The sequence below is a fragment of the Anser anser genome (assembly GCF_964211835.1).
Source record: "Anser anser genome assembly, chromosome: 4".
Classification (NCBI taxonomy): domain Eukaryota; kingdom Metazoa; phylum Chordata; class Aves; order Anseriformes; family Anatidae; genus Anser; species Anser anser.
Genome location: NC_139724.1, coordinates 56,212,737 through 56,284,825, shown reverse-complemented (window position 1 = coordinate 56,284,825; position 72,089 = coordinate 56,212,737). Strand labels below are relative to the sequence as shown.

Below are 72,089 nucleotides of genomic sequence, written 5' to 3'. Positions count from 1 at the left end.
AGATAAAGAAAAGGTGCAGGAAATTTAATGAGAAAATTCTTCAGTATCATAAGATATAGGGCTTGTGTAAGTCTAGCCTGTATTTGAACACCTGTCCAAAGCTATTATGTGAAATATAAAGTTCCTTTTATGATTACTCATCATTAATGCAAACCTAATTTAGTGTGTGCACTATTGCTTACACATCATTATTTGCAAATGCTGTCAGAGGACTGGCTGGATGTGGAAAGAATTCTTCGTATTTAGAACAGGATCTCAGAGCAGACCACCATGTAAAAGAAATGCCATCTTCCCTGGGTCCCTCTCCCCAGTCTCCAGTGCCTTACTGCAACTTCCTTCCTTCCCTCGTTAAAAAACAGACTAAACTGCGAAGCAGGTAGCATCAAACAGCTCTGATTCTGTTAGGGTAAAGCCAGCTTTCTGGCATGTAAGAGACTTCATTCAAATGTAGTTCTCTGTGCAAGGAGAAATCTGCATCTACATTCCAGCTTTGTTTACTTAAAGACCTGCAGATATTTAGTTGAATAACTGCCTCACATTCTGTTTATGTAAGCAAAGGGATTTAAACACGCCTGTTTAGCATCTTCACATCAAACCTGCAAAAACACCAGGGGTGAGGTAAGGCTAGGAAAGTGGAGGGAGAAGAAAATAATATTCACTAAGGGTGAAATGTAATATTTAATGGATTTTAATCAGGTATTTAACATTCAAGCCATAAACCTCATAATCGTTACTAATGTTATTATATCCAAGCACAAAAATTTTATGCCTTGCTACTAGAAATCTATTGAAATTTGATAACTTTTTAAAACCCTGAATGAACCCTCTTGCCTTTCAAGTTACAATGGTTCGTATCAATATGCTAGACATAGAGGGAAATTGAAAATGAATCTGTGAAACCTACTGTGCCCATATGGCCTCACAGTTGTCTACATGAACAACGTCAGACTAAAAGCTCTTGGGACATATAAGGGCCTTCAGTGTTTTTTCAGTTGCCAGATAAAATAAAAAGATGTGTTTTGTTTTTCAAACTCAAAACAGAAAGCTTTGTTATTCAACTAGTTTTAGAGATCTAAAAAAAGAGAGTCAATATGAAAGTATTGCTATTTATATAGGTCAAGAAAAAAATATTTTCCAATATTTTTCAGAAAAAAATCTCATGGAAAAAAATAAATAAATATATAGAACCTGCTCCAACAAACATTATCCCCTAATAGTTCCCTAAATCTTTTCCTGTTGTAATTCTGTTCCATACAAGCCTATGCCTATTATTTGCACCAGTAAGAACATTGAACCAAAAAAGAGCAAACACATACTGATTGCTTCAGGAGACCTAATGGTGCAGTTTTATAACTGATTAGTCAGAACAAAATATTGAAGCTCTGCTATAATATTACTTTTGGGAAAAGGTGACCCTAAGCATTTATATTTTCCCCGTCAGTGACTGGATACATTCTAGCAGATTTAGGAAGACAAATATGGAGAAAGTTATAATTATGTTTACAGGGGAAAGCCAATTGGTATTTTGCTATTTATCAAGAGGAAGCCATTAGCTAAGCTGTGATTGCATTTCATATGGTGGTATTTCCATTGCTGTCAATTTTGTCTACTTAGTTGACTAAAGCAATCAGATTTAAACCACATATAAAGAAACAAGTTTAAAAAGCTTCACTTTCTGAAGCAGTATTAAAAATATCTAGCCTTTGTTGCAACAATATGCCTAAGCAATTATCAGAAGACTTTTGGTGAAATACAAGTTAATTCTACCAAATTCCGCAAGTCACTCACTTATTCTTTTGCAATACTAATTAAACAAAACAAAACAAAACAAAAATTCAGTCACTGGTTTAACAATAACAGATGTCCTCCACGTTTTGTTCAATTTACATCTATTCTTGCAAAGAAAGAAGTTCTCTTTCTTTCCTCTTGACTCAGATAAGCTACTCACTCATTCCGCTTTATGCGTTATGAGCTGTTCTATCATTTTCAATGTATGCTTTTGTCATAGTCAAAATAGTTCAGTAGGTATGATGAGGCTAAACAACCAGGTCAAAATACAGAATAATGAAAAAATGAATCATTATAAGTAATTGCTGTTTCACTTTGAAATCTTTCTTCAAAACATATCCAGAAGACCAAAGGGAAGGGGAAAAAATCTATTGTCATTTAAAAGTCTCCTTAAAAGTAATTTTCAGCACTTTAGAAGCAACTAAAACTATTCTTCTAAGACAGAGAAAAAACATAGAGGAAATGGAAGCTGCAAATAAACCTTGAAAATATTTAAATACTCACTTTAAAGAAGCCTTTTAAGCTGTTTTTAAAGTTGCATTTTGGGACCCCTGTTGATTTTTTCTTCGAAAGCATTCGCATACAACAGAAAACAGCATCCCCCTTTCTTAAAAAAAAATGAAAGAAGAAGAAACACCTCTTTCTTTCTGCCTTTGTTCAGGAGAACACCTGGCCTATGAAATTCAGTGACAGAACCTTCCCTGGGGTGCCGCTTTTGTAGGAAGCTAACAAAACTTTAAAAAGTATGTATTTTTTGCCTCATTGGAGCTTACACAGCTTTATTTTAAACTTTTTCCATCTGTTTGCCTGGCTCAACTGTGGGTACCAGTGTGTTTAAAGCAAGCTATATTATTTGTCCAACAGAAGCCTGCAGTCAGCAGGCTCCATCCTATTTCTGGCTAAGAGCGGAGCCAAGAAGTTCCTCTGGGAGGAAGATGGGAGGGAAGGAAGGGATGGGAAGGGAAGAGAACATTTCTCTTTTCTTCTACAAAGAACTGCACTTGCAAAAACTGGATCAAAGCTTCTTCGTGGATTAATGAAAGGATGGGAGTCATTCATTTCTTTAAAGGGGGTGGAGAGGGCCTGAATTAATGAAAATCATGCTCAGGATTACTTGTAAAGGCTTTTTAGTCAGGATGACAGCTGGGCTGAGATCTTGCTGTGCTTTCCATCTACACCAAGTTCAGCCTCTGTTTTCTCCCCACCACTGCCACCCTCATCCCTTGCTTGTCCTTCAGAAAGCAAAGAGGTTAAAAAAAAAAAAAAAAAAAAGGCCACCAGATCTACCAGTTCCTTAAAGGAGTGACAAAAAAAAATATTTCGACAGATTTGCATCACCCATGTTTAAAGTTAGTCATACTTCTTAATGTTTCGTTATTAAAAATGAAAAGGAATTCCAATGTTACAGATAGTTGATTTGAATATACATTAACTTGCACACAGTGCACGTTGAAGGAAGAAGAGAAGAGAAGAGAAGGGTGCATCTGAATATTATCTTTGGACTTCCAGCCATTACATGGCACTTTGTGCCCCCTAAGAAAATGGCAACTGTGGATGCTAACTCCTATCTACAGACATAACACAGCCACAGCAATGTGAATTTCCACACAATTGCCTGATATAGGTGATAGACTTCATTGGGATTTTGATACTACCCTTTCCAGTATCTGCCTGCACTGCATTAAGCAAAACAAAACCCCACCAGCTGTCATGTGCAATTCATTCTTTCTCTCATTCTGTCCCGGAGGGGAGAATTGTGTGCACTGGAGTGTTTTCTTTTTGATAGGCTTCTGCTTCTTTTTACAATGTACATGCTTTTCTCCATTTATATTAGAGAAAATAAAGTCAAATGAGTGTACATTTTTAGAGAGAAGGAGGGAGGAAAAGCTGTGAGGGTTCTTGTTTCCTGTAAGCCTGTAGCTAAGGGGTTTTGATGTGAAGAGACCTAGGGAAGGTAACCAGAGCTGGTCATACGGACTTGCTAGTCTGTACTAAACAATCAGTTTTAGTAAATCTGCTCCATGCGTCAAGGGGGTTGGTACCTATGGAATTGTTAGCATCCTAATTCACGGAAATCTTTTTAGAAGGTAGTTGATGAAAACAGTTCCATGCTCTTTTCAGCTGAATTGAAAGGACAGTGTGAGAATGAGGTGGTTTTCTCTAGGTCACTTAGCAGTATTGGGTTGATGTAATGCCTATCGCATTGTTTCAGAGGCATGTCAAGAGCTTGTTTTTACATTGGTCAAAAGACTAAAGAAAAAGGAACGTGCTTTCAGGGTTTTTATCTTTAGTGCATGTTCAGTGAAGAGAAAAATAACGAAGTGAATACAGTCCGGTGTTTTAACCTTGGCCTGCTCCCTGGGGTACACATGATTGCACAGTGAACTCAGGGTATAATCATTACACAAATTTGTCACAAACATGTGACAAGCATACAGGGAAGTTTGATTCCAGGTGGATTTCTGACATTCTGAAACATTTTAAGCTTGCATGTTGATATACCTGAACACGTTTTTGAAAGCTTATTTGTAGAAGTTAGAATACACAGCTCTCACTGAGTCAGTGGAAGCTGAAGATCCCTTCCTTAAAATCAAATTCTTTAATTATGAAAATATTAATTCAAATGCTTTGAGAATTGTCTTCAGCTATTTCCTCTGTTCCTCAATTCTCCAACTGTAAAAGAGAAGTGCCTTCATTTTCCCCCTGTATCTGCACATTGTACAAGTATTATACACATCAGCTGAGTGGCAAGTTTTTTTAAAAAAAATATAGCCGTGTGATCTTCCTTTCTGCATAATCATTCATGAGGCACATCAGAGTTATTGATATGTGATATCAGCTTTGCATGTAGACATGCTAGTCTTTCTTTTTGTCTTTTGAACCTAGTGCTTTATGTGATCGACGTTCAAAGTGCTGATATATTCTCATACAACTTCCCAGACTGTAGAAACTTCTTAACAGAAATGTATTCAGCATTAAAAATATCAACAACAATAAGAATAAAGTAGTTTAACTAAGAAAGTATGCGTTCAGGAAAACCTACAGTAAAAAAAAAAAAAAACAAAAAAAAAAACATTTTCAGACCATACCAGGTGATATAAACTATGTATAGAAGTATACACTAATATTATGCTATCACTGCTGCTGTTGTTAGCTTAGTCCAGTTTTAAGTTGCTCTTCATTGACATTACATTCACATTTCTTAGAAGTGAAAGGCTTGTAATCATTTTATGTTACATTTCAGATTATTCTGTGTAAGGAAATCAGCCAGAATTAAAAGATATTCTACAGAAATTACAGGGTTTTCACTATCTTCTTCAGAAACAGACCTCAGAAAACTGATGAAATGGAATAAGACAGTCTTAATTCTGCTAAGAACTTTATATTTTACAAAATCAAAAGTTCAGAAACATTTTAATTGAATTATCTTCAGGTCTATTTAAATACTAGTCAAAACATAAAGGAAGCAATGACAACACCACAGTAAAAAAATAAGCACAAGACGAATTATGAGGTTATCCATATTTAATATAAGGTATCCTCTTTTAATTTCTTGCTTTGGAATTTTTGTAATTCTATGCTACTTGCTTTTTTTATTCTACTGATTTAGATCCATAAACAAATACTTCTAGAAAAAGTGCACACTTCTCAATTTTATCCTAGTGCAAAACAAAACCAGCTTTCCTCTTGCATCCATCAGAATGATTTTGCTGTTTTTCAGATAGTCTGACTAACAGATACAGGTCAATGCCTCACAATCTGCTTCACTGAAAAAGAGCAAAACTGCATGTCTTCTCCACTGCATAACGCAGGACACCTCATTCTCTTAAATATGACTATCAAAACAAGGTATTACTGAGCTCTGCAGCTAGACACAAACTTCTTCCATCTCCGTTTCTTTATATGCCATTCCACATACTACTTTTCAAAGAACAGGAACAATAAGGCTTCTGACAGTTCAGTGCACATTTTTACCTTTACTTTTATCTCACGACCTGCACTATGGATCTACAGCTTTTATGAAAGGATAGCATCTCCCACATGTAGTACTTCTACCTCCTGCAAGACTAATATTTGCCACATCTGTCCGAGACTCTCAGCATATGATTTATTTGAATCACTCAAAGAGCAGAAGGTCAAATGCATACAGGAGCATTAATATTATTTCCTAAACCCAAGCCACAGATCTCAACAAGATGATATGTGGTAGTGACAAACATAAGAAGGCAGCATCCCTGAAATGTTAAGGGCTACCTTTTATGTTGTTTGTATTCACTGCCCTTTGCCAATGAGCACCAGTCTGGAAGAAAACACAGCTCGTCCTAATCACTGTGAGGTAAAGCTTTTCGTGAGCCCCCTAAAGCACCTCAGCAGTGTTAGCATAAGGAGCATGATATTGTGCTTAAAGAGGTGCTTTTCTTCACTCCTGGCCTCAGTTTTACACAGCTGAGTTTGTGTACTTCATTTCTACACTTTGCAGCTCCACTTTTTTTCTCGGTGAAATGAAAATTGTTGTTATTTTTATATTTTACAGCATTCTCAAAACTCACATTATATAAATTTTTAAGTGTATTTCCATGTAAAAACAGCTAATTCTTATGTGCTACATTTTTAATCCTTTAACCTCTAAAATAACTCACAAAGTAAGTGAAAAATACTCTTTATATTTCAATATAGGAAAAAAAGAAAATGCCCTTAATTTTTGTAATTCAGACCAGGTATAGGAAAAGGTCCTCCAGAGACTGATTAAGCGTGAATTGTCAGAGCTTCCTGTCCCCATTTACCTTGCTGTTACCAACAGTGATTTCTGCATCAATATATCGATATATCATAATAATATAGTTATTTCTAAGCTTTGATACACATCATTTATTTCATTTCCTACAAGGCTTGTCAGTATTCTTCAGGGAAGGAGAGCAGCTGTGGGGAGATGAAATTAGTTCAAAACAGAAATAATAAACAATTTGCTGAGACTCTAATAGTGTATCATAGGCCAATATACTGGCATAATATTTGTCTTATGACATATGTTAGTGTTTCATATGCTAGTGATGTTAAAGTTTTATTACACATCTCAAATGTTAAGATTCATCACATTATTGAAAGGGAAAAAAAAGGGAAATGGAAAAATGGGGAAGGGAAGGGAAGGGAAGGGAAGGGAAGGGAAGGGAAGGGAAGGGAAGGGAAGGGAAGGGAAGGGAAGGGAAGGGAAGGGAAGGGAAGGGAAGGGAAGGGAAGGGAAGGGAAGGGAAGGGAAGGGAAGGGAAGGGAAGGGAAGGGAAGGGAAGGGAAGGGAAGGGAAGGGAAGGGAAGGGAAGGGAAGGGAAGGGAAGGGAAGGGAAGGGAAGGGAAGGGAAGGGAAGGGAAGGGAAGGGAAGGGAAGGGAAGGGAAGGGAAGGGAAGGGAAGGGAAGGGGAGGGAAGGGGAGGGGAGGGGAGGGGAGGGGAGGGGAGGGGAGGGACAAAGAGAAAGAGACTAAGTAAGAAAGAGAGAAAAGTTGTGTCTTTTATGTGCTTAGACTTAGGGGTGCTTTCATAATATATCAGCTTCCCTACTGAAGGTGTTATCAACATACCTAATGAAAGAAAACTTCACCCAGCAGCAAAGCAGAGCATCCTGAGCACACTCAAAACATGCTCAAATACCATATTCTGAAATGTGCAAAGTACAGTCCCACATGAATTTAACTAGACATTATGAATTTCACATGAACTCTTTCTGTAAGCCCAAGGGGGCGTAGCAGAACATTTTTCCCCTTAGACTGACTTCAGATCACTGAAGAAATGTGCTTTAATGAATAATAATTTAAAAAATAAAAGCAACACCACGAAACACACAAACAAACGAAAAAGAAACAGCATAACCCTAGCCTGTTGAGCTAACCAGAAAAACAGGCTGAGCCCATGCATCTGCTAAACCAACAGGCAGCATCTTCAAATTCCTTTTATAAAGACCAGACTGTTTTAGGTAGTAAGCACATTTAGCAAAATCCAAATACATACCAGGAATTTAAAGTATAAATCAACATGTAACCTACTCTGCTCCTTCACAAGAAGTACAATGGGATATTACCAAAATATGAATGACATCTGAGCATGAGGAAACAGCAGAAGCAATATAAAATTACAAAAATTTAGCCAACCTAGTTCTCTCATTTGCCAATTTCTAATAAAATGGAGCCACGTTTGGGCGACATGAAAACCAGCAGCTCCTGCAGTATCTGTATAAACCCCTCTATAGTTACAGAGAGCTGTCCATACTGCTACCTCAACAGGCTACATAGATGTATCCCATAGATTTCCCATCAAATGGCAGATGAAAAAAAAAACTTTCAATCACACTTAAGTAGTGTCTAGAAATATACTTCCTGCCACAGTCAGGTGAGTAGTAAATAACTTTATTAACTGTTATACTTCAAGGACATATTCCTTGCACATTTCATGGCCTATTTATTACAACTATATTAGTTTAATATATTTCATCAAATGATGTTGTATCTAGACCTGCATATAGGATGATCCCATGATGTATAAAGAATACAAGAATTAACACCAGAGAGTTGTATTAGGATTTAGGATATTGCTGCAACTAATAATACCTCTAGAAGCTGGATGTTTGAGGACTGAACAACTGTCAAGAGCTAACCTAATAAATAGCACACACAGAATGGCAGGGTGACCTGCAGCAGTTCACCCAGGACCATGTTCAGACAGCTTCTGAAGATCTCCAAGGAGGAGACCCCACAGCTTCCATGTGCAACCTGTGCCAGTGCTCCCTCACCCACATAGCACAGAAGTGCTGCCTGGTGCTCAGATGGAGCCTCTTGTGTTCCAGTTCATGCTCACTGCCTCTTGTCCTGGCACTGAGCACCAATGAGAAGAGCCTTTCTGGTCTTCTTTGCACCCTCTCTTCAGGCGTTTATAGACATTGATGAGATCCCCCTGAGCCTCCTCTTCCCCAGGCTGAACAGTCCCAGCTCTCAGCCTCCTCTTACAGGAGAGGTGCCCCAGTCCCTTCATCATCCCTTGGTGGCCCCCAGTATGCCCAGGTCTCTCCTGTACTAGCAAGCCCAGAACTAAACACAGTACTTCAGGTATTTATGATAGGCAACCACAGATACTTACAATGTCTATGATAGGTCTTTATATTTATTTACAGTTACACATGAGTTTGTTTTGTCTGATACTTCACCGTGGTTAAAACTGAAGAAACTCAGAACTGAAAGTTTGATAACATGGGGCCATGCTCAAGCTAATCAGAGCCCATTTTTCAAGTGGGCTTACTAAGTCAAGAACACAGGTCATGCTAACATGATGTCACCTTTTGCATTTTAATGGTCTTCTGCCCAGTCTTCTGGACAACAAACAGATCAAATCACATATGCCTACAATGAGATCTTAGATGTCCATCTGTTTCCATTTATGTTTATATATGGTTTCTTTCACACTTTGCATAGCAGATTAATTTAATATCCAGGAAAATTATAAAACCTACACATTGTGCCAGTAAAAGTATCTCCCTGATATACACTATATTTAAGATAAAAGATTTCAATGACAACTTGGAATTGAATAAATAATTTTAATCTTTTTTTTTTCCAATCCTTACAAAGAATAAAGGCAAACTCTCATAAACTTATACAAAAAAAATAACCTATTCTCACACAAGCAGTGTGTAACTCCCAGCAAGGGGCATCCAGCTTTTATAGGAACTCATGGAGTTTTGGTGCACAAAATATGGACCAAATGTTATCTTCCCAATAGATAACAGTACCCAACATCACTGTGTACAGATGAGATTTCACACTCATCGTAACTTAGAAATTAATTAATTAAAAAAAAAAAAAAAAAAAAGCTGCATACACCTGGGGAATCAGTAGAGTGCTCAAAATGACCACAAAAAGAATTAGCCATATGCTCTTCCCCTTACTATGTAACAGTGAGGAAACCTTTTCAGCAATCTTTTTTTTTTTTTTTTTTTTTTTTTTTTTGACTTGGCACTGTATTTTTACCACTCTTGTATTCCCTGTATGGTAGTATGTCAGACAATTAAATTTATGAACCAAACAAGAGTGTTTGTTTTCCAAATGTTTGTACATTCCCCCCACACATACCAAGGCACAGTTAAGAAGTAGAGATTTCAGATAAAGAAACAAGATATTTTAACCTTTTCATTTATCAATGAACTTGATATTTATCAAGATTTATCAAGATTTATCAAGAACTAGAGAGTTTCTGACTTGGATTGTGATCAGCTATCTAAACAAACATGGATGCAATCTATATAGCAGAAATATTTTAGATTAGCTTGGATTTCTATCCATTTATATCTTTGATTCTTTGATAATTTCAACTTGTACCAGTGAGAGAGTGTGTAAACTTGTAAAAGAGAGACTTTTTTAAAAGAAATTTACCAATTTACCTCTTGAAATGTGTAACTTCCCCTGTGTTAGAGCCACATAGTATTTTACCTCATGTAACCTTCCACTGGGATTTGGACACCAGAGCCTTACTTTTCTTTGTGGACATTTCTCAGGTTCTCTATTCTGCTCCATAGAGGATTCTATATATAAAACTGAACTGATCTGAATGTTTATCATTTGCCTCTTATAAGCAAAAGTATCTGTGAGAAGAATAAAGTTCAATTCAGAACAAACGTTCTAAAATATACATTGTGTATTTACTTAAATGTAACATCTTAGTCATAAGTGTGAAAATGGAGTTTTAAACTTATGCATATTCTAGTTAGCTTGTGCTTTTTTAAGATCTACATTTGGAAATTAAACATACACTTGTTTGCAAAAAGCAACTGATTAAGACTGAAACTGCATGTAAATTTTATATCATTTTATCTCCTTTTCTTTTTTTCCAAATTCTTATTTAACTTGATGAAAAATTAATAGGCCCAAATATATACCATAACAACAACAACGGCAACAAACTTTTTTTTTTTTAAAGTGTGGGTCAGCCAAAGTTATCTAACTAAGCATTCAATATTAGAAAGAATTAAAAAAAAAAAAAAAGAACATGAACCCTGACCTACATTTTGCAGAACTATGTAAATCAACTAAAGAAGTAAAGAAAAATCATCTGTAAACATAGCTCACAAGTTATTACAAAGCAATTAAATTGCTATATAATCCTCAGTAAAAATGGGACATTAGATAATTAGAAATGGTAATGTTAAGAAAGTTTAGACTTCACTCATATTTTTAACTGCTAATTGCTGCAATTAAAAATGAGGAATTCATTTTCATGTTCTTAACAAAGACTTCAGAATTGCAATATACATTGAAGCTGTTACTGTTTGGAAAATGAATGCTGAAACATAGTTCTGAGTGTGTGACTACTTCATCAGAAATACTGTCTTAGATTCATTAGTATCAGTTTATTTTTTAAGGAGGACAGAAAATTCCTGTACCTTCTTCATCTGGAGAAATCAAATTTCAAGTGACTAAGTCATTAATCAAAATTTACAATTACAACAATACAATTTATACAGTGTTATTTGCATGAACAAATGCAAAATGAAATTTAATCACTACTGAATAGGGGATGAAATAGAGAAACAGGCATGTTGCATCTTTGGGGGTCTGATTTTTAGGAAAAAAGGTAATGTTTAACTTTTTTGTAGATCTATAATGACCTCCAGGTAGTACACATTACTTCTGAATGTCTATATAAAAATAATAAAAAGTCACGAATTACCAGAACTCATCCAAGTGTTAGTGTGCTGTTTCTTATGAACTCATGCAAAAAGACTTTCCTAAGTTGGTACTACCAAAGCAAGTTCCACATTAAACTTAATACCACACTACATATATAACTTTAATAACACACTATCAGTGAACTATAGACATTACGACTAACATTAACCCAATTTTCTACAGCTGCTGTTAAATAGATTACAAAAATTTAGTAAAAGTATATTATTCAAAACCAAAAGTATGCATCGAGTTTTTTTCTTTCAACAGAGCTTGACACAAGGCATCATGTCACTTTACAGTAATTATCTGGCACTATTTCAAGAAATAAAGTTAAATCACATAGCTCCTTATGGAAATGCAAGTAAAAAGAGGTACGATTTTGTAGGGCAGCTAGTTCGAAAAATAATTTTGAGAAGTTACTTGGACTTTTTTTTTGTCAAAATGTAGAAGAAAAATAGGAAGAAGTCAGATTGAGTCAGTCTGAATTGCTTTATTTCACTCAAAATGCAAGTGTTTTTTTTAATTTTACATTACTGAAACATCTACAAAAGTCTCAGAAAAACTAACTGAAAATGAAAATGTTCAAGATAAAAACGTAAAAACAAAAAAGTATTTTCAAAGCGAATAAAGACTTTTAGGATAAGCATCCTAATAACAGCAAAAAAGCTGGTTTTGAAAATGATTGAAAGTGATTGAAAAATGGCTTTTTTTCTGGAAGTTTAAATTCTTCTGCAAATGCATTGACTTTGTTAATGAGTGATCATAGTATCCAAATTTAATTTTGGAACCTGGACTGAAAAACATCACAATAGCTATATTAATTAAAGTATTGTACAGCAAATTTTAAGGTTAGAAGTGCTACTCTAAGCAACAAATCTTTAGGTTTCCAAATATTTACAAAGATTTTTATTTTTATACTATTAGCAGATGAACCTCATAAAATGTTTTAAAATAGTATTGATTTCATTTATGTAGAACATTTTCAGATCAGATAGTAGTATGTCATAGTTTAAACTTATTTTTGAATCAGAATTTAATTTCTCCCTCCTGCCCCTTAGAAAATTCAAGCTTATCTATCCAAAAGAAAAGATTGACATCAAAGTATTGTTTTTCCACTCACCAGATCTAAGCTGTTTTTTATTGTTCGAAGGAATTATTTAAGAGACCCAACACCAAACTTCAATCAGATTTACAGTTTCTGGTTCATTGATTGGCTGATTCTGCTCCTTCTGGCGAACAAAGACAACAAAAGTCCTTTTTAAATCTCTTCTCCTTGGAGACAGATTGCAATTGTGCCTTCATTAAGCCACTCTTCATAATTACGCAGTGCCAATGAGTCTCTATCCACCCAGAAACTCTTCTATTCTATATTGCAAAACAGTTTCTCTCAACTGTTCTTGCAAATCCTGAAACATACAGTATTCCTGCAAGTAAAGTTTAGCAGAGATGGAGTGTTGCAAATTTATCGGTACCCCTAACTACAAGTGTAAGTCTCAAAATCTGATTAACTCTGAAATGATCACTTACAAAATCTGACTTTGCAAATGCTAGCTCTTAAATGTATTTCACTTCTGAGCTTCTTTTTTGGTTTCTGTTAGGGTATATATGCCAAGGGATAAAGATTCTATAAATCTATAGTCTTCTTTTAGCTTGAAACCACAGGAATCCATATGGAAGCACTCACTGAAAGGATTAACAATAAGGTATTAAGTTGACTCATATATATGCAGCTGCAGTGAGCTGAGTTTGGATGTCTGCTAGTAACTTAAATTTACTTCCCATATATATATATTGAATGTTTCATTAAATGAATGTTTCAGCTTCTTAATTATTTACTATCCCTATGTTTTGCTTTTAATGTAAACTTCAAATAACTGTGTAAAATGTAGTATGCCATTTAATTCTGTAGTGTTAAGATTGTTACAACAAATCACACTTGTGAATGTGTGAAAAATAGGACAACTCAGCAGTTTCCAGAGTCTGTCATAATCAAAACAAGGTATACTCATTCTGCTTCCCATCCTCATTAAAATGATTAACAAAAATACATCCACGGGATCTTATTACGAAAGTTTCTCCTTTAAAGTATGTATGAAGTTTCATATTTTCAAATCATCAAAGGTTTTGATAAAGGCTTTTGTTTCCTGAAACTCATTTAAAGAAGATCTTTAGATAGACACAGAACAATCTCTGCCATTAATTCTCTGGCAAAACCAGAAATAGCACAACCAGAAGACATAGAGCATGTTGAGAACACTCCTGAGGGCACGGGACACCTAGAAGATCCACCAGGAAGGAGTCTCTGCAACAAGAAAGTTTCCAGGCCAATCTCTATGAAATCTGACAGATCCCTAGCCCTTAATGATGGTGGCCTAACTAGTAACTCCACATATTGCCAGTTCCTGCAATAGATGTTGTAGCTCACAGCCCTGAAGAAGAAAAAGAGCAATGAAGGTTTCTTTTACATAAAAACAAAGTTTCGACATTATTGTTTCAGGTACAAGACAGGCACTTCACAGTCCTTAAGATTTACAAGAATCTTACTTTCCTACTAAGAATCTTAATTCTCTCTCTCTCACTTTTACTCCATACTATGTATCACATTTTTAGGATGAAAACTGAACTTTAACTATACAATTCAGGTGTCTCTTCCCTTTAGGACCTGGAAGCCTCACTTTTTATGGTTTTCTGTCATTTACTCTTCTCAGCATGGGACATAATGAAAGTTATCCTATAGGCATTTTCTTATTCTTTTTTTCTGAACAACTGCTGTGCAGGGTCTGGGGCAAAGCACATTTTTTTGTGTAAGGTTGGTGCTGAGAGAAATGTATGTCTTTGTTTTCCTACTTTTCTGTTCTGTTGCATTTTGCTTCTCCTTTTGCCCAGAGAATTTGTGGATGCCCCATCCCTGGAAGTGTTTAAGGTGAGGTTGGATGGGGCTTTGAGCCTCTAGTGAGAGGTGTCCCTGCCCATGGCAGGGGGGGCTGGAATTAGGTGGTCTTTAAGGTCCTTTCCAATCCAAACCGTTCTATGATTCTATGCTTCTAGGTTGTGTGAATAGTTGTACAGCCATGAAGTCTGATATACAATGATAAAGTCAGTTCACGAGAACTATGTTCTCTTGCATAAAGGTTTGGGAAATAAGAAGCTGAAACTAATTTTCAAGTCAAAGATTTATGCTGTATAAGACCTTTCTTGACTACATAAATTTCCAAAAAAAAATGGGCACAAGGGAAGATGTTGTTTATGCCCTTCAGTGTCATGAGCAAGATTGAGTCTGTAGCAGGCACTGCAGTTACTATATGTATCATCATCTGAGCAGGGCTATACATGGACATGTCCTCACAGCTTTCTGCCGTACCAAGGAGTAATAGGAAAAGGATCTTAAGACTTTGGTTTCCTTTAGTTTTAGTTCCTTTAATGGCATGTTTAAAGTTATAGGTTTCCTGCTTGACAAAACTCATGCCAGACATCCAAGTAGAAGTAATTACTGAAAGTCTACACTAGCTAGAAAATAGACAGGGTCATTAATGCTGGCTTGATTTTTTTTCTTCTTTTTTTTTTCTTTCCCTTTTTTTTTTTTTCCAGCTCTAAAAGCAATGTCAGTCAGTAAATGAAATAAAGGCACAGGATCCTCATCCAGTTTTCTCAAGATATTTTATATCCTTTATACATGAAAAGTGGTCTTACACTTTAATGTTAACATTCTGAGGTAAATTAAGTACCCTTCTTAGAGCAATTTTCCTCTGACAACTTTATATGAAAACTAATAGAAGTTTTCAGACATGCATGTAGGAAATAGTACTCTGTGTAATTTACAGATCTATGCTTCTCTGTCATGCAATTATATGACTTCACTAATTTGCTTGCCCATATGCCAAATCTGGGTTGAAGTATTTAGTTCTTTTAAGAGGTTTGTCTTCTTTCAATTATCAAGTAGAAACAGACATTTTCAACTGCAAGCTTCATTGCTCTGCTGGAGTACTGATCAGTGAATGTGTAAACCCAACAGGTCACAGTTCCCAAGGGTACTAGATACTTGGAAACCTAAATGGAAGGAAGATCAAGAAACAGGTACCTCGTTAGCTTAAAATGGTGACTGTTTCTCTTTCAGTTAACTGCAGGCCAAGCTTGTCATAACTACAGGATCGGATCCAGATCTGTAGACGGATTCTCCACGTACATGTATAAACATAAGCTTATTTTTTAATGGATGGTTTGTTACTACAACATTCACTCAAGACAGACTAAAGCCAAATAATTACTGTAAGTATAATATGTAGAATTCATGGGAGTATTTTAGCTTGAAAATTTGCACTTACAAGTAAGACCCTCTGTAAATATAAAAGATCAAAGAAAAACTTGCTAAATATTATGTAGGACAATAGTATCCACTGAGAATTCAAGATAACATAATCATTTACTTAACTTTACATCTCAGTGAGATCTTTTACCTTTAAGTAACTTCTTTAAGTAACTTCAAAGTAAATTCCTAACAATTTAAAAGAAAATGCAGACCTGGGCCTCTGCCTGACATGTTTTTATCCTAGAGATAAGAAACGCAAGGGTGAAAACTACGACTGAAGACCTCGATTTGTTTCCCTCTTTGCACTATATGCAACTTTCATCTTATTGCACAAATTCTCGTTCAATTACAAAAATATTTCAAATGTGACATACTTCGCATTTTCTGTACTTGATTCACTCCTCCTCTAAGTATTCATTGCATCCTTCTTCCTTCCAACATGAAAATTCAAGTTCTCATTAACCAAGACTAATTAAAAATGGTTTAATGATGTGTTTACACCAAGACTAAAAAGAACTATCTGTGTCTTTCTCAAGTCTTTCAGATGCAAATCATCACTGTTTTGTTATGTCTCTGACAAATATTTTAGAAGTAATATGTCTAGGAGGCTCTAGGGAGTCTCAGGATGGCCCTAGATGCCTTAAAGCAACTGCGTACTATTACATGCACATATCCTAAATTGTTCAGAAGAACCAGATGATAATGAACTTCTGCTTTATTCCCCACTACCCTTCATCATAAGAGGTAGCTTTATATTTAAAATGTCATTTCAGAAGAAATTAAAGGTTTAAAATCATTTAAAACTAGAAAGTATGTTTCTCTCTCTTTTTCTTTTTTTTTTTTTTGAACATACTTATGTATTTGTATGTGCAAATCCAAATTTTCCTAGGGAATTTTCACTCTGAATCACTTACCATGGGTACTTTCTTTTGACAAATATCATTTGTCTCCTCAGGAACCAGAGTTAGGTGCTACTAAGTATCCTTACATTTTGGTTCCATTTCCAGATCATTAGAAATCATCACTGTCTGTTTTGTGTGTTTGAAAAGAAATCAGTGGTTGTGCTCTTTTGAGTTACTTTTGGGTTTTTGGAAACATGAAGAAGCCTCAAGGAAGTACCACTAATCCTGTGCTTTTCTTACTGCAGTGGAGGATCATTCTCCTTCCTTCATGTTTCCCCTGCTTGCCCTTGGCTGATCCCTTTTATCTTGTAGTCTAAGCTATAAACCACAACAGAATCGCACATTGCTAATGCTGATCTACCAGTTCTTCCATGCTCGGGATTACTTAGGAGCTCCTAATACAGAATTTTCCACATTCTTCCTGGTTCAGTCTTTGAAAGTAACACATAAAGCCTAAGCATTCACATGCTAAATTGTATATTTTGGTGCTGACAGATTACTCAGAAGTCTGGGAAAGCACTCATGAAGCTGAAGATAACCAGGCTATTCTTGCTTCCACATGTTCTTTACACTGGAAAGTTCTGGGAGACCTCCTCCAAGACTGAATACTCAGGCCTCAGACCCTGGACATGCCAGAGTGGGAATTATAATTTGGAGCAATTACCATACCTGTAAATGTGAGAGAGGCTACACTGAGCTAATGGGAAATGGTTTTGTTTACAAGGGAGAGAGAGAGCAGGAGTTGTGTTCATGAGGCATGAAAGGGCAGACAGGAGAAAAGAAAATGAATAAAGGAGGTAAATCTATATCATCTGTCAGATGTTCACTAGCACCACTACCAAGGACATCACAGAAATTGTCTGAGAAACTAGTATATGTCGAAGAGGTCTCTGATCCACCAAACCCTTACCAAATCTTAAAATACTGAGGAGATTCTTAGAGACAGAAAGAGTAATCCAATTTTTCCAGCATTTAGAGAAAATGAAAGAAAATCTTCAAGCTAGCTCAACCTTCATTTTATATTTGTTTTATTCTGTCTCAGATTGATCCGATTGAGTATCACAAGCTAAGCATTAATGCCATTGAACTAGATAATAAGAATAGCAAAGGTTCTCCAAGAAATATAATTTTAGACTTAGGACATAGGGATGTAACAGACATGAAAGAAACTTCACATTTTCATTGGTCATCTAGAAGTAAATATAAAACAGTTGTAAAATTATTGCTGATGACATTTGCAGAGGCAGAGAATTTAAAGAACCATATGGTTGTTTAACAAGGGCTTTTGAAACAAAGATGTGTTTTATTACTTCATACAAAGTGTAGGTGTAGCAATAACAAATAGAAAGTTTGGGGATCATATAAAAAAAAATATAGAGCAATAGGGAGGTTTGTTTTCTGTTTTGTTTTCAATCTGTGTAGAGGAGACATATCCTTTCAAATACCTGTTTATGCACTTCACAAAAGGCTAAACCAAGGTAAGATGTGTCAAATTCTGGATCCCTCTTCAGACTGTGCAAAAGGGACACACCTGTGTTTTGCTATCAAGTGGTGGCTGGGGTTCTCAAGGATCTACTGACAAACAATAACTATGCCTAAAAATACTTAGAAGTCACTTTTAACACATTCATTTTGCCACCAGCATTTTATTTTTCTGCATCATTTATGGTTTATAAAGTTTATCCACAATAGTATCCCTTTAGTTTAAACAAAATAATCACCTCAAGTCTTGGGAAAGTTCAAGTATAGTCAATTAACATCACTGACACTAGAGGTAGCATTACTTTTCTGTGAAGAAAATTGTCCTACTTTTCCTTTTAAGTCTCATGTGCTTTCATACTTTCAAATAATCTAAGTTTACTATCATGTCAGTTTTTTGCTGCTAAAGAAATACACAAAAACAGACTTCAAAGCCATCTTTGTTCTGCACATACATATCAAAGAAAACATCTATTTTATTTTGCTGCATCAAAGGCTATTAAGTGCTATTTTAACATTAGAGAAATAATACAATTTGACATTCCGTGAACTTAATGTTCATCAACGTGCCTTCATTAATTCCTTTCCTAGATTTTAACTTTCTGAAGTTACATCAAAACTTCAGAAATTATATACACAAAGATATATATATATGCACGCACATATATGTGCATATATATATATACTCACAGACACAGACTTGCCTAACACAGAATTTTATTCAGAAAGGATTAAAAGCATCTAATTATGATTGTCATTCCATAAGAATTCTTTAACAGATGATAGTTCTATTAATTATGGGTTTATAGTTCTTTTAACTTACACAATCACCCTACAGCTTCTACAGTTCTCTGATTTTTTTTTTTCTCCTTTGATACATTTATGGAAATCTTAAGCCTTCGTGTAAAATTCTGACGTTGAAGTATTTTTAAGCCCTTCTTGAGGTTAATCAAAGTCACTTAAAAGCAATCCCTAAAAGCTCCTTCACTACATAGCAAATGAATCTTTCTTCACAAACACATTTTAGAATAATGACATGGATTTAGAATCTCAAGTAAAGTGTGACCCTGATACTCATTAGTGGAGAGATAATTTATACTTGTGAAGCTGCCTGTGGTGTTCAGGACAGAAAGTGTTATGTTTCTAAAATAAACTCTTTTGCTTAACTGGTCTCTTCCCGCAGTAGTACCATATAGCATTAAGAACTCTTATTTCTTTAGTGTTATTTCCTCTATTACATGGAATGACTGAACATTCTTTTTGCATAACTCTGATTATACATGGTCCTTGATGATGTAAGACATAGAGTTCAATGTTTTCACTTGGACACCCAAAATACCACTTGATAATTACCTTATGACCTATTCAAATTATAACCTAATCAACTCACAATCTATTATTGAGACAATCTATGTTGCTAAAAAAAGTACTGTTAGGCACAGATAATCAATGATACTATAAGCACTCTTGATTTTTTTCTACAGTTGTCCATAAGTTTTTATATATAAAGATAACTAGCATTTTTGTGTATTTTACAGGGAAAAAAAATGAAATAAATGAAGAAAACACATTGGAAAATACAGAAGTTAAGATAATACAGTAAATTAAAGTCAACAGAAAATAAAAAAAAATTGCAAAGCAATGATAAATTTAAATTCATCCAATTTAGCTAAGGCAAAAATATTTGTTTCAAAATTATTCTGTGCAATAAACTTTTTGAAAATTTTACTATTGAAAGAAAAAAATAATCATTCTACACTTTCATCTATTGTTTATTTAGTTGCATTATTTATGTTGCCTGTCATGTCTTTCTTTACCCACCCAGCACACCAGTTTCAGGGAATCATGGAACAATTCAGATTGCAAGGTGATCTGGCGGTCACCTCTGCCAATCCACTGCTCAGAGCAGGTCTAGAGCAGATCACTTTGCTCACAGCTATGGACAGTCAGGTGTTGAACATCAGACAACCTTTTACAGTATTTGATCATCATTACTGTCATCTGATCATCATTACATTAAGAAAAATATTCCAAATACCTAAGTAGAATTTCCCCTGTTCCAATTTATGTTCATTGTTTTTATTTCTATCAGTGTGTACCTCTGTGAAGAGTCTGGCTCCATCCTATCCGTATCCTCTAGTAAGATGGTTGTAAGCAACAAGGTCTCCTCTGGGCCTTTGATCCTCAAGGCTGAAAAATCAAGTTCCCTCAGCCTCTCCCTCTATATCCTGTACTTCAGCCCTCTTGGGTGAAGTGGACATCTTGATGGCCTCTCCTGTGGCTTTGCTCTGGCCTTGCTATCAACCTTGCTACAGTATGTCAATATCCTTCTTGCACTGAGGAGCATGGATTCAACATCGGATGTGGTCTCACAAGTGCCAAAATAAACACTTCCTCCCAATCACTTTCCTATCACTCATATATGTTTAGAAATGGCTTCTAAGAGGATTTGCTCCCTTGCATAGGAACTGGGGTGAGGCTGGTCCCCTTGTAGTTAACTGGATCTCCCTTCCTGCCCTTCTTGAAGATGATGTGACATCTGCCTTCTGTACCAGGAAGCTCCCTGCTTGCCGCTACCTTTTGCAGGTGAGCAGCCTCACAACGACATCACTCCTCCCTTCAAGCTGCTGAACCAGCTTCTCCACAGCTGAAATACAGGACCGAAGGCAGGAAGACAGACTGTCTTTGTACTGCCAGAGCTGGCCAGCCAGTGCATCCACCGTTCGTCCATCTCTGTCTTTCTAGGTTATTACTATCAATGACTTGGCATACGACAATGGTGCACACTGTACAAACTTACGCCACATGGGTCATGTGCACTGGACTTCATCTGGATCTCTGGACACCTGCTCATTGTCCAGGTCACCTTCAGAAGCCTTTTATGCCACCAACCTACTCCCACTGACCTGCCGGCGTCCGAGAGGCTTAAACTATCTCTAACTCTTTTTATCATGTACTGTGGGCTCTGTTTCAGTCCCACAGACTCTTCTTGAGGGCTCAGGACCCAAAGAGACAGAGGGAAAGCCTTCCCAGTGAAAACAGACTAAAAAGGTATTGAGTACTTCAGCCTTTTCCTTGCCCCTTGTCACTAAGTCCCTTCATCCACTATGCAATGGGCCCACTCATTCCCCACCCTTCCTTCTCCTGACAATGTACTTAGAGAAACCCTTTGTGTTGCACTTACTCCCTTTGCTAGCATCAGCTCCAGCTGAGAATTTGCTTTCCTCACTCTGTTCCTATATAAGTGCTCAATATCTTTGCATTTCCATGTAGCCTGTCCCTGCTTCTGTCACGAGTACTTCATTTTAGTGCCTGAGCTCAGTCAGGAACACACCATTTTTGTGCATTCTTGTGCCTTCTGAAGAGGTTGTACTTAAGAAAAGCCAGCTCTCCTGGGTCCCTTTGCCCTCCAGGGCAGTTTCCCATGGTATCAGCCTAAGCAGGTCCCTAAGCAGGCTGAAATACACTCTTCTGAGCTCGAGTTGTAATTCCAGTACTGTCTCGTTCGCTCCTCTTGGAATCTTAAATTCCACAGCCTCTGCCATGCAAACTGCATAGTAATTTGTTTGCAGACACTCTCCACTGTGCTCCCTAAGGAGCAACGAAACACAAATGGCAACTGCATGCCAATGCCTGCCAGTCTGGGGTAAGGCACACCCCATTGGGTCCCCTGAGCCTGCAAGCCCATCAGAACAGAGCATCACCTGACAACAGTCACTCAGCTTGCGGCCGCTGTTACCACTGCATGCTCCAGCCACCTTCTCTGCCCTCAGAGCAAATGAAAGCTGCACACAGGTGTCTGCACAGACAGCAAAGCACAGTTTACTACATGTCACATGAAAATTTGCTCAACACCTGTGTTTTTAATCAAATCAGGATTGAAGCAGTTTATTACAGAATTACTGACAAGCAGTCAGTTAATGACACATTCAGGATCAGTATCAGCAATACAACAAATAGACCACAATTCTGGACACTTACAAACAGTTGTAACTCCCTTTAATTTATACAGATTCCTCTGTTGCTAATCCCAAAATGATGTAATCCTTCTCCAGGCATATGCACTCAAAACCCCACTTATTCACACAGTTGCATGCACATGCAACCCCTCTCACAGGACATGTGGATTGCAGGCAGACCCTCACTCTTGCCACTGCAGGGTCCCCTACTTGCTCACGCCTGTGTTGGAGATGCAGGGGCTCCGGCTTTATGCATTCCTGCAACCTGATAATGCACACAGCAGTGAGAAAGCCCTTGCAAGAACACACATGCCCTCCTGAGGTGTGGATCTCCACATGCTGTGCCCCATGCTGTCACTCCAAGATCTGGTGCAGGCTCCTCGTGGTGCCTGGTCAGAAGCTGTTATGTCCTGTTTGACTCTGGCTGCATTCCCACTTCTATCTTCCTCCATTAGAAATCTTCATGCTTATTTTGTACCTCTTTTCAAGCTTTCTAATTTCTAGTTACTGTCCAATTTGGTTGATAATACTGTCCGTAACATTATTGGATTTGGAGCAAACGCCCACCAGACATTTTCAGGTGTTCCATTCACAGGCATTCCTCAGGCTCTCATGCTCATGTTAGCAGCTGTTGCTATCCAGGACAATTTACCAAGGGACAGGGGGTTGTGCAGGCATTTCTAGCTACTAAATTAAAGGAAAACCCTCTAAAATGCAAAATTTAATAACACTTGAAAAATATTGTTTACATGAATATTCTTCCTTTAAATTCACATATTTCCCTTTCCTTACAAACTTCCCGCAATGTCCAAGTGCAAAGGGGAATCACTAAACTACTAATAGGTTAATTCCATAGATAAAATAAGATAAAGACCATGAGCAACCTGCTATAACTGCTTTCTAGCCCAACTCCTTCGGACTACATGACTCTGAAATTCTAAATATATATTTAGATATGAGAGAAATACATAGTCTACAACAACAAAGATATAGAAATTTGACCATTTCTCATTATTGGCAGCTGTAATAAAATTATGTTTAAAAGGATTACCAGCCCCTTGTACTGTCAATTACATCATTATCATGATTATTTTCATAGCATTTATACTCCATATACCTAGTTTATAGTTATTATATGTGATTACATTATCAATGCCTGTCACTAGCAAATGAAGCTGAATGCAGTCTGTAGGACTGAGCTCCAAAGGATGTATTTGTATTGACTAACTTGGGAAATAAAGGCGTGATGCAAAATCACTGGGGCAAGAAAACTCCCTGTTTTATAACTTCATACTGCCAAGACTGCTCAAGAGCAGTTCAGAATAGTTGGGAAAAAAGAACTCCTTACATAACCTTTACTTAGGTATGAATTCATAGGAAAAGAGAATGCATAAGTAGAAGATTTAGAAATGATATATTTATTTGAATGTTTGTCCTCTCCCAGCACTGTGCACTACTTCACACCTCTTAATAGATTGTCAGATCTGGTTAGCAATGTGCATGGGATTGTTTAACCCCCTACCTGCAACGTACAGTAAATATTATTACAACAGTATGACTGCTTCATGAGATGCTAATAAACTGATTTATATGAAAACCACTGGAATTCCATAGGCTTCTGAAACTGTATCATGCTTTTAATCAGCAGCTTCAGTTCAGCCTAAGCTACATAGCACCAACCCAGTGTAGCTCTTCAAGGAGCTGTATGGACTGTAGTAACCACTCTGAAGTAATAACATGAATCCAACGAGAAAAAACAAAAATCTCATTTTTTTTTCCCTTGAAGCAGAACTTAGCATTAATTTTTTAACTACTGTCAATATATACAGCAAAACTTATCTCCTTGGCAGTACATTTAGACAGAAAGACAAGATATTCAATAGGCTTAGTTATTCTATTTAATTCATTTTAACAGCAGGTTTTTGAAAGATTAGCACAGTAGTCATTCCATAATTAGTAGAACATGACACATATTTTCTTTTGGGAAATATTCTGCATGATGTCTTGAGCCTGAAGTGCTTAGCTCTACCTTAATGGCAATGGCACTTTAATTTTTATCATAGTTTCTCTCTCTGATCTGTTAAAACATTGCTTGGATTAACAACAAATTCTTAGCTCCATATATATGGATATCTATATATATCACTTTTTTCCATAGTTATTCTGAGTGGAGGAGTTTTATGAATTTGTGAATTTGAACATAGGTCCCTTCATTCACACAGTTCCTATGTTTGATGAAGATGCCCTACTTGAAGTTAGGCCTTAGTATTCAACTGAACTTTCAGAGAGACCACTGCTGAAAAGTAATTACAAATATATTTGTAAATTATATGAGATCAACCTTAACATTATATAAATATTTAATATTTAATAAAATCACTGATCATTAATTTAATAAAATCATTAGTTGTAACTGTGGAATGGCAAGTGTAGCTGTAAAGCAACAGCGTGTTCTTGGGAGTCTTTTCTTTACAAATTATTCCATCAGTTTTATTCATTATCTTCTCTATCCATAATGATCTGTTATCAATTTAATATGTCTTTAGCCAACTTTTAGACTGCAAAGCAGAAAAGCCTACATACCTAAACTATTCCACTGATTACTTGCAGCATATTCATCAGATGCAAAACTCTTGAAGGATTGTAGTTCAAAACTTCTTGAGGACAATGTTGGTAACTTTGAATCTTGTGGAAGAAATTTGTTCAAACTATAGAAAGAAGCCGCAAAACAACCATGTCTCGCTCTGGTAAATTACTGGTCATACAGAGCAGTATGCAGAGTTGCTTCACCCAAAGCAACCCAATCTGAAGATTTTCCCGAGTAGTTTAAGAACAGCCCAATGAAAAAAGAAGCCTTAGGGAATATGTTATATATCTTATTGTCCATAGCAGCATCGGTATGTGAAGGAGACGTGTTTACTAAGGCACCATTTATAACTTTTGTCAATGGAGTTCAAAAAGTCTTCTACCATCAAGGACTTAATTATGTTTTGGTGCACACTCAGGTGCGCATGTTAACTTTGGGGTGAAATGATTCTTTGGTATTTATCTTTAGATGAAATACCATTTATTCTTATAGTTTCAGGACTGCAAACAATTCCCTGTACTTCTAAATACATACAGACATACAGAACCTAGAGTTCTCAGTTGACCAAAATCTTACACATTTCAGTAACAGTACATAAATAAATGATTTATTTATTTTTTTTAATCACACTATTTCTAATATCTTCTAGATAGCATCTACTATCTTATGAAGATAGTATCTTTGGTTAAAACAACTAACACCGTAGTCTTTAGACACTAAACCGTACTGTATACATTTTCAGTCCTGAACTCAGGACACAATTTGATAACATGATCTGGTAAGTAATTTTGTGTTTTATGTTCTTCTGAGTCTCTCAGAAAACACTTTTAATTATTTACAATAATGAATAATGTCAGGTGGAGATAATATGTGTTGCATATGAAAAGACTGAATTACAAAATGACAATTCAAATTCAATAATAAATGTTTTTCTTTAGATTATAGCTTCTTCTAAAAATAAATCAATCTAACTGGCAAACAATAAGCAGCTCCTATCTAATAAAAACTGAATTTCTTTGGACAAATGCATCAGCCATGTGAAGAATGTGTGGAAGAAACAAATCTTAAACCAGTTTTCACTCTTGTGCAATTACTACAGTTCAAGCAAAGGGTAATATTCTATGCAAATAGTACAGGATTAAATGCCTTCATAAGCTTATTTTATATACATCATAATGGTTTATTATTCTTTGTAAATCATGTTCATTCAAGAAGAGACTATAAATAGGAAGGCTGAAATAAAGTACCTGAAAGCTAAGAAAAACAACTGTGATGAGACTGTCTTTGCATATTACAGCTATATATTTATAAATATTTCACCAATAAAAATAATAATAATAAAAAATAATAATAATAAGTAAGAATAGATAAGAAGAATGTCATAGATTAGAGAGTAGCTGAATATGTTATATATTTCCAAGTCTGTTTAGGCTGATGCAGACCTAAGATCCTTAGAATGATTGGTGGAAAGTGGGAGCCTTTAGCAGTTGTCTTGGAAATGTTTTAAAGAACACCTGAGATTTCAATAAATAAGCATCATCATACTTCTCATCTTTAAAAGGTAAGAATCAAGTGTTTATATTTATAGAACTCTTGCTTGAAATAAATTCCTAAAAAGGAAAAAAAAAAAAAAAAAAGAGAGAGAGAGAGAACAAACTGCCTTAAATACTGGAAGAAACAGAAAGAAATGAGAAGTCAGTAAGGATTTATCATGAACATATGAACAAATGCTGTCAACCAATCTAATCTCCTTTTATGACATGATAGGAGACCCTAGGAAGAAAGGAAAAGCAGCAGATGTCATAACTGACTTTCCTAATGCTTTTGATGTGACATTCTGATAAACAAGTTAGAAAAGCATGGTGTGGATGAAAGGGGTGTAAACCAGCTGGAAAGTATAGTTAGAAAGCAGTTTTGGTAGTTCCCTGTCAAAATGGAGGCCCTCATCAAGACTGGTTCTGCAAGGCATCGATCTTTTATTTATTATTTTTGTGAATGGTAGAATAAAGGGAATACTTACAGAAGTGGCACATGGAGTGAAACCTTCTGGGAGTGTTAGAAGATAGGACTTGAATGGAGAGTCCCACACAGACCAGCCAGAGGAGTAGCATGTGAGGAAGAAGCAGGGCAGAACTCAGTATGGACAATGGTCTACACCTGAAAAAGAGAGCTCAGCCACCTACATACGGTAGGGAGTAACCAGCTAGGCAGCAGTAGTTCACAGGCAACCTGGGAAATTAGTAAATGTAAACTGAACAGAAGTTGAAATGTCATCTTGCACAGGAGGGAGATCTCATGCTACGTTTATGACATAGAAAGTAAGCTTTTTCTCTCACATTAGTAAGCCTCATTTGGAGCGCTGCACTTAGTTTTAGGCACCAGCTGGAAGTAGCCAGGAGAAACAAGAATGATCAGAGACATATCTGAAGAAAGATTGAATGAATAATGTTTGCTAAACTTAGGGAAAAGAATGAGGAAAGAACACAATAAACTTTTAAGAGTAACTGGAAAAAAGAAAAAAAAAAAAAAACAAGCCCATGGAGGGTGAAACAGGGTTAGCACCAATAAGCAAAGGAACTCAGAACTATCTTACACAGATCCTATGGAAGCTATGATTTTCCAGAGCCATATAAATTGCCCTTAAAAATGTCTGAACATGTCCTTACTTGTATTGCGGAATACATAGATCCTGCCTTAGGGTAAGCAAATGGCTTGAATGAGTTCTATTCTCCCTTCTTTTTGTATGCTTGGACACCAGAACAGGCATTTAAAATCTTAATACCCACATAATGGAGGAAGTAAAAACATTTTGCAAGTAGTTCTTGCAAGGAGTCTAGGAATTCATTCCTTGCCAGTGACTTGAAGTATTCAGTTTACACTGATTAATTGCTTTTATTCTGTGGAGAAAAAAAAACTTGTGGAACTAATGATAATGCTAATTTTTGCATTTCAATGCTTTGAAATGACAATAGCATGATAAAGATGGGTCTCATTACTTTCTGCATATTATAAAAGCCACAGAACATGCACATAGCATATTTCTGAGTCAGAAAATAAACTTACCCCCTACGCATAATATTTGTTTTGGTCCATTTATGTCTGAGTCTGTTTTTAAGCTAGTTGTGCCAAATGCAGAGAGAGAGAACTTGGTATAGTTAGAAATGTAAATCCATGTTTAACTCAGCACAAAGTGAGTTTGAAAAAACACCAGACGTATTTCACACACTAATTTTATTGAATCACATTTCTCTAATGATTATGGAAATATCTGGAAATGGACTCATAAATGTACTCATTGTGGTTGGAGTAAAATTTTCTTTGCTAGTGCCAGGAGTAGTTTCCAAATACTATCTTTTAAGTGTAATAAATCTGTACCAAAACAGAAAAAAAATACTAAGTATCTAAACTGAGTTTTAAAAAAATGCCTGAGAGAGCTGAATGCATCCTTCCTTTTTGGTAAATTTGTGACTACATTCTTTTATACATACTTTTATGTAGTCCTGGAAAGTATTAGATCTGAACCAATTCAGAAATGATTAAAGATATCTGGACAAAACATTGTTTATGTAGGCAGATACTTACTGTTTTATGTTTTGAATATGAGAAATAAACTTATATTTCAAGATATATTAAATAGTAAGCAGAATAATAAGTAAGCACAGATCTCCTCTGCCTCCTCTTTCAATACTCCTGAAGCTCAATATTTTAATCTCTATACACAAAATATGTATATTCTCTACGAGATGATTAACACGTCATGCTGCTCATGTGTGACAACCTTTTATCATCTTTTTAAGATAGTACGCAGTCACATTTCTTCTGAACTCTTCCAGATTAAAATTCTGAACGGTTCCACAATGTAGATTAAATATATCAAGCCAGTTCAATATTTGTTTACCACTCAGTTCTATACTGGTCTGCTTCTTTAACCACACTGGGTTTCTACCTGCAGGGCTGATGGCAGTATTTGCTTGCTTGCCGTGGGTTAGCCCTGGCTAACAGCAGAACCCAGATGCTCACTCACTCCCTGCCGTCAGCTGGACAGGCAGATGAAACAGGAGATTGAGATAAAGACAGGGACAGCACATACCAGCTACCACTGCAGGCAAAACAGACTCCACATGGGGATAATTACCTTAATTCATTGCCAATGAACATAGATTTGGGTAGTGAGAAACAAAAAGGCAAGCAATAAAACCCCCCTTTCCTCCCCCTTTCCCCAGGCTCAGAGCCACTCCTTCACCCCCAGCTTTTCTATCCGTGCCCAAGCTGCAGTGGCCAGGTTGGGGTAACAGTACACAGCAGTTTCTCTCTCCTGCTCCTTTTTTCTCACACCTCTTCCCTGCTTCAGCATGGGCTCTTCACAGGCTGCGGTTCCACCAGGAGGATCTGCCTGCTCCATGATCTGCTGAGGAATACCTGCAGCACTTTAATTTTCCCCATGATGAGTCTGTTTTGCCTGCTATAGTTTTTGGTCTTAAACACCTGCAATCGAGGCAAAACAGGCACTAGTAAGTAAATTTAAGATTCAGAATCTGAATTTTGAGGTAGATTCCTCAATGCCACGATGTCTGATCTGGCCAAAGGATGTCACAGATGCAGTCATCAAGAGAGCAGTGTTCTGAGATTAACCAACTTCTTGGCATCATCCAAGAATGTGCCTTCCAAGGTAATGTCACTATTGGAGTTTCACAGATTTTGAAGTCTGGACTTCACCAGGTAAAGTGTCTCCTCTCCTCTCCCTCTCCTCTCCCTCTCCTCTCCCTCTCCTCTCCTCTTTTCTTTTTTTTTTCCATGCTCACAGTTTCTACACATATCATCAGAAATGTGCCATACAGCTTCCCAGTTTTTGCATAAGAAGATTCACTGGTGAGATGTTGAATTGTCTCAGCAAATGATGCATGTCACTTCAAATAGAATCATAGAATGGCTCAGGTTGGGAAGGTCACCCAGTTCCAACCCCCCTGCCGTGGGTAGGGATGCCACCCATTAGATCAAGTTGCTGAGGGCCTCATCCAATCTGGCCTTGAACACCTCCAAGGATGGGGCATCCACAACCTCTCTGGGCAACCTGTACCAGTGCCTTACCACTCTCTGAGTGAAGAATTTCCTCCTAACATCTAATCTAAATCTCCCCTATTCTAGTTTAAATCAATTCCCCCTTGTCCTGTCATTATCTGACAGAGCAAAAAGTTGCTCTCCATCTTTTTTTATAAGACCCCTTTTAAGTACTGAAAAGCTGTAATAGAGAAAAAAAATTCTGTTTATGGAAGATACCCATAACAATATCAGAAAGGCATTAAGACTGACAAGATGATTAGAAAGTAAAAGTTTTCAAGGAGAAAAATTCTTCACCAAGAAAGTACATAGGGAAGGCTTTCACTGGCTGTTTTTATGGAGCTTCTGAGCCATAAAATACATGAGGACAATAGCAACTGTAAATGGTGGCTCACAAGCCTAATCAGCAAAATAACCTCCCAGAAACTGAAGACATCAGTGTATACAAGTCTTTCAATTTCAGCAGGAAGAAGAGTTTGGAAAAGTAAGTAAAGAGGAAACAAACAACAAATAAACAGGGGAAAAAAAAAAAGAGAGAGAGAAAAGAACAACAGTGATAAAGCCAAACAAGTCTTCAGCAAAGGTCATGTTAGGAAGTTTAAGGATAAGTCTACTGAAAGTGAAACAGCAAAAACTTTAAAAGCCACAAACAGCTATAAGTGCAAGAATTACCAAAAACTTGATCAAGATGAACAAAATAATGAAGCACAAGACAGCAAGGGCTGAGAATATTGTCCTTATCAGAAATAAAACTACTTAAATAGGAAATGTAGTCTGTTCATTCAAACACACATAGAATAAATACAAGAACAGATGTAGCAAGCTGATCATGTGTATTTAATGCCCGTGTACTCCTTAAAGGAGGAACATGCTGATCTTTGTTTTGATTGTCTAATTAAAATTTATTTTGCCTTTAGCTCTTCTTGAAGCTCTTTTTCTTGTTCTTCTTTTTTTTTTTTTTTTTTTTAAATTCATAACTCTGCTTTCTCACAGCTTCTCAAGGAAGGAGGTTAAAGATGAGAAACAGCTCCCTTGCCATTAGTGTATTTGCTTCGTTGTATCTGACACCTCTGTTATTAAGAGCTGATTCTCTCAGTGATTCACCTCCCAGTTCTACCCAAGAATAACAGGTAACAATATTCAACAGTCTTTAAAATATAATCTTTACAATTATTGCAGTCCATCCATGTAAATATACATTAAAGATCTTTTACTTTAAGGAGCAACTAATTTTTAACATTATAACATTACATAGTATGTACTGTGAATGTAAATACGTTCATCGTAATTACAAAATGACTATTTATCAAATGTCTTTGCTGACAATACTTTGGTTCATTACTTGATGATAAATTTTCTCATGGAATATATTTATTCAAATTAACTAACACAATTTCACATTTAAAAGTAGTGTTCTTCCATTAATTGTGAAACCACAGATGTGGTCCCAAATGCCAGATGTATTTTTGATTGACTTCCACAGACTTAATTGTTTCTTACTGCTGCATTCCAGCTCAACTACTATTTATTGAGTTTTATGAAACTGACTACGTAAAGGTTCATAGTCTACACTGTACAGAAAATAAGAATATATGAACAGAATGGCCCTTTTTATTATTAGAAAATCTGTGAATCTATGATCTGATATTTTAACAAGAATTAGCAGGAGCCAACTTTACATATGAGATATATAGTAGCCTTCATTCTCTCAGCGAAAATGTTTACAGATGGAGTATCTTTCAAAACACCTTAATAAAAGAGTGAAATAACTACAGTTAGTAAAAAAATAATAATAATAATAATTAAACTCATGTGTGAGTCATATTAAATTAAACTCATAATGTGAGTCTCATAAGACCACTAGTAGATGTATTAAAGTGTATGCATTACGCAAAGAGCACAAGAACCTACCTCTCCCTCTCAGTGGTGTAAATCTGATTCAACATTTTCCATAAAGGAAGGAAGCTGTCTCTCTTCAGGTAGAGAAGAGATAGAAAGTTCAGAAAATCACTCAGAAAAATGACAGCCTGTTCAAAACTGTTTGTCCACTGCTGTCAATCAAAATAATTTATGAAATACTGGACAGCTTTTGTCACGTTTTCCCCATTTTCTGGCTAGCTCTTATTTTAATCTACAACTCTACCCAATGTAAGGAGAGGGCTAATTAAGAGACAGACAAGCTTCTCATTTACTACTGTCAGTCCTACACTGAGTAGAAACAGTAGGCATCTACATTTTCAGACAAAGAAAAGACATTGTCAGCAAGTTATCTTCTGTGATGGATCTTTAATTCTGTCTTTCCCTTCCTGCAGTCAGTTTGCTGAACAGTCTGAAGAAATCTTTAACGTTATCCTTCTATAGCTCCTGATAAGTAGCAAAGTGTAAGGTGAGATGGGGCTTTGGGCAAGGTAGAAATTATATTACTGTGAGATACTGACTGTGTTTGTGTGTCTACTAACTGACATTTTGTTATGAACAGTGGTATGTATCTAGAGATCCCTGTAAGTTTTAGTTACATTTGTATTGAGATTCAGGGAACTTTGGCAAGAGTAAGCAAGTACTAAAAAGATGCATAGGAAGTATGTTGGATTTTTTCTCTTTAAGCATTTGGGAAATGTCACAGCATGTACCGAATGTGGGCTGGTATTAAAATTCTGAACCAGACAAGAAAGATTATCCACAACACAATTAATGAGAACATGTGAAAACCCTTCAGTATGCTCCTTTCCTTACTGCTGACTGTAGATCTGCCCTATGCCTTAATTACATAAATTACAGTAATATTGCAGTAATATAATCAAAGTGAACACCTTACTGGTATGTGTCTGAATAAATTAGTTCAGATAAGTGTTTATCACAAAATATATATGGGAAGAGTAACACAAAGGAGTGCATTGAGAATCTGATGTTTCACTTAGTTATTACCCATAGAAATGTGTTAATTTTGTGGCAATTTTTGATGATAGAAGTACTTTACAAATTGCAGACATGGGTCACACCTTTTAGGAGACAAACTGTTCTACAAAATATCACTCCAGTTCTGGAGAAAGGCTCATAACTAGGGGAGTTTTAAATTGAAGCAAAAAACTTAACATGTACACCTTGGAGACAAGTGTCATCGTTTCTGGATTATGCAGATGCCACTAAGATTTAGTACAGTCCAGTCAGTGTACCATCAGAGAGTTCTGTTTTATTGCATAAGATAGTTTCCATAGATAAGAAGAACACATTCATTTCAGAGAACCTTTTTGACTTAGGTTTTTTACTCACTTACTTACAGTATATAAGAAACAGAGTGTGGCTGCTATATCACCTCCTCCTCTTGGATTCTTTGGAATGTGAATGGAAGAAATCATCAAAGGGGATATCATGCCTCCTTCCTGCCCAAACTGATGACCTTTTTTGAAGAGGTGAATTAGTTGGCACAAAGAATGTGACTGTACGATGCATGACATTTTTTTCCCCCTGAACAGACTATTTGCTATCAATGCAGAAGTAATTGGTGTACAACATGGACTGTACAAGGGGTTCTGCAAATTGAATAGTTTATGTTTGTCTGCAGAATGTGTTCCTCATTAATGAGAGCAAATCCATGCTACAGAGTAACACAGATTCTCAAAATACTTGAAGCTGGAAGGCACCTCTGGAGATCACCAAGACCAGGTTGCTCAGGGCTGCCTCTAGTTAGGTCCAGAGAATCTCCAAGGACAGAAACTCCAAAACTTCTCTGGCAACCTGTTCCAGCATTTTACCACTCCCAGAGTAAAAAAGCATTTTTTATGTTTAACTGGAATTTCCAGTATTTCAGTTTGTACCCACTGCCTCTCATCTTTTCACTGAGTACCACTGGCACATCGCTAGCATCTGAATTTCTGATGAGAACAGACATTTCTAGGTTGATTTGGCAGATATATAATAGCACAAATTAGTGCCCCAGAAAAATGGATGGAAGACGGACGTGAGACTTGCTAGAATTGCTGAAGTAATTTCAGATGGCTGTAATTTTGATCTCTATGCTAGACTTTGAAAGCATGAACAACTTATTTCTTTCAAAAATGGTATCAGATTATTATTAGATCAGAACCACTACATTGTGTCATTTAAAAGGCCAAAACCAAAGCGACCATATTTCTTAACATCAGAAGAACAGCTCCATCTACTGGCACAACTCAGAGCTCTCAGATTCCCCCAGAAGTCTCATCCACAATTGCTTCCATGCCAACTCTTGCTTAGTTTAGCAGGTTACTAACATCTAGACGTAGTCTACCAGAATGCCTATAAACTTTTTTATTCAGTTTCTGATTACTTAGGATCCAGGTAACATTTTAAGCATAAAAGAAAGAATGTTTTCCATTTTCTCTCTTATTCCAGCCTGAAATAGACAGATGTTTAACCTCATTTCCCACAACGAAGTAGGGACAAATGAGTAGGTAACCCTGCATACTACAGTAAAGGACTTTAGTTTTAATTAAAAAAAAAAAAAAAAAGCCTAAGTTACTTTAGGCTGAAAAAACTCGATCTGCTATACAATAAACAATCCTACAATTTTACAGCAGTCACTGTATATGGCATCTAAAATGCCTTAAAATATCACTTGCACTTATATTGTTTGAAGAACACAAAAGAACCTTTGTAAGAAATTTATCACCATGTCAACGAGGATTATATTTTTATATTTATATATCAATTAAAGAAAAAAAAAAGATTTCTATTGAAACTGCAATCTTGAACTATCAAAAGCATTTGTGATTCAGTTGTACACAACACCTGGCATGTATGTCTTCGAATACTGTTATGCTTATATTGACACTGTAAGAATTATGCTTCTACAAGCTACTAATAAATACTAAGGATCTATGCCTTTTCAGAAAACTGTTTAATGACCTCATTTTTAAATGGTGTGTCTGACAAATGGCATAAGACTGACCATATCGATTAACAGTATTTTGTTGGATATCTTCATACAGATTATAAAAATTTATCAAAGATAGGTACAGGAAAGACCCATACACACTCTATTTCTTCGAAACTCTAAGAAACACATATAAAAACTAAGAAAAATTTGAGGAGGTTGTAATTTTGTTTTTCCACAGTGATCTAAAGTAGTTTATGAAGCTCCACAAGTTTTAAGGCATAACAGGAAAGGTGAATAAAAATTGAATTTGTTGCACAGGTCGTAAGATACACCGCAGACTCTGGTCTTAAAAGTGCCTGGAGAATAGTCCTTGATATATTGTATTCAGTATTTTTTAAAAAGATAAGTGTCACAAGATGGTAAGGCATGATGGCTGACACTGATCAAAAGCAACCTTTCATCTGATGCGCTCCAGAAAACATAGCAAAACAGTTCCTATTTTTAAGGTCTTAAAAGAGATGTGTTTGCCTTTAACCTGACTTCGACAGTTTTTCAACAGTATTTTTAAATTGATACTTTAAATGTGTTAGCATTTTGAGGGTGATTTTTTTCATTTTTGTTTCTCCTTGCCTTCCCTAGTAAAGTAGAGTAATTTGAAGGATCTGCATGAGGGTAAGTATCTTTTTTTTCTTTATGGCTATCTTTACCTTCCTCCCTGGAAAGATTCCTACTCTCTCTCACTTGCATAAACGGAAAGTGATTGAGCAGGAGTGCGGAGAGCAATTTTTGAGATTATTGCTGCTGGGAGGTCATGTATACTTTGTGGCCTTCCTTAGTGACCATTGAGATCTGTACAGGCACAAGGTAAGAAGGGAGGCTGCTCAAGCTTGATAGACTCCGTCATGGCATGCACTGGAAATGCAGACCTTGCTCTTCTCTAAAGGCTGTCATTCTAATCAGCTATTTATTTTGCGAGTGCTCTGAGGTTGATTTGCTTGCAGAAAAGTTTCTCAAGGCAATTATGCCTGTCATCACCACACTGTCTAGAACTTATCTGAGCAAAATTAGAAAAATAAGAAATTAGAAAAGTATGTCTATAGCAAAATGAGTTCATTTAGAATATAAATACCCTTACAATTTCAGGGAGGTTACTAACCTTAGAACAATATCCAAATCCAAAGTACAGGTTGTGTTTACCTCCCTATTAAATATACTCTCTTGAAACTAGATTTTGCTTCTTAGACCTTGTATTGGCAGTGATTAATTCCTATGGCAGATAGATTTGATTTCAGGATATGTGTGTTTCGTTCCACTACCATAGTAATTGTGAGACTTTATCAGTCAATGCTTGCAAAATCCATTGAGATACTTAGCTGAAAGATGATGTTGCTATAGAAATTTGTACTGTTTGTCCTTATTCTCATATAATGAAGGTAAAAGAATAAAGACATCCAGCAATGAAACAAAAAGTTCCTGATAATGCCATTAATGTAAAGCTTTTACAGTGTTTTGGTGGCTTGATTCCTTCTTGCTTACTATTTTTCCACAGTAATTGGAATTTAAGTGTGTAGTAAACTAATTCTCCTGAGTTTACTTAGCAGGATTTCTGTTCACAGCCATATACTGTAGTTTGCATTAAAAGGGTAATGACAAAAGTCGTATGTTGAGTTTAAAATTTTGCATATAATAGAGTGGTGCAAATCCCATTACTCAACCAACATCTGCCCTTGGTCCCTTAATCAAAATCTCCTGTATCATGCTCTTCCTGTAAATCTTCAAAGCACAACAGCTTGTGACTGTTCTGGGGGGAAAGAGTATTTCCCTTGGGCAGCCATATAATTTGAGGCCCCTTCATAATCAATTAATTGCCACATGTCTTCTGTTTTGCCGTATCTATCCCTCCTGAATAAAAATTCACATCAGGGTTCTCAAGCAGTAAGAGGTCATGAAAAAGGAAAGACAGAAAGGACAGAAAATCCAAACTGAAACAAAAACCTGGCTGATCTAAATGGGATTTACTTGTGAAATGATAAACCAAAGAATTTTCTAGGGGAATTAGATGGTGCTGAACAACACATATTCAAAATGTTAGCTAGCAGCAGACAAGTACCCGGAGGAAGGAGTACTTGCAGCACTCCAATAACTGGCAGATTCATAGGAACAAATGCCAACAGCACAGAAGATAACCAGAAGTTCAAACAAACAAACAAACAAAACCCCATCTTGTATCTAGAATGCCTACAAAAGAGTTAAGCAGTCTTTTATGGGGGATAGATGATACTCTATTTATGAACTAAAAATACTGTCACAACTTTTTTTGTTATTTCTGTTTCAGTAAAATATCAATACTGGGCTCTGATAAGAATTAAAAAAAATCAGTGGGAAACAATCCAACAATGTATTTAGCATTTTTTGTACAAAGTCAGTTCCATCTGGAATATAATCATAGAATCATAGAATAAGATCACAATCTAAGTATTTAGTTAAGAATCTCACTTCATAAGATATCTCATCTGCCTTATCATGCAGGGTCAAAAATATGTGTAATATTAATACATAAATTTCCTCAAATAGTTGTGCAATCTAATCTAACTAGCTTGAGTATTAATAGAAATTAATGTGTGGCTTTCACATGTGCTAAGGATCAGAATTAAACAAACAAACAAAAACAGAGACTATGAGACATATACAACTGGCTAATACATAATAAAGACCAACACTGTATCCACATCTCTTGCACTTCAAATAATCACAGACTGACTTTGCTGAGAAGACCCATTCTATGTTCTACTAGCTAACCAGCTGATCGATGTTATAGTCTAGTTTTGGCATTCCTTCTAGTGCTGCACAGTAAATAAGCTTCCCTCTGATTATCTTTGAATGTAATATTACAATCCAGCTTTAATAAATTGCATGAAAGCATCAATGTATGTATATGTATGTATGAACTATGTTACAGGTGATTTTTTTCCAAGTGGGGAGAAGAACAAAAAACTATGAGGGTGGTCAAACTCTGAGAAGGTGCTGTGGAATCTCCATTCTTGTAAGTATTCAAAATTTGACTGAATATGACCCCTGAGAAAGCCATCAGTCTTGACTTGGCTTTTAGCAGGATATTGGACCAGATATCCCCAGATGTCTCTTCCAACTTCAATGTTTCCATCATTCTCTAAGAAGCTTGGGAGTATATTCAAATTCATTTTCTGTATTTGATGTCTACTGTGTTAATATTGATCTCTGATATAAATAAGAAAGGTGAAAATCAATACCTGCTACTAAATGCCCAAGAAAATTCAGCCTTTTTCCACTGTATCCCGAGTCACTAAAATAGACAAACTGCTAAATTTGTGACCTCTCCCACTGCATACAAAAACTTGGTGAGAACAGAAAAAATAAACTGTACAGAGATCTGTAAGATGGGTCATTTAGAAATTCACCAGAGGTAACCTGGACTTCACGAAAACAGATGCATCCTGAAGCATGTAGTTTCACAAGAGTGGAAAATCAAGGTCACTGCATCCAAAACAGATCTTCAAAAGTATGCTGAGAGCAACTTTCTTAAGCACTGCACACATAGAGAACTATATGCTTTTCTCTTATCCAGAGCCCAACAGTATGCTTCTAATATATCTTACTAATCATGAAAATTATCTATAAAAATACATGACTGTCCTCATTCAAACACTTCCACAAGGACATTTTAGAAAAGTCTTCTGCTACTGTTACTGCTACACTGTACAATTAAAACAATATGAGCAGCCTGGAGTCTGAGAAGAGTTTAAACAGCTGTTTTCAGCATTATGTTAAATTTTCTTCTAGGACAGCTTGATGAAACTGTGACAATTATGTCAAACTTGATCACTCATTTGTGCTAGTGTATTAACACTGTTAATAACAATATGTAATAACATCATTAATTATCATTGTTTAGCCTAATCTGCTACTAAATGGATCTTAGATTAGTTTCTCTCACCCTCTGTATGAGGAATATCAACAGCGTGCAGTAGAAAGTACTGCAAAAACACACACAAGCATGTTCCAAAGTGTCTGATGTATTCTCTTTTAGGAATGTAATATTTGGAAATACTGACCAAGAAACTGGCCAGAGGTGGGACACTGAATAACACTGGTTGCATAGCTGTGACAGCATTTTTATGAAAGGAAAGAACCACTGCAACACAGCAGCTGGGAGAGAGGAGTGAGAAAATGTAGAGAGAAAGAGCCTTGTGGACACCAAGGTCAGTGAAGAAGGAGGGCAGGAGGTGCTCCAGGCACCAGAGCTGAAGTTCCCCTGCAGCCTATGGAGAGCCCCCACAGGAGCAGGCCCCATGCCAGAGCTGCAGCTCATGGAGAGTATCCCACAGTGAAGAAGGAGGTCTGCCACCACAAGGGAGACATGTTGGAGCAGTTCTTGAACAACTGCTGCCTGTGGGAATCCCACGCAGAATCAGTTCAGGAAGGACAGCATCCCATGGGAGGGAACCCACATTGGCACAGAGGCAGAGAGTCACTGACCGTGAAGGAGCAGTGGAGACGAAGTGTTAGGGACTGACTGCAGCCCCCATTCCCCCTTTACCCTGCACTGCTTGGGGGGAGAACATGAAAGAGGTTGGATGTGGGGAGGTGTTTATAGTTTGCAGTTAGTTTCTCACTGCTCTAGCCTGTCAGTGATAGGCAGTAAATTATATTAATGTCCCCACATGGAGTCTGTTTTGCCCATGATGGTAATTGGTGAGTGATCTCCCTGTCCTTATCTCAACCCTTAAGCCCTGTCCATCATATTTTCTCCCCATTTCTTTGTGGATAGGGTTTCTTTGTGCAAGAGTGGTTGTGCTAAGAGTTTAGCTAGCCATCAATGGGAAAAACCATCATGAGGACAAGAGGCAATGGGCACAAACTGAAACACAGGAGGTTCTGTCTGAACATTAGAAAACAACTTTTCACTGTAAGGGTGACTGAGCACTGGCACAGGTTCCCTAGCAATGTTGTGGAGTCCTTGTGGAGAACCTTGGAGATGTTCAAAAGCCATCTTAACATAGTTCTGGGCGGCAAGCAGCTCTAGATAACTCTGCTTAAGCAGGGGGGTTGAATAAGATGACTTCCAGAAGTACTTCAAATCTCAACCATTCTGCAATTTTGTGAACCTCAAAACGGTATATGAATACAAGGCGATACGGAACTAATAAACTAATAAACTTATTATCTGACGTGCCTGTCAAAACAATGAGTATATTGAACAGCATTTTTTTCTACCTTCCCTCTTAGCAACATTAAGTCTGCCCCCATCTGCATTCTTATTCATTCAGAGAGAAATGGCCTCTTAATATTCTTGTCAAATTTCCATAGATAGAGATGTTTGGTCTTTCTGTTGTCAAACTCTGATGTCAACCTGTAATTACACTCAAATACTGAAGAAAGACAGGATTTTAAAAAGTAAATCTTAAACTTCTCTCCATTTTATTTTATTTATTTATTTATTTTGTAATTTTGGAACAGTCTTAGAGTTAATATGGCCATAAATTTCAGGAAAGTATTTATTTAAAATTACAGTCTATCATTTGGCATATTCAAGTAAGATGTGACTTGTGAACCCAAACTTTCTTGAACCTTTTGGAACTTTGTGAATTTGCAACAATTTAATAATTTCTGTATTCCACTGAAGTAAAGTGATCGTCACTGTCATCAGCTGTTCTTGTTATAATACTTGCATTGTTTAGTTTGAGAATTTGCCTGTAATCTAAAACTTAAATGCTAAAATTGTGAAATCTACATTCTGTTTTGCCTGGTTTTATTTCAATATGTAATTTCAGAGCAGATACAGCAGCCCAGTACCTAAAATCAGAATCAGAAATCAGAACTCTGTCTGCATAAGGTCTTCTAAGACAATGTAGTTCTCTACACACTTCTTGTACCTCTGCTGTAGTCATATTCTACCCCTGATGTCACCCTTTTTCATATACTCTAGTTTCAAACAGTTTTGGAATTATGCCAGTAACCATCAATTCTGAGTGCCACTTTTTCAAGAAGTCACAATACACATTTTGATGAAATGTCAGATTAAATCAGATTGAATCCTGTAGTTTTTGCAACTGAATTTCTGTTTTCACCTTGCCCCCTACTAATTCCTCTAATAGAATATGTTACTTATTTCTGAATGAGTATGTGGATAAACATGCAAATGTATGTATAGCTATTCCATTTTAAATGGTTTTATCTCCATCATTTATCTTTAATTGTTTGGGTTTCTACTCTGATTCTGAAGTGCTCTACATACACTGTTTCTTATGAAAGTATCCCTCTGTTAAGCTCTGTGTTCTCATATTCATCACTGTCTTAATTGTTTCTAGATGTACTCTATCATCATAGCATAATGTGATCCAAAAGCTCAAATACTAATCTGTTCCTCTATTCTTCTTTACAAAACGCAGTTTACCAATTCGAGCTGGCTCTAATTTCCAATGGCATTTAATAATCCCTGGTGTTCAAACTGAATTATGTGTAATACCATAGTCCTTTTGCTGCACAGCACACAAGTATTATTTCTTACTTTTTTATGCAAATTGTACTTTAAAAAATTAATAATAAAGCATGACAAGGATGGCTATGTTGAACATATATTGCAAAACATATTTGACTTATATTTAGTAAAGCTAAAAATAGTCTGCTCTGCGGGACGTCTTCATTCTAAAAATAGCGGAGGTATAGACCCTACACATGTAGACCCTAAAAATAAAAGAAGGTCTCACGATTTGTAATATTTAAAGCAAAAAGAATGTAGGGAGGATGGACTTCCATTCCATACCATGGATGAGGCAGAAAAGAAATGGAACTATTGGATCTATCAGCAAAGTTTATCAAGATATATGACGTATGTATTTATTTTTAATACCAGTCTTTCATGGCCATCAACTTGAATAGTAGCTATTTCAAAATAAACACTTAGTAACACTGTTCTTTAAGTGATGGCATCATCATAAAATGCACCCACACACTAAAAAGTGGATCGATTGTTCCTATTCCATTTTCTGATATATCTTTGCCTTCCCTGCACTCCCTGACAATGGAAAGAATGAACAGGATAGGAGAAAACAAAGGCCTACGCTTTGTAGCCTCACTGCTATGAAAATAAGCACTTGCAAAGGAAACATCTTTCAGGTAGGTGAACTAAGCTCTTAAAATGCTGCAGTTGCTTTTCATTACTTTATTTAATAAGACTACAATATCCAGAATAATATATATATATATATATGTATTATTAATTTTTCTGGTGCTGATATGAAATATCGTGACCACCATTTAGTTCAGCTGAGTTAGAACTGAATCATCAATGATGAGATGATTCATACCAAGTCATGACCCTCTGCAGAAGACAATATTCCTCAACTACATACTCCCTCAGCAGCAGGTTGCCTTGAGTTCAACTGGACCTCAGATTCCCTTTCTTGATGCTTTTGCCGTGTTTTAGGGTCCTGTTATAGGCAATCAGACATATTCAAGGCCCTGATGTAGTTTCTTTGACAGATCTACCTCTCTGGGTGGCAGTTGTGCACAATCTTAAACTTCGGCTTCTTCTGAAAGGCAGAGAAGAACCTTGTCGAGTCTTTTTTTTTTTTCTTACATTAGTATTTGTATTTATTTTCCATGCATAAAACTTGAAGACCCTGGGAAATAAACTTTTTTTTCAGTTAATGTTCACTGACTGTGAATAATGAGAATCATAAGCATAACTCACATGAATGCATGAGTTTTAAGCACAAGCATATTCATCAACATTATTTTCAAATCTGTTATAACTACTTAGAACTATAGGCAACTTCAGTGTACTGCTACTACAGATGAAGTACCTAGACTTCAAAAGTACTGTGCAATAAAACTTTATCATGATATATAGATTAAAAAGAACAATTCAATCTTTAATGTGTGAACTAAGTAATGCAACAATGAATCCATGGTGACCATTGAAAATGAATTTCAAGAAAAAGAACAGTTTATTTGCTTCATAAAAACCTGTGAAGCATTCAGACTGAATAACGTAAGCAGAATGCTGCAATATAAATCTTCTTAATTTACATCCAGGGCTTCATTATGCATATTTTATAGCACTCCACAGAACTTTAATTTACAGATTTTTGGAACTTTACCAACCCCAAAAGAAGTGCTAAACATGCCTGTTGGAACATTTAACCAAAGTAAGTCACTGGAGATTTCCCTAATGAGTGCAGAATTATCATTTATTTGCATTCTTAGTAGATTTAAAGCAGTAAGGCCTATTAACAAGATAATGGTAAGTGCTATTTGAATGTTCATCTTCAGCAAACTATTCACTAAAATGAATAACTCAATGTACAAATTTCATAGTATGTAACTAAATTGAGCAAGCATTTGCTCAGCTCATTTAGATAGGTAATTTGACTCAAAATGGCCAGTTACTGAACAATGTGCAGTTGAACAGACTCAAGCAAATATCTTCAATAAAAAGTAAGGTCTTTGTCAACCTTCCATGATAATTTTCCTAAATATTGAGTAGTATATACAAAATGAAATAAAAACTTGCCACTACAACCCCTATATAGAACACAATATTTTTGCTGGTGAAGGCATAATCAGTGTATTGTTTTTATTTTATTTTATTTTATTTTATTTTAAATGCCCATTAAAGAAAAAAATGCATTCTAACTGTGCTTTACACTATAGACTAGAAATGCTTGATCTTCATTTCAGCTCTGGAAGCTACAGTGATTTTTAAGGGCCCTGGATAAGGACAAATTTGATTTAAGAACATAAAGCTGACATCTGTTGATGGGACAAGAGTTACTTCTATGACAGTATGCAATTCTGGTATCAATCTTAGTGAAATAAACAACCTCCCCAATCATGTGCGTATTGCACTGACTAGTCTGTCATGCCACACATGGCTGCACAACTGATTTCCATTATGAGCTGTAGAATACATTTATCATAGCAAAAGAGTAGTTGCTTAATAAACTACTAAAATTAGAATGAATTGGACAGCATATTATATGCAGAACGATCCAGATCCTTGGACCTCACCAAAAAGTTTACTTTATCAGAGTAAGTTTCTGTCTTCCAAACATAACTCCTTATTATTTAACCATTTACTCAATGCATTAACTTTTTTTTTTTTTTTTTTTTTTTATCAGAAGAGTAAGTTTTAAGTTAGTCTGAAACTGAAGACACAGACCATATAGTGGTCAGGTCCCAGCATGCTCCACAACAGCCCTGAGACAAAGATGCACATAGGTTGGTTTGGATCTTTTTTGTTGTTGTTGTATTTTGTTTGGTTTTGTTATTGTTTTCAGACCTAAATTTTTGCAGCACTGAAACATTTAGTTCTCAATCTCTCTGCAGTGCAAATCCAGATGACAAGCTCAAGAAATCAGGAAAATACAGGAATTTGGTCCTAATTTTTCTACATGGCTACGAAGCAGGCAACACAGACATCACAGACTCCCTCATTAATAGTGATGAGCTAATTTAGGAAGTGTTTTTTGTCTTAAGCTATCCCCTACACTACAGCTTTGTATCTGGAGTGGCACAAATTAATTTTATACTCCACCGTAGGTGCAATCCCCAGGATTTCAGTCCAAATTGGGTAGCTGACTAGAAGACATCACAATTCCTTTCCTGTTTATACACCTAAGATACCTTAAAGCAAAGAAGGGAATTGTAGACATCTATGTCTTACGCGCAGGTAACACGAAGTATACTTAGTACATTCAGTATACCCAAACACTGTGCCAAACATTCAGGCCTCATGCTAACAATTCAATTATGAAATTCCCAAACAGGAAACTATTTTTGAAAATTATAAATCTGACTACATCATTTGTACATCCAAATGTGAATACCCAAAACCACAAATGATGATGCAAGATATACTTGCTAATTTAAGAATATTTGGTATTTTACATATTTTAATTTAAGTTAAACATAACTCTTTTCAGCAGTAAGATTAATTTGAATGCAGTGATCCTTGGAGGTTCTATTATGACACATTCTGCTGGACCAAGCTGTGAAAATATGTCATGCAGAGGTTATGATTTGCATAAACATATAGATAGCTTTAAAAAAAAAAAAGAAGGCATTAACAACTACATCAGCTGCATTAGATAATGAACATATGCAATTTCTTTTTAGACTATTGCTATCTGTAAACAGTGGGGAATTTATGAAATATTTATACAGTGTATAATGAATGACCTCTAAAACTGCTGATTATCATTTTGTTGCTCAATAACCCTATTAACGTCTCCAAAGACAAATGCTGAAACATGATCACATGCTTAAAGCTTTAGGATACATTTAGTTACAAGGTTTGCATATTAATATGAAGGTTAAATCAATGCACAGAGTATGAAAGTTGGTGAAATGTACAAAACTTCCACTATTATAGACTGGAACCGGCATATACAATTTAGAAGTCAGCAATGACATGGAATTAAAAAAAAAAAAGCCTAAAAAATGTGTGGTTTTTTTTGTTCAAGTCTGTGACTATAATGGCTGTAAACAAGATGTTTAAAATATGACCAAAAGAAATAAGAGAAAAGATGAAGATGCAGACAGCCTTGTGAGGTCTAAATTCAATTCAGCATTATGTTGCTCCCAATCTGTTATACACTGGTATATATTTTTCATATAAAAAAACTGAAAAACATAATAAATTCCTGACTAACAAGTCATTATTATGAGATACAACATAGGTTATTCTTTTACTTTTTCAGGATTCTGGCCCAAGAAATCTGAGTATGTAACCTAGCTGACCTTACATCTAGGAGATGCACAATGTTAGGCTGATGCAAAAACTGGGATTATAAAAAAAATAATACTGCTGGTGGTATCATGATTGCTTCTAACACAGAAGATAAGAAAATAAAATTTCTGTCTAAAAATAGGTAGGTAGAAACAGGAGGACTGATTGTAAAGTATGTAATATTAGCAGTGTATCTGCCAACATGGCTGGGGAATATCATTCTCCTGACACTTGTTACATACATGTGTATATGAACGTATATCCAAGTGTATGTATTGCCTGTCTACTTTATGAAATTTCCAGTGCTTTGTCAGCTATGACTGCAGTTAACAAGCACTTCTGCACTGTATGACTGGATCGGACATTTTCCAGCTTCATACTAAATTCATGATATTAGCTCAGTGTTTTATGCTCCTCTGCAAAGCAATTACTGAATTTCCTTCCTGCTAGGTATGTTTTTGGAAGCTAAGGCTTCCAAAAAGTATAATCAGGGGTTCAGTATAATCGGTATAATCAGTATAATCACGGGTTTAGGTGACAAGCACCTTTGTATAAGGAGCTTGATTCTTTGTAACATGTACCTTTAGGCTTATCTTATACTGTCAGAGGTGGCAGCAGGCAGGAAGTTTCACTCACCATTAAAAATAAGAGTGCTGCTGCTTTCTTTTAATCTGTCATTTTATTAGTAACAAAAATGCTGTCAATACAGGACTCTCAGGCCCTGCATAGCTATCAAATAAATCCATGATATCAATAATTATTACACTATGGCTGCTATAGACAGCTTCAAACACATACAGTGGTAGGTCCCTGAAACAACATGAATACATTCCGCTGCTTACCATACTTGGTTTCCAGAGAGATAAGGTTTTAATGAATCACATACTATAGCAGTGCTACTGTACTTAGGGGCTCTATTAAGGTTACTCAAGAGAGGTGTGATATGAGATTCCTAGGAATGCTGATAGGTGCTTAGACTTTTTGAGATAATTTTTAACCAAATGAAATATTTGCCATTAGTTTCAGAAGGATCCATCTACATGGTGTATTTATTGACATAATGGCCGATATGTCCTTCAGGTGAAGCCCTCCTATGCAGGAGGCAAGTAGAAAACATAAATTACTAACTTATTATTCTGAAGGTTTAAGTGGAACATGAGTAGAGAGAATATCATTCTTCAAATAAGGATGCATTACACAACACAGAGTTTACTGGGCTTAATATTTTGCTGACAAACTATAGGTCTAATGATCCTGAAAAGGACTTTCTTTTCTTTTAGTATTGAAAAACACAGTTTAACTTGAAATTAATTTCCAAAAAAAAAGATAAATTGTTTGAATTCCCAATTTTAAGTCAGTAGTGGTGCCATATTGATGCCTTTCTAATTCTACCCATAGCTGTAACTCAAGATCCCTAAGTACTGGCTGCTAGTAGCAATTGTCTCTCATGCACAAACTGTTACAGAAGCACATTCAGGAAATTTAGGAAATTTCTAGTAGAATATGTATCCCTTCTTTCCAGAAGGCAATAAGGATTTAACCAATGAAATAATGTTTTTACTGCAGAGGAAAAGTAATAAATATATATAAACATATATGTATAAATATATATAAATAAACAATATATCTCCAAAATGTATCTATGTATAAATACAATAAATAATATGGGAGATTAGATAGATAGATAGATAGACAGACAGATAGATAAGTAGGTAGACAGATTATTTTTCACTAGTTTGAAGTAGCTTTACCTTTTTGAATTACCATAAAAAATAACTACAGTTACTGTCCGTAGAAATGTTATCTTAAATCTGTTTTGTTGTTCAGAAATAACACACTCCTCTCTGTGACAAATTTCCAAAGAATAGTATCTGACATTATCTAATAAACATCAACAGTTTTTTTATTGATCTATTTAACTGTCCTTGTTCCAGTTAGGACAGAGTTAATTTTCCCTCCTAGTAGCTGGTAGGGTGCTATGTTTTGGATTAGGATGAGAAGAGCGCTGATAACATGCTGATGTTTTAATTGTTGCAGAGCGGTGTTTACACCAGGCCAAGGACTTTTCAGCTTCTCGCTCTGTCCTGCCAGCGAGCAGGCTGGGGGTGCAGCAGGAGCTGGGAGGGGACAGACCCAGGACAGCTGACCCAAACTGGCCAAAGGGGTATTCCATACCATCTGACGTCATGCTAAACAATATATAGGGGTGGCTGGCCAGGGTGGGGGCCAGCGGGTGGTGAGCAATTGCATTGTGCATCACTTGTTTTTTACACATTATTATTATTAATACTATTATCATTATCACTATTATTATTATTGTTATTATTATATTCCTGTCTTAGTAAACTGTCTTTATCTCAACTCACAGGGCTTCACTTTCCCGTTTCTCTTCCCCATCCCAGAGAGGGAGGGGGGAGGGTGAGCGAACGGCTGTGTGGTGTTTAGCTGCCAGCCGGGTTAAACCACAACATTAACACATCCAGGTCTTTCAGGTTATGTGGAAACAGACTTTTGTTCTGAATGTTCTTGGCAGAAAATTCCCTTTTTAAAGAATTTTAATTCCTTTTTTTTTTTTTTTTCCCCTAGAATTCTTTTTGTACCATGACTGTGGGACAGCAATCAGGCAAAGAACACAAGTTAAATAAACACACAGTTTGACAAGCTACCAACACATACCACTGCAGCACTCTGCATCCTTACTGCAGAGCTTATTAGCTTGTACTGAGTGCAGCTTTCATATCTTTAGAGTTTTCACACTGGCCATTTCATAGTACAGAACTGGAGCAGCCTGCACCTATACACAAAAATGCTGACAATAAGGGATATGGACAAAAAAGGTGTGATAGAAAGCTGAAACAGACAGAAGGCCCATCAGCACTGGAAGACAACACTCAATTGAATCTATTATTTTTGTGCTTCAGAATGTATTCCTTCAAGTTTTATTTGGCAATGTGTATTGTATGTAGGGCAAAAAAGACAGAAAAATAAATTTGGATATTACAATAAAAACTCTGCTAAAATATTCTTGATCTTGTAACTTAATTTTGAAATTGGTGGGAAACAAGGTCCATATTCTTGTAAAGATGCCTATGCTCTGACAGAATCAGACCCTGACAGACTGATCATGAGGTATGAATTTAAGAAGCCAGACTAAACCTGGGAATACTTTAGTCTGCAACATGTTCAGCTACAGCCTTTTCTATACATTATCAATTAAAATAAATGTATGCACATCCTCAGATGCTGCAGGTATTTTGTTGAGGGACAAATCCTTACTGCATTATTCAGCTGTTATTTCTGATAATTACAGAAGCCTACAGTATTCTGGACTGCATGAGCAGATCTCATTTCCCTCTCCAACACACGAGGTTTGTATGGGAACTAACAGCCACAAAGAAGTAGGACTATAAATTTCAAGAGCTGTAAAGATCTCAAATCTATTGTTTCTTCATTCTAAAATGGTATTTAAAAATCCTATACTGATGGGTAAAAAAGTTTCTTGAACATAACAATTTCTTAGCATTTAACTGCATTTTAAGATGAACTGAGATGAATAGCAGTGGGAAAGTACAAGGACAAGTACATGTAACAATAATGGAAATAAAGTTTCTTGCCATAGACACAAAATTCTTAATTTTTTTGAGGTTCTACATTTCATATTTGTCTATTTAAAGAGATGTACCCAGACCTCTGCCCACACTGATCATGGAATCAGAATTACAGCAGCAGGCTTTAAAGAGTGTCTGACTAGGCAGCTACAGGCCAATTTGCTGTTTAATTAGCCAGCTCAGGTTAGGATTCAAAACTTCCATATGGTGCCACACTCCACGTCACAGGCTTCTGCGGCAAACCATATCAGTTAACTGTGGTTCCACACAAACACAGTTACCATTTTCCTGAACCAGAATCAGTTTGATGCTCTTAAATCTGTCCCTGTTTTACTGGGGATAATGGTACTACGATTCACAATTTAGAATTGTGAGCTCTCCTGGATGTTTTTCTGGGGGAGTAGAGTATAATTATATTCATTTTTACAATGGTGAGAGAGTGAAGACCTGATTCCATTATCCATGGGAAACTCTATAACCAATGTTGAAATTGTCAAAAAAAAAAAAAAAAAAAAAAAAGACAATTTTATTACCAGGTTTGATTTTAACCAATGTGTGGTGGGCAAAAGAAACCCATACCACTTGAAGTTATGTATGATAACATTAAGATTTATTTCTTGTTAATGTAGTCTTTAAAAAAAAAAAATCTGAACCTTTGTTCTGATAAAAACTAAACACTTATTGCATTTGCATTTTTTTAATATTTTGCAAGTGTTCTAGTTTTGAAGCAGTACTCATCCTGCTTCTCCATGACAGTCACAGAAAAATTAATTTCCTTGTAGCAGCATCTGGCCAGCTTTACTTATTTGTTAGAACAATGCAAATTTACTATCCAGACTTTTTCAATTATACTCTCTGAAAAAAAGAAAGGGATAAAGTATTTCTGAGTTCTGAAGTTACAGATACTAGGATATTAAATTGTCACTCATGCACTCTACTGCTATGACAATAACATCTTTTCTAATTTTTCCCTGTTGTGTTTTAATATATAAGCTTGTGGGTGGTAGAAGCATTATGATAAGAATTTAAAGAATCTTTCGGGATTCAGAGGATGCAGACTTTGCTTTTTTAAATGTTTATCTTTACCAAAAATATCCTCATTCAGTTTTCCACATCTGACAATATTCCTATTTTCCCATTAAAAATATCATTAATTTAAATATTTTTAAAGATGCTAATATTATAATATGCATATGTTATACTGGTAACCTGAATAAACAATTGCTGTTCACCAAATCCCTCATTAAAATACCTCAGGGGCACTCGATGCTAGTGGAAGATCTGTTAAGAACAAATAAAGGGAGTATTTAACACATTGTCAACAGCAAAATTGTAGACTGTGCTGCTGTAGCAGCAGAGGATATTAGCTGGTTCAGAAAGAAGAAAATTCCTGCACAAAAAGTCCATAAATGTATACTGAAAGGAGTAGATATGCATGTACTCTCTAAAATCCTAACATGAGAGCTAAGACGGAAAATAAGAATAGACTGCAGAAAGAGTCTAGACTCCCTTGCTCATCCAAAATAATTCCTCTTCTTGGCACTGTTGGAGTCATGAGTTAGATGGATCACTGGTCTGACTTAGTAGGGTGTATCATTTTCTTTTGCCATTCTCATGCTCAATAGCTTCTCATCTCTCACTCCTGTAAACACTTTTCCTTCTGCATCTAAGTATTATTACCATTTCTGTGCCCCATTCAAAGGCTGGAATCACTGCCTTTTGTTCCCCTCTAAATGCAGTTGAATTCATTCCCAGAAGTGGCCCTAATTTCTGGTGAAACGGGGCAGGTTTTCATTGTGGGTGACATTAGAGAAGGCCTTCCCACTATATTAGATTACTCAGTCTGATGCAGTTATCAGTGAAAAAAAAAACAATTTCCCAAGACTGTGTAGCTTGCAAAAGTCACAGCACAGCTCAGAAGCTGGGTTTCTCTGCACTTCTCTACACTATGCTATTAATGGCTAATTTCCCAGGACCCTACTTGCTGCATATGAGAGGGTACCTTCAGTCCTTGGTAAAAACACTGCAGAAATGACCTAAAGATTGTAGGGAAAGTTGCTTAAACTGGATTATATCACTATAAAATAATTCAGATTAGAAGGGATCTCAGGAGTCCAGCCTTCTGCTCAAAGTATGGTCATCTATGAGACCAAACCAGGTTGCTCAAGTCTTGATCCAGTCCTGTCCTGAAAGCCTCCAAGGACAAAGACTGAAAAAACTGCTCTGAGCAGCCTGTTTTGCTGCATGACTATCCTCATGAGGAAAACAGTTTTCCTTATATCCAGGTTGACCCTCTCTTGTTTCCATTTATGTCTATTGACTCTTATCCTCTTACCATTGACCCCTGTGAGGGGCCTGGTTCTGACTTCTTGGTGACCTCCTGGAAGTACAGGGGGCTGCTGAGTAGTGTCCCTCTCTTCTCCAGACTGAACAAGCCCATCTCCCTCAGCCTCTCTCAGAAGGTAAGTGCTCCAACCCGGAATCAACTTGAGAGCTCTCTACTGCCATCACCCCAGTTCATCAGCACATTTCCTCTATTGGGAGGCTCAAAACTGGATGCAGGACTCTAGCTGTGGTCTGAGGACAGCAAGAAAATAGCTACCCTCAAGCTACAGGCCATGATTCTCTTAGTACAGTGCAAGGAGATCTCAACCTGCTTTGTTGCCAGAGTACACTGCTGGCTCTTGCCCAGCTTGCCATCTAGCAGCACATCCAAGGCCTCCTCAGCAGCACTCCTGCCTGCACCACTACAGGGGGCTCTTCCTTCCACAAGGAGGACCTGGCATTTGTCGTGGTCATCCCTGATGAATTTCATAAAGTTCCTGGTGGCCCATTCCTTCAACATGTCTAGGTCCTTCTGGATGGTGGCGCTGACTTAGAGAATATCAACAGGTCACCCTCCCCTTCACATACACACACATATACTTTCGTATCTATCTGTAAATTTGATGATAGTGCAGTCCATTCACGTCCTCCAGGTCACTGATAAAGATGATAAATAGGACAAGTCCCAGGATAGCCCCTGCAGTACTCAATTTGCTCCATGCCTCCAGATAGACTATGACCTATTAACCACTACCCTCTGAAGATGATCATTCAGCTAGATTTTTAATGTAGCTGTATACCCATCCATATTGTAAAGTTCTATCTATGAAATGAAAATATTGTGGAAGGCGCTGTTGAAATCCTTGTTAAAGTTGAGGTAAATGACATCCACTGCTCTCTTGTCATACACAAATTCATCATTTCATTACAGAAAGCAATCGTGCTGGTCAGGCATGATTTGCCCTTGGTAAATCCATGCTGACTGTTCCAAATCACTTTCTTCTCCTTCATGTGCCCAGAAACACGTTCCAGGAAGACTCACTCCATGATTTTCCCAGCTGTGTCAGCTAAATCAGGACATCTGGTCATTTCAGCCTAATTCCACTTTCAAATTAAGCTCATGGTGCAGGTCATAATAAACTGAAGCCAAACACTCACCTTCAGACAATGCATCTGTCTCACTGATGAAAGCAGGATGATTTCACAAAGTTGGAGTGTGTATACCCAAGCATGTAAGTGCTAATTAAAGTTACCTTTAATAACAAAGAGTCATTCTTTGTAACCAATTTCAATGTCTGAGAAGGGAGAGTGAACACTGGGGAGAAGGTGCAGACATTTATCAGGAGCAGCATATTGCACTTCTAATCTTTTAAAGTGTGGAAAATGCCATATGTAGCTCTTTTATATCTACAGCATTTCTTAAGTTTCATTACTATCTGTAATCATTTGCTGAAAGTGTACAGTTATCATAGATGTCCAAAATAGGCAGATTACACGCTGTTAGGGCACAACCAGGGGCAGACCCAGCCCCAGGTATCAGGCGCCTGCCTGGGGCCAAGCCAAGGCTGCTCCAGAACATCAGCCACCCGGTAGGGGTCAGGATCAGGCCCAGTGAGGGGAACCAGGGTCAGACACAGCCCTGGGGACACCCTGAGCAGGGCCGTGCTTAATGGGGCCTAGAGGCCAGGCCAGGATGCGTGGATTCCCTGTGAGCCTGGGCTGCACCAGGGCCTTGGCTGGGCCCAGGTCAGCAGTGCAAGTGCCAGGGCCTTGCCTAAAAGCAGAACTGTGGGCATGGCTCGGCCCTGACAACGGTCTCCCCACAGCCACCAGTGGGATGGGGCTGCCCGGGGCCACGCTGGCCCCCAGCCCTAGCAGCCAAAACTCAGGGGGATGTGTCCTTACGCATGCAAGTTATACTGGCAGCTGCTGCCTGACTGCTAAGAATTAGTGGTTTTTACATGGCAGGGGAACTGTTCACGTCCTCTAAGGTGCTATGCATTTTCAACATTCTTAATCAGCAGTCTCAAGCACCTTTGACAGAACTCCACAAACATTAAAAAATGTATATACACTTATATGTTTATATGCTCCACAATGTTTACACATTTTGCAGACAGAAATTCAAGTTGTTTTGTATACCCACAAAATTAAGTATCATCTAAGTATTTTAGAATTAGTCATGTACCATTTGAAATGTCTCAAAAATTAAAGCAACTGTATCAACTTCTAGTGTTTTCCCATTCCCCATATTCTCATTCTCCTACTATGATCATGACAAAAAGGAAAATGAGCTTGCAGTCATCTCTCCAGAATAATTTTTGCAAGTTTATCTGTTACAGCTCAATATTATTTCCTCACGGTACTTCGAGACTGAAGTAAATTGTTTGTCTTTTGTAAAAGACTTTTCTGTTCTCATTCACACATTACTGCAGTCACTAAATCATTGGCAAGTCATGAATACAGTGACACCCAGTCTTGCTCTTCATTTATTTGGACCAGTAGGATGATGAGTGACAGTACAGGTTTATAACTTTTATCTGTGATTATCGCACTCATTTTTATCTTTGATGATTTTTAACTGCAAGTTATTTCTCTATTTTCTGTTAATGAAAACACACATAAAGGAACCCCCCAGGAAACACCTACTGAAGCATTCAGAAGCCCTCATGTTAATGTAAGAAAATAATAGTTGATGTTAATTTTTGTTCCTTTGCACTGCTCTGTTGGTTTTTTTGTTTGTTTGTTTGTTTGTTTTTGTGGTGGTGGTGGTGGTTTGGTTTTGTTTTCTTCAGTTTGGTTTGGTTTGGTTTGGTTTGGTTTGGTTTGTTTGTTTGTTTGTTTTGTTGTTTTTTTTTTTGGTAGCAAGGCACTGGTTGATCAGTCTACATTGTCAGATGCACAACATCGAAAGTGTCAACCTGTCAATTTTTAACGGATGAACCTAGAACAGTGCAGGAAAGCCTTAAGGGAGAAAAAGGGAAGGGAAGTTTTAAAGATTTCTGAAATGGAAAATTAATCCTATTTGTGCAGGCTATTATTTTAACTTAGCAGTTTATAACAAAAAATACTTCAAATCAGAATTTTTTAGAGTAGACACTGCATACTCTAGATTGCAAAGGTCTCCCCTGAACTTGTTCTTGCCTATGATTTTGAAAGAGGCTTTGTGAAACCAGAGAGTTATGAAAAAGAGAGTTCATAACCACCCTCTTGCTACTGCATTGTTGCTTAGGATTAAAAATGCTGCCGGTCTCAACTTTGTTGTGAGAATGTATTTATGCATGTTTACTGCTCTGAAAAGCAGATTCTGCCTATTATATGTCTGACCCTGTTTTGACTAATAATTTCTATTAAATAGAAATAGAATAGACACCACAGCATGTGGTCCTGATTACTTCTTAATTCTCATATCTGAAACATGCATTATAGCCTGTAGCCAGCCCCAAACTTACATGAAGGAAGTGATGATTTTAAACAAAAGGTATATTAGATTGCAATATTGCAAAGTACTGAAATTACTCACAGTATACCAGTAAACTGAATCCAGCTTAGAAAAATGACTACACTGGAGACACCATCCCATATATTAGCCTGTCTTGCCTACAATATGTCACACAGTCACACTAAAATACTTATCTGTTGTACATTTAACAACTCATCTCCAGAGTTTGAAAGGTATTTAAATGAGAAAGATCATACATTTACTTCTGTTGCTTTCTCTTTATTACAACCCTCAAATGTAGTCAATAACTATGATAGTCTATTGATCTATTTTAATAGCTGACATATATTAAAGGAGACTGTGGAGTAAAATGTTTTCACTGGTCCCTGATGGATGAGAGGGACCATAATTCACCAAGATATGAATTATATAGTTTTTTTTGCTCCCAAGGACTTCTTGGGAAGCAACAGGACTTGCTCTGATTTCAACCAAAATGATTATGTCCCCATAATTTGTTCTCAGAATTACAACGCAAATAGTTTTGTTCCTGCTGATTACACATTACATGTGTGTTTGTTTTTTTTTCATGCAGCTACTCAGCTATAACTGTAAACAGAATTTGTCCCATCATAGAGAATCTGAGTCTTTCAAATTCTGGTAAGTTTTTTATTACTTTGTGCTACTTTTTTAACAACCCAGCAGGGCTTTAATGACTTGGTTTAAAGATCACAATCAATGCAAACACTAGTATTCTTGGGTGCTAAAGCCGCTATGTTTCTCTGGGAAGCACAAACATAGCATAGTATTTATCTCCTTTCCAAAGTACATGCAAAGCTGAACAGCCCCAGTTGTAAGGATGTAGTTCTTTACTTCTACCCACCATGTTTCAATGCAGGAAATGATGACCCAAATGAGATTTCAATTACATTTTCTTAGCAAGTGTGTTTTCCCAGTATCAAATACTTTCTTAGTTATGTTGCACGCAAGTTTTACATGGAGTTTTACATGGAGTAATAAAGTAGCATGATCCTCACTGGAAAGAAAAAGCAGAATTCAAATATGTCCTCAGCAAAGAGTTCCCATAATCACAGCTTCATTTTGGAGAATTTATCTGTGAAGTTGATTAAAAAGGGAGTAAAGGTTTCTTACTTTGTGATGAAAAATTAATCCTTTTTAAAGGTGTTCACCTATCATTAAACTCTGTCCATAATGCTGTGACAGAGCTCAGTGAACTTCAGTATGGATTCCAGAACTACAGAGGTTTTGGTGAGATACCTTTAATCTTTTTTTCTAGAATCACAATTACTACATCTGCTGTAAGAGCATAAGGGCTTGGTTTCAAAGCAGTTAACATAGCCAACAGTTCTAGCCAATGATTTGAAATCCCAAATCTGGCAGTGGTTTTGAAAAGAGAGAGATGTCCACATGTAGTAATTTATGTTTCTTCCCTGTATGCATAACCAGACAAAGAGATGAGGATAACTGAATTGGGATTTTTGATGTCTCAGTAACTTTAGAGATATTCTAATAATACAGTCCCTTTCATCCAAAGGCATTACTTTAAATCACTTCAAAGCACTTCATAAACACAGCAAAATAAGACTGATGATTAAGAATGTAACGGATTAGATAAAAAAATAATTGAAGTTGTTGCTAATAGCTTAACAAATCTTCATGAATAACAGCCAAGGATTTCAAATGTGTCTAATGATTTTCGATGTCTCTATTCTGTGTGGCTAACATTAAATATGTTAATTAATTTGATTTTTAGAGGAAGCATAATGAACGTTTTGGGAAATTGTCTTTTTTTTTTTTTTTTTTTTTTTTTTTTTTTTTTCTGGCAGCAGACACCTAAAAAGAAGTATTTATTCACTTTGGAAAAATCCTGTCAGTTAACTGGACACTGCCAGCTGTCATTAATGCAAGGATATGATCCTCCTCATACTTAAGAGTAATTTCATAGAGGACTATTTTATTTATATATTTCACATTTTCAAATGTATAACTGCATTTTTACTGTAGCACCCAAAGTTTTGAAAGTAATGTTTTAACATTAGAAAACTTTGAAAATAAATGGAATACTTTAAAAATAAATATCATCAAGATAAAAGTGGTTTTTTTTTAAATAAAAAGGATAACATAATTCTGCAGTTATTTTACTAGTGCAAAATAAGAGACTACAACTAAAACGTTTGCTGTGTTCACTACATGCAGATATCTAAAATTGATATTGAAGATAATTATATAACTACAATTTTTTTAGAATGTACATTCCCAGAGTAGCAGAAGTTAAAGTTTAATTAAATTTTACTCATTTACCTTCTTTTGAATACAGTACTGAGTCTTCCAAAGTCAGTGACATGAATCCTAAACGTAAGTACGATTTCCACCAGCCATTTGCAATTGCAGCAAGTGATGAATGCCACCATTAATTTTCTTAAGTTTACCTAACTCTGCTTATTGTGAGGTCTCATTTTCACCTTTCTTAATTTTAATTAGGCTTTAATCATCTGGATGCAAATATTTCATGCTGACTGTATCATTTGGCTATTAATTAGTCATTTATTTATATTAATTTACAGCAAAATCATGCCTATTTACAAGAGCAGAGCAAGGAGGACTATGTTGCGGTCCAGAATGAAACATTGTGCTGCTGTTCCATCTGAAAGCGTCTGATAAAAATCATACATGAATGCCAGCACGCTGGTGCTGAACCACCTTAATCTGTCAAATGCCCAGTAGAGAATGGCACTGTTCCCCCAGTCAGACTTGCCACACACTGACTCATAAGGTTACTTTCAAACTACTCATATGTGCTCAGTACAGAGTTAAATTTCCAAAGATTTTGAACTGTCTGACTTTGATTGTACCTTCCCACACTTTCTAGATGACCAGATTTAATGACAGTCGTTGGAGAGAACCTTTCAGGGGTCAACACAAGAACACAACAGGAAAAATACCAACTTTCCTTCTAATTATTGCTGAAAGTTTTTCTCATCCTGGATGGGATCTTAATTTAATTCAATTGACTCATGTAGCAGTAGCCTGTTAAATGAAGGTATTTGATCCAGATGCAGAAAGACGGCTGAGCAAAATAAATAGACCGTGAGCAAGGAAACATACCAGTAGGACTAGAGAGGTATAGGTAAAGACATTGGAACTAGCTGGACAAGAGTGCCAAACATAATGATCATGCATGGGAAGGGAGTTTGAGAATAAAAGGACCAGAGACCTAAACTATCAAGACAGGAAAGAAAACTAGTTCAGGGATCTGTGTGAGAGAATACTGTGGTAATACTTTATTATCTAATTCTGTATACAGGGTGGGTAATGCTCTGGGAAATTTTTGGGGTGTGAAACAGAAGTGTAAATTACTTGCAGGATCCCTTCCACTCTTTGTTTCAGTAGGTAGAAATTACATAGCATCTGGAACAGAAAATTATGAAAAGAGAAAATATATGCAGAGAGATTAAGGAACTGAATGTTGCCCTGAAAACTGTGCATGCCTGAAATTGTGGTGTTTGGGTTTTTTTCCAATGTTTTTATGAAATATACAGTAAATCACACATTCATTTTTCCACAGTTGATTACTAACTCGATACTTCTTTATCCTTGAATAGTCATCTAGGCGGCCAACAGTGTTCAACACTTGCGCAAATCACAGCTCAGGAGAATGAAAATTTTTTCTCTAAAAGACTAACTCATCTTTAAAAGTTCAGAAGTATCAAAAAGGACATTGTAATCTAGTGAGTACTATTTCCCTGCATCTATGTGTGTCCCTGAGCTGTATCAGTAAAAACAAGTGTAAGGTAAAAGCACAGTGTAAGTATAAATGAATGTTTCTGGAGCACTCCCACATTACAGAGATGAGCATCCCAAAAAATCTCTTAAGACAATTATTCTTGAGTAGAATTTGAATTGTGTACAGTAAATGAGGTCTGTGGCACAGATTCAATGATGAGGGAAAGCAAAATAATATTTAGCTGCTTCTAAAAACCCATGATGAATAAGGAAAGGTGTTGTGTAACAACCAGCAATTCATAAGTTAATAAATAGTTAATATTGTTTATACAAGGGAACCAACTTTAAATTAAAATCCTACTTTGATCGTGTCTTAATGGTGGACTGTTTGACTATGCCATTTTAACAATACTTTACTTGAGCCTTATGGAAAACAGGACCAAGCCAGAAAATGTTTAATAGGTGTTGCAAAAAATAGGAATTGACTGAAAAAGAAACTAGACAGGAAGCTGTCATAAACTGGTATGAGAAGCTCTTGTACACTTGTACACTTATGCACAATAGATCAAGGTACAGACCTTTACAAATGCAATATAGTTCTTACTCTGCATACTTCTCTCCAAATTAGTCATAAACATAAACAATTACATTCGCATTGTTGGTCCTAGAAGTTAACAGTACAGTATGCATGGTCTTTTCCTTGATGTAAAAGTCAGTAAAATATATATATATATGTATATATATATAATAATAATAAAGGAGATTTTTTATTAAGGTTTCTCTTAAATACATAGAGAAAGCTTGAGATGGAGGTTCGGAACCCTAACACTATTTCACTGTTAACCATTATGATTATACTGAGTATTCCTGAGTGGTTCATAAGATTACTAGAAGACTGCATTGGACAGTCTGTTAGCTGTTAGACAGATGTCCATAAACCTGAACCTGAAAACTGACAATTGTTACAAGGTTTTCCTCATTAAAATTACAGTATGCTTACAGAAAGAATAAGGTAAATATATTTTCACTCTGTCTTGGATGATGGTAAGAACTTGTGGCAGTTTCAATTTTCTGGCTACCCACTTTCCCTTGGCTTTTAATAATTTCCCTTATCAAAGCTGAAAGTATTTGCACACCTTGCAGAATTCTTCAACACAAAATCTATCCCAGAGGTATTTCTGAATTAATTTTAATAGATTTTTTGTGCTGGAGAAATCATTCTACATTTCAGTGCTCACCATCAAATGACAATGCTGCATACAGATATTTTTAATATTCTCTCCAGGTATACCCCTGTGGTTACTACTGCTAAGACACCTTGCTCTACAACTGTTCCTGCTGGGGAAAAGGTGTTGTTATAGCTGCAGGCTAACAGTAACTGCCATGGCTGATTTTATGCCCTTTAGTCTATATCTATGCAAATTCAAGAAAAAAACTGTCTGTGTCTCCCCTTTACATCTTTGGAGCTAATCACTTTTGCTCATCAATAATTTTTTGTTGTTGTTGATGGAACTGAAATATGGCAATTCAATGCTTAAAATGGCAATTCAATGCTTTTAAATCAGACATTCACAACTAAACATGGTGTTAATGTGAAATTCAGATTTGTAACTCATATTTAAGGAAAAGGAAAGCACAACAGTATGAAGAGTTTCAAACTATCTAATTAATCCCTAAACCAAATATGAAATCGTGAATGCTTTGTTTAGAACTGTGCAATTGTTAAAGCTGAGAGAGAAGAGATCAAATTAATGTATGTTACCTTCAAACATAATGAAATATTTCATCTTATTCATTCTTAATTTTTTAAATAATTTGACTATTGAACAAAGAAAGCAGGACCAGATTCTCCTGTACTAAGCGATACCACAATCAACATGCCTAATCCCTGCACATCATACCGTGCTACATATTTCCTTTCCTCTTGATAATCACCTAAGGTCTGTCTCTTGTGCTGAAACTAGGAAGTAGAATCATATATTGGCTTTCTCTGTCTACAGAAAAACAGGTCTACATCATAGCTAAATGCATATTACTTATATTTTCAACCTCTGACTGTTGCACAGACTGCCCACAAGTCCTTCCTTATCAATTTTCATTCTTTCTGGCTTAGCAATGTTTACTGCACTTTCACCATTCTTCCCGCTGTTAAGAAAGCTCTTCTTTTGACCTCAGGATAACAAGTATCAGTTATCATGAAGTGCAAAATAGCCAAGAGGAAATACTCTAGTTTACCAGGAGGCAAGTTCACTAAGGTAAACTCTGTACTACTACCTGGCGTTCAATTCACAAAGTTCACTTCAGATTAAGAAGCACATGCTTCAGTGAGGGAAAGTTGCTGTTGGTTTGGGTTTTTTTCTTCCTCTGTGTATCTTGTTTGCTTGTGGTTTTACACCTGTGAGTTGTCAATGTACCTGATTTATGTTTAGATTAAAACCACAGCTCTTCTAGGAATGAAATCCTGAAAAGTTATAAAACTGTGACTCTGGCTATCTGCAGCTCAGTCCAACAGCACAGCTGTTACTAGCACTGGTAAACTATGCCAATGAAACAAGGTAGTTTCTGTGCATATGTAGATTTGCTTAATCCTATATTAATTTTTGTTTATATTTAATTTGTATTAAGTAATTCTTTTCAACAGACTGTCTTCATTTTGAAGGTCTTGCGAAAACGTCAGTATATCCATTAAACGAACTCACCATAGGCCAAGAGGAGATGAAAATTAATTTGATATTGAAGATGTTTGTATAACTTCCATTCCTTTCCTACCTCATATTTAATACAGGACATTGTACAGCCAGAATTAGATCACTATTTCATTTTTATAACACCATGTAATCATTCAGTTCATAAAAAGTTAAATGTAATTTTTAGATTTAAGAAATTTAAGCTATGATGACTGCATATCTGAATCAGGATATGGACCATGGTGCAGTGATCTCCAAACTGTTACTTTTGCACAGGTCAGCACAGAATCACGCAGAAATATTTCTTTAACTCTGCAGGCAGTCTAGTATTCATGATGTAGCAATCCTGCTTCTGGTGTTAGCCAGTCTTAAAATCTTTGAAACAGGCTCTACTTGCCACTTCAGTTCCAGAAGTAACTTATACAGAAGTGGCTTAAGACTTTGAATAGTATTATTGGAAGTCTAGGATTACAGATTGTAAATTTAATTCCCAGATTTCAAAGAACCACATTCTTTGAAATACTCAGAACAACCCAGAGATTTACTGCAGGCCTTTTTTTGTTTGGTTGGTTGGTTGGTTGGTTTTGTTGTTGTTGTTGTTTTTTATATTCTCTTTATAAAAGCCAAAAATGTGACCTTTAAACTACTCAGTTGATCCACTGCATAGTATTTATTTAACAGAGAGAAAAAAATAGTTTTCTTTTAAACAATGTTTGTATCAAGGCTATATAAAAAGAAATTGGAATCAAATAAATGTAGAAAAGTATACAGAAGTTTGACATGTCACAGATGTGAAAGTGTGGAGGAGACACTGCATGCACTTTGAAAGTAGCTGCAGTTGCAGTACAGCGCTACAAAAACATTTCTTCATTGGTATAAATCCCTCCTTGTTACTCACTGTTATATGATGCACTTTCAGTACTTAGAGAATGAAAGTTTTATTTAAATATTGCTAGTGAAAATATGGACTAATCCTCAAAAAGGGATTTAATTTCAGAGATGCTAAATCTTGACCAAAGAACTGAAAAAGCAAGAAATAAGGGAGAAAACAACAAGCAAAGAAGTTACTGTATTAGAAAGTTATAAATGGTCTCTTCTTAGAAGTGACTTGGGGAAACCTATAGTCAGTATATATTCCTAGGTACAAGAGTGAGAGGTAACTCACACTCAAAGACAAAAGCATTCTCAAGGCAGAACATCTTCCACCTAAGTTCTAAAACAGAAGTACTAATGGTATAGCCACAATAGGGAATCCAAGGGTTTACAGCTGTTGAATCTTATTCTCCCACCATGGACCACTGTGAAGATTCTTTTTGGTGACCTCCCAGGAGATACAAGAGGCTGCTGTTAGGTCCCCTAAATCCATTTCTTCTCCAAAGTGAACAAGAACAGTTCCCTCAGCCTCTCAAAGTGCAAGCATCTAGGCCCGTATAAACCTGGGAGCCCTCTCTTAAATTCATTCCAGATTATGCATGTCTTTCCTCTACTAAGAGGCCCAAAACTGCATGCAGGACTCTAGCTGTGGTCTCACAAGAACTGAAGACAGGGGATTATCTCTCTCCTGGACCTGTTGGCCATGCTTCTGTATGACAGACCTGGTTGCTCTTGGCCTTCTTTCCTGACAGAGCACACTGCTGGCTCATGCCCAGCTCGCAGCTACCCACTGCAGGGGGCTCTCCCTTCCCAGGAGCAGGGCCTGGCGTTTGTCCTGCTTGAATTCCAGAAGGTCCCAGTAGCCCATTCCTTCAACCTGTCTAGGTCCTCTGGATGGTGGCCCTGCCCTACTATTCCTCTCCTCCACCCTCACCCCCAAGCCACTTTGATGTTATCTACAGACAACTATTAAACGTTATTTAATTATATTAAGTTGATTATAATCTAGGTCTTTTTTTTTTCCTTTTCTCTGTAAAACATTAGAAACACCTCAGAATTAGTAGTGATTGCAAGGTCATGAAGTCCTTGTTAAAAAAAGGAATATCATGGATAAGACAAGAAAGTTCTGTGAAATGTGACTATAAATAAATACCGTTTCTTTTCCATCACAGTTCAGCTTTAAACCTTACTGTTCTGCACCAAAGTCTTCTACCAAAAATACACAGTAAACCACAAACCATACCATCTAAATAATGATTAATAGTAACATAGATTGGCCTGATGTCTGACTGCCAACTCACCTGAATACTTTAAGGAATAAGGATAGAAGGATCAGTATTGCTTAATTCTACACTACTATTTAGTCTTCAACATACATTATCAGAATGAAAAGAAGCCCTCTGACAATATTATAAAGCCGCAACTAGACTGAATTTTTCAATTAAATGATTGCAGTAAAGACAACTGAGAAGGTAACATAACATCCCATCAGGGAACTAAGAAGGTTATTCAGCCTGTCCAAGTTGATCCATTCTTAGTACTCCACTCCCCAGCGGAAGGCATCTCATTTTTCTCATGACCCCTGTGTTTTTGCCTGAGCAACTATGCCTGACAGCCCGTTTCACACATTTATCATTCTAGGTAAGAAAAAAAGTGGTGCTGACACCTACTTTGAATGTGATTATTTTTCTTAAATCATCCTGGTATTTTCGTGTATTTTTTTGTTATTCTGAAAATAATATGCCAAATTTCATCAAAGTTATTTAAATTTTATGTCCTTTACATTTAAACTTTTCTTAGCTATTCTGTTTTCAACCTAACACTCAGATGCCTGATTTTATTTTTATTGTTTTGTCTTTTTTTTTTTCTGGATTTAATCATCAGGTTTATATATTTGATATAATATTTCCTTAGTATGGGTCTCCTCCAACATAAAATTGAAAAAAAAATCCTATTTCATATAAGAATATAAGAAAAACATATAGAGCTATTGAAACTTTTACTGGGTATGATGCAAAGTGACAATTTCACATCTAATGTGAACCTCAGGACTTTGTAAATTTCAGTTACGATAATGTACTTTAGTTTTGGCCCAAATGTAACAAACCCTTCTTCTGATTTATATTCTTGCATACTTTTAGTACATATAGCACATATAAAGATATTTCTGAAAAAACTTCTACTGATTGCATAGCTCTTTTTGGTTTCAATTCTGTAGCTGTTGTCCTAATAAGCCTTCCTGCTCCAGGACATGTTTCAGCTCTATATTCCTGAGCCTTTTTAAAAACCCTGTCCTGGATGTCTGTTGGAACTGTCTACCTATTTTAGTTAAGAGTTTCTTTATGCATGAGTATGCTTTTCCAAATGGCTAATCAGCATGTAAATTTACTGTACACTGGGAAGCACTGTAAACTTTTTTCTTATTATATAGCAAAGAGATCAGAAAGAGAACAAAGCTCCTCAGAGACCTATTTTCCTACCAGCACTGCTTTCAAGATGGTATCCTATGTACAAGAATGAGAGAACAAGTGTAATTTTACTTTTGATAAAATGTATGCAGGGATTTTAAACTTTCAGATAACAAACATTCCCAGACATCTGAATGTAACCTCTACTGATCACTGCCTACTATTAGAATTATATTTCCCAATAATCACAAAATAGTAGTACTCATGTTTTGATTTTTTTTTATTTCTTTCTGCTGTATACAGCATAATATGTGCTGTGATATCTGTTTGCTTTACAAATTTTCTGAGAGCTGACGCTTGACAAATTTGCTTTATCTTAGCAGTTCAACTTTTAATTGCTTTGTGATGCACTGTATGTATACGTTATGCATTCAAAGATGAGCTAGTAATTTTAAAGTGCAAATATAGCACTTCCTGTTTTCACAATTCACCTATACGATTACTCCAGTTACCCCAGTACTGCCAATTAATTAAGAAGTTTGACCCTGTTCAGTTGATGGTACACATTTATATCAGAGAAGTGAGACACAGTGCCTTTAGTCTGTTGGGTTAAATTCAAGTTCTAGAACAAGGGACAGATATTCAGTCTTTCCAGTTTTAAAATTCTCCTCAAGCACTCAGAAGAACCACTTTTAAGTGTTAACTTGGGAAAACATTATAAAAACTTTTGAAGCAGAGAAAATCCTCTTCCCTCTATTTTTCCAAGGACTGATTCTTGTTGAAAAAGAACTCCAAATTTACCCCCATGGACTTACAGAGGAAAGAATAAAACTTTTTTTTCTTTTTTAAACCCTCCACTGTTTACTGTTTTTTATCCTCTGCTTCAGTAATTCCCATGGATGCTTGCATACGTTCTTTAATATTTCAGAAACATTTTCAAGGGCAACTATCCAAAGCTAAAAGACACTGCACTGCAGCCACTTTTCTGACAGGTTGGCTAGTTAGGTCAAGGGTCCTCTTATTTACATTTGCTCTTGAGCTTTAGTACCTCAGATATTCTTCCACAGGTAGAGTCACTAAATATACTGCACAGGACATTCCGGCAATCTTTAAACTCAAATTCTCATTTAGCTCACAAAAATCCCATTTTCAATGATCTTTTTTAGAATATGAGCTGAACAATAAAAGCATAATAACCACAAAATTGTATTCAAATCTTAACTATAAAACTTAAGTCACAACAGAGTTCAATCTTCCATGACTAACCACACTTCACCTAACTTTCTCATATTTCACTTACTTTCTCATTTATTAAAATTAAAGGGATTATAATTTGTTTTTAAGGGAAAAGGGAAAAAAGATTAAAACACAACGTGGAAAAGAAAAAAAAACTCTAAGATGTATAAGTAGTTTTGGTCCAGTATCACTAGCTGAAATCAATTCTCAGTCATTCCTAAATTGAAAATATTCATGTTCACGTGGCATAATCAATTCCTAGTTAGCTATTAAAGGTTGAATTTACCACAAAAGAAAGACCTATGAAAGATGCTGTTAAAAAAAAAAGAAATAGCAGGGTGACTGATCCATTAAAAAATTGTCCTAGAATCAAGGAAGCCAGTCCTCTCTCAATTCTCTCTACCACCAGTTTGAGCAACACCTTCCTTTGCAGACTGAGGGGGAATTAAAAGAAGTATTGTTGATCACTTTAAGAAATTGTAATAAGACAAATGACTCTGGTTCATTCATTGTAGGGAATGGTAACATGCACATGTAAGCAAAAGAGGCAGAAATGATCATACTCAAAGACTGTTTATAAAGTTGTAAAGCCTCCCTACCCCCAACCCCAAAGCCTCTGTCCAAGAATATGCTAATTATGTAAAATGGGGTGAATGAAATCCAATGTCACCAATGGATTTAGAGTGCTTAGTACAACAGTTTGACCCAGCGGTTAATCTTCAAAATGGTATTTCCGTAGAGGATGATTTGAAAATGTTCATGTCTGACTTTGTCATCAGAAGTCTTCTAAGATTTGCTCTTGTCCCTTTAAATCATTTGTTATTTCTCTCGCTAGCTACACTGAAAAAAATGATGTTTCACAAGACCAATGCAAATTAATATTGGACCCGACAAATTTCTTGATGTAGTACTTGAAAAGGAGATTCTGGACAACACCTCATTAACATGAGTAATCACCTAGTCAAAGTCACTGTGAAGTTGACCTGTCATCCGCAAATGTGAAAATAATTTTCAATACAAAATATGCCACTTTTCTAATCTCTCTCAAAGAACCACGTAGATGTTTCCTGTCAAAATCAGAGTTCATCATTTTACTGGATCTGCTGGTAGAAGGACACAGCCTTTCAATCAACCCTGATTGCCTGTAAAGTAAAGATCAACATTGCAATTTTCTAGACTGGCAGAACTTTGCCCTGATTCAGTAGACTTTTTCTCATTTTTATGTGTACCCTTTGTTTCAATATTTTTTAGCAACACTTTCCTAGATTCTTGAGTATACAGAAAAAAAATCTTTTTATGTGCAAAACACAAAATTCAGAAACACAGAAGAATTTGGGATTTATTTGAATCTTTCAGTTCTCTTTTTCAAGCTCTTAGGAACAAGCTGTTACCAAACACAAGATCTTATGTATTTTTTCAATCCTGGGAGGAAGATGAAAAATACAGTATATAGTTCACCTGTTCCTGCACCTCCGAAGCAGCATTTTTGACCTCTTAGCACGTTCTTTTTGATCGAAATACATTTTACAGAAGAGCTTGCATTCTCTTCACTACTATGATTACAGTATGATTGGCATGCAATAGCTTTTTCTGTGATTTAGCATTCAGTTCAAGGTTTCACAGCTTCTTGGGTGTGAAAGACTGAACTATGGCCTATTGCCGACTTTTGTCAGTTTACACACCTGTAAGCGATACAATCCACCTACTATGAATCATTAAGGAGAACTGAGGGCATCAGCAGATACTTCTGCCCTCTAAGTTCAAAATGTCTCTTACAAACTGTGAAAGCTCAAATCATGGCCTGAGACTGTATGAATTTTTGGATCTCTCTGATTTAACTCATGTCAGCATCTCTCTTGCTTCTTGTCTCAAAGTTATCTCTGCTTTCTTGTTTACTGATTCCTGAAAATACACCACAGAACGAAAATCAGTTTTCTTTTGTTTGTTTGTCTTTCCCCATGTTCAGTAAATAAAATATGATATATAAAATATGATATTTTACATTTCTATAAAACAGTATAGATAGATGTGTATGTAGATACATAAATAGGTTTGATTTATAAAAGATAGTCTTCTAGGAAGAAAAAAAGACAGTTACAGAACAACAAAAAAATGGGCAACGCAGATCTGAACAACAGCAGAGAAGCGTGGAAACCACATAATACAAAAGGCCCAGAATAATAAAGCCCATTTACACAAGTCAGCTTTATTTTCAATTTAAGCGATGGCCTTATTGCTCCTATCCTTCGAATGCACAATGAAGCAGACCTTAGCTGTGTTCCCTGCTCCCAGGTTAGCTCTATCATCCTTGATTTTCAGTCTTTTCCTGCTTCTCTTCTGCTTTCTATTGATCAGATTCTTTGCACTGCTCACACATACATCTTCATAGATTCATTGAGAGAGTTATTCACTGCCTTCAGATGTGTAACATTTATATCTTTGTGTCTTTATATGGAGGAAAATATAATAAAGAATGGAAGAAGTACAGCACAGTGTATCTGATATCAAGGATTGTGCATTTCAGGAACATTCAGTACACTTAAAGATTTCATTGTTGTAATAGAAAATATAAACTCATTATGGTATAAAAATTTGCATTTATATAAAAAAAAATCTCCTCTGTGGATGAGTTAATTGCAACACTTGGTAGAAATTGAGTCATTTAAACATAGAATTCCTGCAAAACTACATACAAAAAGTTAACAATTAAGGAAAATACATGTTGAGATCTTCCTTGTTGACACTGTGTAGGTTCTTTTAAACAATTTTCTGTGGGCCTACATAGCTAATCTGCTGCTGTTATTCCACATTTATCAAGGTCAAGTTGCAAATGAACATTCATTTATAGGCTTTGTATTGTCTTATGTAAGAGCTATTGGATTTTGAGGCTGGAACTACTTTATAGTTTCTAGAGTTTATTGTTGTTCCTTCAACTTCATTGCAAGAACGTGCAGATTTGTGTGTATGTGTGTCTGTATGTTAATTTTATAGCAGATTAAGTAGTGTATCACATTCAGACTAAAGTTCAATAGAGGTTTTATTTTTCACAGCTGCATTGTTTTGTTCCTGTTTTGTGGTAAAGAGAAAAACATTTTTTAAACTCTATACTGCTTCCCTTATGTAAAGTCTAGAAAGACTTCATATTGGAAATATTTAAGCCTTCTCCTTCTGCAGAGATGGCCTGTCAGTAGTGTTAAGATCTGAGTCAGAACTGGCCAAAATTGAAATGAACTCCCCTAAACTATTCTTTCATTTAATTTTGGGAAAAATAAACTTTCCTTTTAGAGGGAAATGTGCATACATACACATACACATGTAATTCTTCCAATTAAGCTGATGAAATGTGTAGATATAGATTCAAAAAAAAAAATAGGGAAGATCAGAAGAACCATTGTGATCTTCTGATTTTATATTTGTGTAATAAGGGACAGCCATAAATTATCTCCGGACTGAGTTTCAACAGATGTGGATTAGAGTGTACCTCCGTCATTAATACGGTACCTTTCTCTGTCTAGAATTGTAGGATTCTTGAAGTGCAAAAAGTTGAGAAGTTCTCCTAGGAAACACGTATTTTAAGTTAAGTTAAGTTAAGTGTATAAAATACTTTTCTAACATGACAGAAGGAAACATTTAGGATTTTTATATACTTGTAAACACTTCATTAGCCCTTTGCTTTTAAAATTTGTTCTGTTTTAAAAAGGAAAAGAAAAAAGCCACTGATAGCAATGAGCTTGTATGCCAAAACGCCTACTTCTTTCTGCTTTATCAAACAACCAGTTGTAATATGAGGTGTACTAATGGTTTGATTCATATGCATGCATCTCCAAATGTATGCTACCATGTTTTCTATTAGGAAGCACCATATGTAGAAAAAGGCTGCTGGGTTTAACAGTGTAATTGCTGTTACAGGAGACCCTTTTCCAATACCCATCTCTCTTCTATTCATGATATTACATTGCAAATTTGGAAACAAAAAATTCCAAGTCTATGAACTAACCATCAATGTGTTTATATAAACAGTGAATCTGTCTCCAGTAGAGAGATCCATCCAAGAATGGTTACCTCCTGTTGATTAAAACATTTACACATATTTGTAACAGATCAAGGTACAGAAACATCAGGTAAAGCATGTTAACATCAGAGTATTCCGGATTTGTTACCACTCTGCTTTTCTGAGCTTTACTAGTTTATATTCTGAATATGTTTTGTAAAGTTTGGTTCTGCTTCAGTGCAAAAGAAAAAGAAAAAAAAAAGAATTTGAAAATTCTAAAATTCAGATAGCACAAGAAAATACTTCTTCTCAAGGCTCTTCTACAGACTGTCATTCAACAGTGACATGAATTGCTGACGTTCTTGTCAGCAGAAACGTTTTTTTAAATAAAAGCACTAGCAGCTACTTCTTTCTAAATATGGCCCAGTCTCCAACTTGTCAGTGAACAGGGCTGCTAGTACACAAGTAAAAGACTGCATCATTTACAGAATAGCACATTAATTTGTCACTTGTAGTTGTAGCAGCAATTCACATAAGTCTATGATTTAAATATTTTCCTTTACAATGAATTATTCTTAACTTAAACAAATAGCCTTAGATGAATAGTCTAATTGAAATGGATATTGTAACTTTCATTAAGCAGTTTGTATTGGATCAAGACTATAACTGTCATTCACACACCCAGTACATATCATTTACTTCTAAAAATCCAGCTCCACTTAAAGATATTGATTTGACTATATTAGTTCAAAATGTCAATAGAAATAACAAGCATTAGGCAATTAATGATTAATATAAAGGACATTCTCTCTAAATTCACAGTGTATAAATATAAATCCCAGCATCTCAGAGAGACAATGTCTTTATCTTAGTTTTCACTAACAAGAATACTTTCCTTTTGCTGTCAGGTTCTGAAATTTTCTTGAAATTCCACTTACGTACAACAATGTAAACAATAATAGGAGCTCATTAGAATGACATACTGTTCTCTCACAGTGGTTGTTCTCAATGTGAATTTAATTGGCTGAATGACAGAAGCAACGAACACTAGAATTACAAGATATGTGAAAAGTGAAGGCAGAAAATTTCAACTGATATGACAGTCAAACAATGAAGCTAAAAGTTGTTTTAATCCACTCACTGTAAAATAGGTGTTTTTGTCATTCACGGCCCATTTGAAAAGGCTTCTAAAATACTAAGGTACTTTGCTTAAGCAGAAGTAAATACACCTGCAGGAAAAAAAAAATGTGTGGAAAATACATATAAATGTTAATTCCTCTGCAAAACAAAATCTTGGTTTTCAAGAAAAGATGTAACATATCCATTAAGAGATATTTTTCTTTTCATCTTATGGACTCCATACGTTGTGGTATATGAATACACGTAACTGTGAGGAAAGATGGGATCCATACAATTGCATGATAAATAGAACTATAGTGCTGTCAGTGAAGGACATAAGCATCACATTAGCCTCAATGTGTATTCCTCTCTTTTCCCCATAGACAATGATACTCACTCAACATTTGCCTCATGGACTCGAAATACCAGATGCAACCCAAAAACTAACCAGCCTACTGTAATTTAACATCACTGAATCTCTGCCCCACAGATCGTTTTCCCACAGCTGCTGGCATATATGCATAAGCTAGGAAGCAAGGAACAGGAGACCCCATTAGATCTTTAATTATTGGTCCACACTAGCAGGTAGCACAGATGCGTAATGTCACAGAGTAAAGTCTCAGGTATGTGAGACTGATATCTACGCAGCTCTGACTTGACAAAACTAATCCAGTCCAAACTGGAAAACAAATTAATCTGCAGACAAACTGTTATGCAAGCTGTTGCCCATTTATGCAGCTGAGAAAGTAACAAACAGCTAAAACAAAAAATAAACAAAACAAAACAAAATAATAATAATAATAATTAAAAGAAAAAAAAAAAACAGTCTTCTTACTGTGTGCAAGACTGCAGAAAGCTGAGCCAGAGGTACAAGTGCTGTGTAGAGCCAAGCCACCAGTAAGCTGAGCAGCTGGAGTTCATGTCCTGTTTCCTGGGTACGTGGTGCTGGGTGAAACTGGACCAGAGGGGCTAGGGTCTTGATTAAAATTTCAGTGTGCGACTGCCACTGAATTTCTGTCTTGGAACAGAAATCATAATCTTCCCTAGTTATCAAATTTTAAATTACATACCACTGAGTAATGTGGTTCTGTTGTTGCTTGTGCCCTACCTAGAAGTTCTCCTTTGACACATAAATATTCTCACTTTATTTGAGTTTTTAGAATTTCATATCTGCAAAATGATAAACCAGTAAGAAATGGAGGAAATGATCACAGTAGGAGACTAAAAGTGGTTGAGTTTTTCTCTGAC

General features: G+C 36.1%; 1 long non-coding RNA gene across 1 annotated transcript; it reads left to right on the top strand.

The window, feature by feature from the left end:
• Positions 1-27,875: 27,875 nt before the first annotated feature.
• On the top strand, positions 27,876-34,993 carry LOC310898721. Its single transcript, XR_014583591.1, has 4 exons — positions 27,876-29,446; positions 30,779-30,915; positions 32,098-32,171; positions 33,066-34,993. It is a non-coding gene; the product is annotated as an uncharacterized lncRNA (long non-coding RNA).
• The last annotated feature ends 37,096 nt before the right edge of the window (positions 34,994-72,089 follow it).